Raw genomic sequence first — 72,089 nt, 5'->3', positions numbered from 1 at the left:
GCCCGCCAAAGTCTGCAACTGAGGGGGTCGGGCTAGCAGACAGAGAAGACTGCTCCAAGGGTGGTAGACTCAGGATGGCCTGCCTGGGGTGGGGAAGGGGAGGGAGGCTGAGGTCTAGGCATCTCAGACTCCACGGAAGCGGCTAGCAGGGGGCGGAGGAGGGGGAGTGGGGGCTGCCCGCGATTGAGGAACCATCGGTGCAGCTGACAGAGTGCAGGAGAACTGAGAGGGGCGGGGGAGGGGGGATGGGGCTGGAGCTGGGACTGGGGCTGAAGAGGAAGAGAAGGGGGCTGAAGAAGAAGAGGCGGGGGCTGATGCTGCGGGTCAGAAATAGAAGGCTGCGGCTGGGGTAAGGGCTGGGGCAGAGTGGAAGGGAGCTGGGGATCGAAAAAGAAGGGGACCTGAGGCTGCGGAGGGCAGGCTACAGACGAAGCAGAAGCTCTACCAGGACCCTGGGGCGGCTGTCTGTCAGGTCTCTGAGGCGCTGCTCCCGGTAGGGTAACCTCTGCCTCCTTGCCTTTGTCAGAAGTCTTCTTATTCTTTCCTCTTTTCCTTCTGACCTCGGTCCAGCCGCCAGCCACCTCTGAAACGGGCTCCGGCCGACTCTACTCTTCCTGACGTGGCTGCCCCGGGGGAGGGGGAGAGGGCTGAGAGGGGGGGGACGGGGGGGACCGGGAGGAGCTGGAAAAGCGTGGACAAGCAGCAGCCAGGTGCCCAAAGCCGTGACACCTCAGGCACTGGCCTGGCTGTCCTATAACTATCATGCTCTGAGTAATGCTGCCAGCATCTGTCACAATCTCAATCACTGCAGGGAGGGACGCAGGGTCAGCCACAGCCACACGGACTCTGGGGGCACCTGCCACAGTAACCGCATCGACGAAAGTGTCATGCATCACCCAACCAAAGTGGGAGCCCAGGTCCCTGACTATCGGTCGTAAGTCAGCAGCAAGGCCTGGAAACACTAGCGTCACTGGATGGCGAGGTATGCGGAAACGAGCATCAAAGTCCGCTGCGCTAAACCCTCGGTACCAAGGAACTATCATGATGATCTTGCCATCCATCGATGTGGGGGAACCAGCAATCAGGTTGCTCGCAGCTTTCGCTGTGGATAGTTTGAGCCAGAAGATGCCCCTTCCCATAACGGCCACCTCCTCAATGTGACTATCCTCTAGCATAAGCGTGGATTGCAGCCAATCCCTGATGGCTGGTCTGGAGGGGGAATGTCCAATGACTCTGCCATAGACTGAGGTGTGGGCAAAGTCATTGGCAACCTGTTGTACCCGGGAAGATTGTTGCTCTGTCAAGATTACGCGGTAGGCTTCTGGAGAGGGGGGGTCCGACTAGGCCTCCGGTTCCGGGCAGGGAGCCGCCATACCACCAAGACAAACTGCGAGAACTCCGATGAGGAAGAGGCTGCTACCGAAAAGGGGAGGGGATAGACGAGGGTGGAGCCTGGGTTTGGATGAGGAGTCGGCAAGCGAGGCGAGAGCGAGGGCGGGCGGGCGGGGGGCGGAGGCGGGGGCGGAGGGTCGAGGCGAGAGTGGGGGTGTGGCGGGGTGCAGGAAGGGGCGGCGACGAGGTTGGAAGGGTGAGGCGGGCATGGTGGGGTGGACGAGGTGAGGGCGGGGCGAGGCGGTTGAGGCGGGCGCGGTGAGGTGGCGAAGCGGGGCGGGAGAGCTGGGCGGTGAGGCGGGCGCAGTGAGGCGGCAAGGCGGGGCGGAGGGGCGGACGGGGTGAGGCGGGCGAGGTGGGCTAGGCAAGTGAGGCGAGGGCGGGTTAGGCAAGGGCGAGTGAGGCGGGGGGCAGCAAGGCGAAGGAGGGCGGGGCGAGGGCGGCTAGGCGAGGGCGGGCTAGGCGGCGAGGGTGGGCAAGGTGAGGGCGGGCTAGGCGGGTGAGGCGGTCGAGAGGAGGGCGAAGGCGAGGTGGGTGAAGCGCAAGGCGAGGCGAGGGGAGGGCGAAGGCGCAGCGAGGGGGGGTGGGGCGAGCTCGCGGGCGAGGCGGTCGAGGGGGGTAGGGAGGTAGGCTATGGCGAGGGAGGGAGGGAGTGCTCGCAGGAGCTGCAAACTACTTGCTTAATCGTCTTGCAACCAAACCAATTCAAGGTATGACACCTAATGAAGTAGTCACTGGATACAAGCCACGCATTAGGCATCTCCACATACTTGGTTGCATAGCATATGCCCACATACATGATGATCATCATAGAAAGTTGGATGTTAAGTCACGCAAATGCATTAGGGTTGGCTACAGTGAAGAGAGAAAAGCATACAAGCTTTAAGATCCCCATCAACTAAAAGGTCATAATCTCTAGAGATGTAATCTTTGATTAAGAATCAGAATGGAAAACATCAAATACACAGGAGACATACACACCGATAACTCAGTCACCTACAAAAAATGTTGATGAAGAAGAGCAAGAATTTCGAGAGACACCTTGAGAAGATCAGCAACTCAGCCGGTCTACCAGAGAAAGAAGACCACTGGCTGGATTGACATATGCTCAGAAAGGCAAAGCAATTCAGGTTTAAACTACCAATTATGCTCTTATGACTACCATAATGGCTACAGAAGAGCCAGTGTACTTCGAAGTCGTAGTTGACAAGCCAGAATGGCAAACTACTATGAATGAAGAAATGGAAGCTTTGTACAAAAACAATATGTGACCTTTCACTAGGAAAGAAGGCCATAGCAAACAAATGGGTTTATAAAGTGTAGTACAATTTAGATGGAAGCATTGAAAGATACAAAGCTAGACTAGTTGCAAAAGGATTTGCATAGCAATATGGTTAAGATTATGATGAGACTTATGCTCCAGTAGTAGCAAAGATGGACTCCATAAGATTTTTGGTATTAATAGCGACACACATGCAGCAACCAGCAGGATATGTTGAAAGAGCATCAAGTTTGCCATCTCAAGAAAAACCTCTATGGCTTAAAGCAAGCACCCAAAAGTTGGTATAGTAGAATCGACAAGTATTTTGCTAATCTGGGATACATGAAGTCCAATATAGATCATACTCTCTACTACAAAGTGCAAGGGGAAGATATCACTACTACATTTTTGTATGTAGATGACCTGATTGTGATAGGAAGCAATGATAGCTTCATCAACAAGTTGAAACAAGACTTATTTGTAGAGTTCGACATGAAAGATCTTAGACTTGTGCACTATTGTCTTGATATTGAGTTCTGGAGAGACTCAGACATCACCTTTATGAGTCAACTAAAATATGTTGATAGTCTCCTGAAGACATTTCATATGGCAGATTGCAAGAAAGCAACCGCTCCATGGAACAGAGTTTGAAACTTACAAAAGATCGAGACAAGCCTCCAATCAATGACAGATACTGGCAACAACTCATCGGATCTCTTTTATATCTTACTATCACATGGCCAGATATTTGTCATGCAGTAAGTTTACTTGCACAGTTTATGGCAAATCCAAAACAGTCTCACTAGAATGCAGCCAAAAAAGTGTCACTAGAATGCAGCCAAAAGAGTCTTGAGATACATCAGAGGTACAATACAATTTGGAATTGAATATAGAGGAAGTCATCCAAGGTTGCATGGATATTGTAACAGTAGTGACTATGCAGGAGATCATGAGACCATGAGATCCACACAAGGATATGCATTTTTCCTTGGTAAAGGTGCTATATCATGGTTGTCAAACAAGCAAGCAACTATTTCTTTGTCTTCAATTGAAGTAGAATATAGAGCATTCACAATAGGTGCATGTGAGGCTATATGGCTCAGAAGACTATTGTCAAAAATTTTGATGAGACAAAGCCAACAACAATATACTGTGATAATCAATTGGCTCAAGCATTGGCCAAGAATCTAGTATATCACTCCAGGACAAAGCACACTAATGTCAGAGAGCACTTCATCAAAGAAAGAGTGTTACTTGGCGATATCACACTGTAGCATTGTGATAACAAAAGAGAATGTTGCAGATATCTTTACCAAACCACTTGACAAAGAGCTTTTCGAGAAGCACCAACAAGCTCTCGGTTTGACACAAAGGAAGGAAATTCCCATTAAAGGGATGTGATGGAATGTAATTCTTAGTCCTTCTTCGATTCCCTAAAATCCTCATCTTGAGGGAAGGCCTACTTCATGATGTTGATCTTGAGGGAAGGTGTTGAGGAACCATCTCAACATCGTACATAGCACTAACACATAGAGTGCTATAAAGCAAAGGGTTAGAAACCCTAACCCTAAAGGGGTTTGTATATATTCATCATTTTCAACTAAATCTAGTGTACATTTCATCATTTGTGGTGTGCTCTCTAGATGTGCCCTCTCTCCTCATCTCCACTCTTCTCCTCTCCTCTCTCCATATTTGTTCAAGGTGTTTCCATAAAATATTTGTAATGGGACACTAGGGAGTGGAATGGATTAATGCAGGGCACCAAGAAAGAGCCTCCCCTTCTTAAGATAAACAATTAGTAATGCCAAGAGATTTCAGCTCAGCCTTGAAGGGTGGACGCCTGGAAGATTTTTTCAATTTCTACTGATCTTAAAAATCCTTTTGGAAGAGACTCTGGAAATCCCTTAGGAATAGAAAATCACTCTTTTCTTTTGGCTTTCTATTCATGGAGGGATTTCTGTGGAATAGTAATTCAAAGTTTGGGGTTGATTCCACATGTTCTTGTTGACTCTCTGCTATTGAGTGTATTTAGCATTGCCTATGGGATTGCAGACAGGCAAGGATCATTTGGAAGGGGATCTATAGACTACTAAGCAAATTTAAGCATTATCCCTTCTAGAATCCTGACATGTGGCTCAATAGCATGGATCTTTCTTTCCTGTGGCCTCAGGTGTTCTACAAGAGACATAACGCTTCTTGGGCTCTTTTGATTCGATGACATTTGGTTGCGTCATGTTCTCTAGATAACGTTTTTGGCTCTTAGTACCAATGTGGATACTTCAAGGGAGATTTTGGAAAGCATATCAGCATGACATATCTAGAGTTCCATATGTATTGAGGCCTTGGATGGTTCACAGGTTCACCCAACACATACATTGGCTAGTATCCGGAGGATGAACACAGTACACACTTTGGTAGCCATTTGGGGGACTATGCACGGTCTTCATGTGCAGCCTCTACCAAGAGGAATGTATTCTTGAGGGAGTAGAGTAGCTCAAAATTGTTCTCAAAAGCCCTCACAAGGTTGAGGTGGCACTATCAACCTCAAACTAGGGTAATTTCTCGCTCTTTTATAGGAGCTTGATCTAGAATTGGCTTTATTTTCTCATGCAAGGAGGTTCTTTCATACTTCCTAAAAGGAACACGACCAAAACACTAGCGACTCAACTCAAATATCAACTTTATGCATGTAACTCAAATGCAAAAGATGGTGGCTGAAAATATACACTTGCAAATCAATCATCAAACAGTTAGTACTTTTTTGTATTCTGAACATCTGTGCATCATGCAAGTATTTAAAAAACACACTACTGACGTAAAATACCCAAACGCTCTATTAAGGTAAAATACCCAAACACTAGAAAAAAATATCAAAGAAGGGTCTCTAAACAAACATTGAAAATATGCCAAAAACCTTTGAACAAATATATATAAAGTATGCCTGTGTCAAAAAATAAACATGTTATAAGAGTTGAAATTTTTTTAGAGTATGGATGAAAATAACGATGTTTTTATCAAGAATTATGGTTTAAAATCAGTTCTTAAGCATGAGGATTTACATGAACATTTTTACTCACTTTAAGGCCTTTACAAAATATTATACCCATCGAACACCTACACATATGGTAGACAACCCATTAATGCATATTTTTAAACACTTCCCATGATCCATGGTCAAAAACAAGGAAATGCATATGCCCAACCATGCAAATGATACCTTACCCACATCAAACTTTGCGAGCACATGAATCTTACTCACATTAAGTACTATGCAAAGTATCTGACCCATATCAAACTTTGTGAGCGGGAGGGGTCAAAATATATAGGCTCAAGTCATTTTTGGGGAGCAAAAAATTCCAAATTATTTCAATGAATATGTAAGTAAATATGAAACATTGATAAATAGATATAGATATAAATATACCTTTATATAATATACATATATAATGTCCAAGTGGTGACTTATTTTATGACTTTCAAAAAATCCTTTATTTTGCTTTCACCATTGCTTGGATCATAAAATTTTGAGCAAATATCCTCTTTACAGTTCCTGAGGATGACCTAGGAAAAATAAATAGTACCTTTTTAATAGACCCTCTAAGTGTATTTTGCCAGAGGAATATGGTTTGAAGAGCTTGTCCCGACCCTATTCCGCCGGCGAAATACCCTTGGAGAGCCTATGCAGAAGGGGTTATAACTTTTGCTCCTTAGCTCAGATTGAGGAGCTATAAAAAGGAAAAATGTTCAAATTTTCATGATCTATTTAATGGTAGGCTTGAAACTATACTTTTTATAGTTATAAAAGAGAAAAATTAAACATTTCAAGATGTATATGAGAGTTACAACTTCTCCCTAATTCATATTATGGTAGGAAGGAGTTCAATAGAGACCACATTTCCTTAAAAGTACTTAGGTTTAGAGAATTGGGAATATTTTTAAAATCCCTACCTTGCCTTGCCATATTTAATAATGCATTAGAGATTAATGTATGATTGATTATAATGGCTTCAAGTATGAGGTTTCCAATATCTTTTTCCTACTCATCCAAGGAATATGGTTTACATTATTACATGAGAGCTTCAAATATGGGATTGCTAAAGATTAGGGAAACTCTTTTAAATTGATTGAATTACCAAAATCCTCAAAAGAGAGTATGGTAGGGAGGTATTTATAGGAGTTTCTAAAGTGTTCACTATTTGTTCATATATAGATGATGTTCTGTAAAATGAGGGTTATAATGAAAAATAAGTAAGTATATGGTTCCATAAATGAGAAATTAAGAAAGAATTATATATTCCTTTGAGAAATATACAAGCATGGTTGGTGTCAAAAATTATCACTCGGACTTTTCTGCTCGTAGGTTTTTGCTCGGAAACTGTGCACATCCATGCTACAACAAGTGAAATGTGAGTATTGGTTGAGACTTTCGATTGATCCTAGCATCCCAATGCATCTGCCCATGAGTAAACTGTCAATATTTTATACTCTTCCTTAAATTTGGAAATATTTGAAATTCACGTACCTTTTGGATCTAATGTATATATTCAAGAATGTCACTAAAAGTCTATGTAGGCATGTTGAAAGTCCATGAAGACTTGAAGAAAAGGATGTTACCACAAGCACCATAGGTGCTTACCAAATCAAAGGAGAAATAAGTGAAAAGCATTATCACTGAGAAATAAGTAAAAACCCCAATATGGTATATGCATTCCTTGAAGGGTTCCTCTGTGTGTGTGTGTGTGTGTGTGTGTTACTTCAGAGTCTCAAGTCACATGAATTGGACAAGCTTTTGTAGGTTTTAATATTTTATTTATATTAGGCTCATAATTGTTGATATTGACTATAGAATTCATGTACAATATTATGTACTAAATGCTTGGCGCTACTATTTAAATCAACATGCCAAGAATGCCATCAATAAATTGAGTGCTTTTGTCAGGTATGATGTCAAAATTATGTGAGTATAATAATAATTGTAGAGGATGTCTCCACTTGCATCAAATAATATATTTTGTTTGAATGCAAGTGAATATCCTCAAAAGAAAAAGAAGAATATTCCATTGACTCGATGAGAATCCAAGCCATTGAAGCTATATGTTTAATTGAGAAGGCGTTCCCAATGAGTATTATGGATATCTGGTTGCATTTAATCGTGCCCCTAGCTGATAAAGTTGCTTATTAGGGATTGTACATAGTAGATGGATGTTTTTTTGGAAGATTCATGAGGGTATAAAAAGGGTATCTAAGGCAAATTTAGGCAAGACCAGAGGGCAACATGGCAGAAGGAGGATGGCTTGTGTAAGAACCAATGTTTAATGTCATGAGTTTTTAGTGCGATTGAATCCATCCATGCCTCAACTTTAGGAAGATAGAGATGATCAAGGGGAGAGGAATAGATTGCACAAGGGAAGGGGAAGGAAAGAAAGATAAAAGTGTCCTTAGAATTGGAAGTCAATACCTTTTATTTCTACAATTGTGGAGAAATGGATTGGAAGATATTAGGAAGCAAAATGACAATGAGAGGATGAGGGAAGGATGACAAGAGGGCTTTCAAGCAAAGCAACCAAGGATGGTGTCCAGAGTTATATACAGTGCCCACTAAATGCACTACCAAGTGATTGGAAGGATTTCTCATAAAGGCCAAGCAAAGTGAGGAAAGTAATAAATACAAGATGAGAATTTGCACGGGGTTGTGATGAAATCATCATACTACTTTTATGTGTATTTCTTTTGCATCTTTATTTTCTACATTACTTATAAGTATTCATTATTAATGAAATACTAATTTGTTTTTATCATTAGTATCATTCATTTACTTGTTAATCACTTCTGAGGAGAGAAGATTGATGTGAAGTGTAATACATTTGATTGTGAAGTCATGGCAAACTTTTCACAAGGCAACAAAGCTAGTGCTATACAAATCTCATTTCAAGTGAGATATATTATATTAGAATCTGACAAGACATTCTCCATGTGAATTTTGGGAATTCAAAGGTTTCAAGTCAAATGGTTCAAGGTCGAGTGTAGAGGGCTCATGCCACAAAGATTTTAAATGGTTCATTTGCCATTGAATACAAAATTTTGGGATGATCTTACAAACATATTGTTCTACTTATGCATTGCAAGCAAATAAGTACTTTCTATCATATGGATGCTTTGTTCCATATATGCATTGTGAACATTGAGCCATGAAATGATCATCGATTGTTCTCTTTAACTCTGAAGTTGTTTTTCAGCTCAATTGCATCAACAATAAGTGGTGCTTTGTGATGCAAGTTGCACCTCGATAATGCAATGTCCTTGAAGATGTGGAAGTGAAGTGCTTGATGCAAGAGGGGAAAATAGAGGACATGGAAGCTAGTACTTCTAACATGTCTCTTGCACATCATTAGAATTGATAAGATGCAAGCAACTTGGCTATGGATGATAGAGAATCATTTGGTGCTTCTTTGGAGTAAAGGATCCATCCAAACATTTCCAAATGGCCACAATGTATCTTCTAAAAATCAATTTCGGCCCCTATATTGACACTTTTATTGATATTTGGACTAAAGGATACATCCAAATATTTCCAAATGGCCACAAATGTATCTTCTAAAAATCTTTCGGCCCCCATATTGACACTTTTACATTGCCAACAAAGTCTTGCTCCAAAGTCTTGCTCCAACCTAGTTTTGACATTTATTTCATTGTTTATTTTGATGCTCGTTAATTCAAAAAATATTTTGATGTTTTGCATTTCTAAGTAACATGCATCGAAAATTAACGTGGAAATTGATGTTTTATAGAAGTGAGGAGAATAATTTAGAGGGACATGACTTAAGAAATTGCTATGGCACTCAAGCACATTCAAACCCTTTCACACTATGTAAGCTCAAAAGATATGAGAATTGGTATGCATTTGTGCATGCAATATTGCGATATGGGGCTAATGATGTGAAGAATAAGGTATGTTTAACTAATCAAACATTTTTGAAAGAGCATTTCTTGGTATAAGCTTGGGCCTCTTTGGACAAATGTCTCCTAAAATGTTGAGAGATGGGTCATCTACTCCTCGGCCTCATGGGCTACACCCTACCAAGGGAATGGAATGGATCATGATCATGCCCGTTCTTTTTGGCAATCTCTAACTTCATTGCTTTCGATCACAGTTTCTATTCCTATGAAGCCATCTTGCATGATGCCATTCGAGGCTCTTTCCATGTTTCGCCTTGGGATTTGAAGCCACGCACAACAATTCAGTAGAGAGTTGATGATAGCCCCATTGATGTTCCTACCACAAGTGCTTGAATCACTACGAATGTGGAGTCGCTCTCCAAGGCCAGACTATGGATCTCCCAACCTCGAGGGATGATAGCGACAATGACCTTCATGGAACTTTGAGAGGCTATATGCCATAGTGACCCAACAAAACAAGGGAATATACATTAATTGAAATGTATCTTGTCTTTTGTCATTTTGCCCTTACACTTCCATCTAAATCTAAGTACATATGAATTTCGCCTTCAATGCATGTGAATTTTCTTCTCAATATCAGGAATACAATGCACATTTTTTTATATAATGTACCCTTAGATATTAAAATTTGAAAAAACACAAGATCTATTATTGGCCTACCTGGAGGGAGAGGCTATAGTAATCGTTTTGCACTCTCAAAGATGATAAATTTCCTATCTGGGGCTGGTCGGGTGGCAGAATTTGATTGGTGGTGGATTTTCTTTGTTGACTCGTGCAAACGAGTGATTGGTTGTCCATCGCTGCTATTTTTGTCCTCTATGCTTGCTATTTTTATCCCCATTTTTCTCCCCCTTTCTCTTTCTCTCTCTTCTTCTTCTTCTTGCTTGCTATTTTTGTCCCCATTTTTTTCTCCCCCTTTCTCTCTCTCTCTCTCTCTCTCTTCTTCTTCTTCTTCTCTCTCTCAGCTTCCAGGGCAAGCCTCATGAATGATTTTGATCATTCACCTTGTTCTATAACTTGCAAATCCATGTGACGTAAAAATCTAGATTGCTAACGAAAAGTGATGCAAAATATCTATTTCTCTTAAGAATTCACGTGTTCTATTCAATGCCCTGATATGTCCCTCTTCTTAGGGCAAGTTCACACGAACAAGAAAAGCAAAGTTGATAACTGTGTTCAGTTCTCACAAAACTTGAGCATTGAATGTATTAGGCTCTGTCTGTGAGAGTTGGGGGTTTCTTATTGGCTTGACCATCCAAGTGTGGACCTTTTCCAAAGCATTGAAAGCAGTCCAACTCAACTCCAGCGCCACATTCCAATTTCCCATTGGCTGATGAGGCAATGACGCTCAAGTGCTTGAAATGGCACTTCCAAAAATTGAGGTGCCACTTTGGGAAAGTGTTGCATTTCTGAGCTATATGAGATATTTTTAAAAAAAAATAAACTCGCCATCCTGCTAGAGCTGGCAGCCCTACCGCTGGGCTGCCGCTGCAGAGAGATGTCTTTGATCAAAGCTACACAAAAATGCCACGAGACGACCAAATAACGATTACAAGTATTGACACGGACTGAACAGTGATAGAAACCGCAGCTTCATGGTGATATAGTTTTGAACTCTTCCTTGCTCCAAGCTGCGCAATAGTTTTAGGCCCGTCATATCGAACGGAGCTGCGGCCTTTGAAGGCTCACCAGTGACTAGACCAATAAGAAGAGAGGAACCCATTTCGAGTCTCTCTCTCTACGGCCTCCGGGGAACCCATTTCGAGAAGAAAGGATAGACAGCTGTGTCAGGCAATGGTAAAAAGAAACAGTGCGTTCGAAAATTACAGTCAGCGACGGGGAAACAGATTTCTCAGGAGTACGACTAGCCATACTTGAGGCTCCTCCCGAAAATGACCACCATGTGCACCTCTCCTCCAAAGGCCCAAGTTGAGGTGATGATAGCGTCCCGAGTTCTCTGACTCGGGCTTTTGGAATCCCCCACACATTGTAGGAAGTTCCCTAAAGGTATCTTGCTTTTGGAACAGGTGGTCCTCCGAGCCTGTGCGTAGTAGTTCCGGCATTTGGTCACTGGTGGTTTAGGCTTTAGGTAACTGGATGCCTTTCGATTATGCAACTGTTTATCGTGCGCTGTTGATGAAGATTTTAACCTCTCTCTTGGAGGCACCAACCTTCAAGGCTTAGCTTATGGCAGCTCGGGATGAGGCTCGTACTCTTAAAAGAAGAAATATGTTTGCCCACACAAAATACTAAACATTCACATTGTGATGAGGGACATGTGATGAAGATCATTTTCTTTGTATTTTTTCACTCACACAAACATCTTTCTTTCATCACAATTGCAATACCAAAGCATCTAGGTTTGCCAAGGTGGTGAAGCCAATATATGGCAAACTCCCCTCATACGATGAAGATCATGCTCCGAAACTATAGCTCATGATTGTTCGTTTGTATGTATATGTGTACTTGTATTTATTTCTAATCTATTTTTCTCTTTGCATATATTGAGGAAAATGTATCAAAGCGCGTATGCAACTTTAAAATATTCATTTTATCTGACCAAGGTGGGTCCCCCTAAACATGAAATTTAGAGGTTTATGAGGGTTACTCTAAGTGAGTTTTTCCAGTAAGCTTACCTAAAAAAACTTTCCCTACTTCTTCCAAAATTAAAAACCAATTAATGAATAAATTACAAATAGACTGTGGGGTTGCTTAATTCCAATCATTTCCATCCTTGCTTTTTGTAGGTTGGCCTCTTGTAAAGGAATTTCATGTCTATGATTTTCTAAATAGAGGGTCTCTGTGAATCATTCATTGGATCCACATACATGTGGAGTGAAGCATAATAATCATGAATGTCCTGTTTGTTCATCTCAAAAGGGAGTGAGGTACTCATTGAGCAAAAGATTTTCAATGTGTGAAGTAGTGATCTATATGATTGTTGTTTTCTTATAGTGACTAGGCTTTAGCTCATATGAATAAAATTTCAATTTAAAACTTGATAAGCTCTCCTCAAATAATCCTTTATTCCTTGCATAATAAGATATACATAAAATGTAGAAAGACAAAATATCTAGGAAGTTGAAGTGATCCCAACCATCAAGCTTTTGACGTTGGACCCTATTGTTGGCTCAAGACTTGTTTTTGCTACCACTTTTGCTAGCCCTTCTACATGTCGGACTACTTAGAAGGCCTAGTACTATAATATTTTTTTATTTCATCATATGAAAGGAATATAAGCATGCAAGGCTAAAGCAGGAGGGTGGAAGTGTCCTTATTACATGGCTTACATGTCCACACAAGGCACATCAATCACATAAATAAGTAGTTGTGACACGAGAACCCTTGTGAGAACAAATAATGGGCAACATAGACTAGGGTTATAAGCATGATTGGGATAGCCTTAAGACCGCATTAAACTTGGTTCCTAGTAAGGCTATTTAGATCTCCTTAAAATTGAAAACATTCTCCCATTCATTAAAACTTGCACCATATTATTCTTTGTTCCCTTGATCTCTCTATTGATCTCATAGTAAGTGTGAATGTGCAGTCTTAGCGATCTTGCCAATTATTTTGGTATACAATGCCAGAGAAGGCAAGCTGACCTCAATCCTCAACCAAATGTGAGCAAGATGTGCGATTGATTAGAATTGTAGGGCCCTATGTTTGACACATCTCCAATGGCCAATCACATAATCACAATAACCAAAATCTTCAAATCATGTTTGATTAAGATCATGCATACAGAACTCTAGCTTCTAGGAGATTAAAGCTATAACCAAAATAGTTGCATCCACATGGTAGAGTTAAAAAACTACTGCCAAACATTGGATAGAAGGGACATGCGAGTATAGCCCTTGCATAATAACTAACCAATCTTTGAAGAGGAAAAGCTAAAGAGTTAGGGCCAATTCCCAATGCCAAATAATTAGGAATGTTTAAGGACCTTAACATACATGCAAACTTGGGATTCAAGGGGGTCTCGGTATGTTAAATCTCTTAATGGCATGTTGAAGATGGGCATTTTGTGAAGGGAAACAAGTTGAAATAAGAGGGGAAAAAAGTTTAAACTTAATGGTAGACCATGGAAATGCTACTTTCCTTAGGATTTTTGTTGAGCATTTTTAAACATCAAGGCCAAAGTGAAAACTATATAACATGGGTATCCATGAGCTTGAAAAGAAGCTGCCATTTTGATTGTAAGCTCAAGGAAAGGGACATTATCGTGTAAAGATATACCGTTTCGTGAAGGAAAATATCTGAAATTTCATGAGAAGACCACTTTATGCATCATATAAACAAATGGAGTTTTTTTTAATTTTAAACATGTAGGATATATTACCAAAAAAGAGAGTAGTGGTTAGACCCACAAGGACCAAGCAAAAATTAGCCGATAAAATGGGCCACCGCCCTCGACTTGCACTACAAAGTTAGGATACCACTAAAGACACATTGACGGACAACAGACAATGGCTTACTACCAGTACCTTCTCTTCTAGGAGAGTCCCTAGATCAACCAGATTCCGTAACACACAAGACGACCGACGCCACATCAGAGCACTAATGAGAGTCCCGGAAACACACCCGATTTTGAGTTTCCCACACCGCTAGAAGGGTTGTTGCCCTAACAAAGGGCCAAGCCGCCAACAACGTTGAATGCATCGCAATGGCTTCACCCAAGAGGGCGAGCTTCCAATTTCGCAACAACCTGAAGCTACTCATGAATCCGGCGTTTTTTATAGCCTGCTCCACTTTTCTCCACACGGTTCTAGGTATCAAACAACTCCACATAAGGTGTCTGACGGTTTCCACATACAAACTGAAGAGGGGGAAAAGATATAAACAAATGGACTTGTGTTGTTGGGGTTAATGTAATGTCATAAGTAGTTATATTAAGTGGCTCTAATGGCTCCTTCGGATTCAAAAATCTGAAACTATCAAACGACACCATATTTTGGACCGGAATCAATGGGAAAATTTTTGTAATTTTCCAAAAAAAATTCCGGTAATGTCTCCTGGCAGCAAGAGATACTGAGGAAGAGGGCACCCAGCTTCACCGAAAGTACAGAGGAGCCGGCCATAAGCTAATTCTCCCGCCCCCATCTCCCTCGCTTTGACCGTCTCCCCCCTCAGCCCTCGCTCATCCTTCTCTCTTCCCTGCCTCTCTTCCCTGTGTTCCCAGCTCTATTTTGCCATCTCCCCCTCTCTTCTTCCTGCCTCTACATCTCCTCAACTTTCTTCCCTCTCTGTCACCACTCCACTTCTGTGCCCTCCCAAATCGCCTCTCAATCAGGCCGTTTGCACCCAGAGAGAGACGAGGGAGCAGACAATCGTTGGTAGGAGCAAGGAGAATGAGATGGAAAGGAGAGATTAAAATGGGAAGCAATGCTCATTCAGATAAATAGCAGAGATGGAGGCGGTTGAAGTTTCCATCAGAAGGAGGAAGCTTCGAGAAAGGAGTGCTTTAATTTGTGAGATAGGCTTATGTTAATTTTCCGCTGATGCGAATTTCTCAACATCGTGGTAACCTATTAAGTGTACTAACATAACATAATAGTTTCCATAGTCATAGGAGTTGGAATGAGAGAGAGAGAGAGAGAGAGACTTTGCCAGCTAGGATTGGTAACCATGGATGGACGTAACCAGGGTCCAGGTATGATTTCGTCCGTTTGAGTTCAGCTGAAGGTGGCGGATCATCACACTCTCTCAAGCGGCCCCTCATGTTTCCTGCCATCACTCTCCCTCCCTTCGCCTTTGCTCCTCCCCACCTCTGCAAATCCAAGTCTTCTATCATCCACAAAGTGCCTGGCAACAGCGCCCACATGCCCCCCACGCATGATTCCCATCTCCACATATGTTCTTTACGAACCTCTTCTGCAATATTTTTCTCTCCCAGGGAGGGAGCCGTCATGGGTCCCTGCCTGGCCCGGAGGCACGCACGCTGGAAGCAACAGACATGCCTTTTGCGTTTGGAAACGCTGCCTGGTCCGCCAGCTATAGTGGGAGTTTCCTGCGTGGGAAAGCCCTGACCTTAGCGTCCTCTGGATTGACTTTTCTCTACAGCTCATGTTGCACTGGGGATTTTTTGTAATTTGATAAGCGATGGCAGGGTATAAAACCTTGGATCATATCGACAGGATGTTTGTCCCTGCGTTGTGTGCGTATACAGGCAATATACTCCTGAGGTTACTCAGAAGATTGGGACATGTATCGACGCAGTGTACCTGTGGGTATCGTCAGTAACTGATTAGCAAGGTATTAGGCTACTTTGGCTGCCTTGAATTGCCCCAGGATATTGTGAACGGTTAAATTTTTTGTACACCTGATGGTATGAAGAGCTCGTATAATTTTGGAACGCTTCCAGCAATATTGCGTCAGGATGTTTGGTCATTTGTGATTTACAAGCCATTGTTAGCACTTGCCTTAAGCAGTGGTAGTGGAAAAGTTTTGAGTCTTCAATAATGTTTTCCCTTAAGGCTTATCTTTGGTTGGCTGCTTTTTGTGTTGCAATACCTGCCTTTGTTTTTATGGGCCCGACTTTTGGATGCAGCCTCCCTTTTTTTCCCTCGAGTGCCTTTGGAAAAAGGCATTGCTCCTGGCATCCCATGCCCCCTCGTTTGCGTGCTGTTACGTTCAAATGCCACTCCCCAAAATGTGTCCCTCTATGTTCTAGCAGTATCTACTTGCCTCGTCAGAAATCATTTCAAGCTCCTGACTAACCACACCTTTAGATGAGGTTTTCGACGGTGAACAGCAATACTCTAGTCATTTATGGATAGAGTTCAGGGCTGAACTTCAGCTTGCCTAAATAACTTCAAGGCAAAGTCTTCAGGTCTGGCCCCCTTAGACTGTTGTTTTGGATTGTACGACTCTCAAGGAGAGAGTAAGTATTTGTGTGTGAGTTGATACAACTACGTTTACTGGAGCACATATGAGGTGCAGGATCAAGAAACCAAGCCATTCATGTCACTCAATTATGGCTTCAGCACTAAGGCTCATCATTTAGACAATGATTTGCAATTGCCTCAGATAAGAGCCTGAGAGCTTTGTGGTGATGATGAGTTTTCCAAAAGAGCTCCATAATGGCAGACATGAAGGAGGAAATGTCCCGCTGTGTAAACATCATCAAAGGTAGATAAAATTGTATATATGCAACCAAGATGGATCGGACTATAAGCCATACATGCAGAGGCACGCGCAAGCGCGCACGTGCGCACACTTTTTTTGTGAAATTACACACACGCACACACACACACATTATGATAGTGGCTTCTAGTCCCATAGATCCTGTAGGGTCTCAAACGGATTTTTATAGGCCCACAAGGCCTCCCAAAGACGTTACATCTTTCTTTCTTTCTCCCTTTCTACACACCCACTCTATGCTTGACATGGTAGGAGATCCACTTGGTATAGTAGGGGTGATCTATGACATGTCTATATTCAGCAGATTTTGGTATCCCTAGTGCAGCCACATTCCATTAAGATGGATTTCACAAAGAGCAGTTTCTCTGTCTGCCTGAGGATGGGTTCATTCAGCCACCAGGATACCTATGGATCCATTTCTCATGCAGTAAGGATTGCCATGGGCCAGCTCTAGACATCGTCTCATAGATTCCATATCGATACAGGATGGGAGGTGGAGACAGAAGAGCACGTACTCATGAGATGTCCTTGCTACTATGACTGCGAGACACCATTGCCTCTTTGAGTAGAGGTTTCAGGATATTAGCTGAGTCATTGACCAACCAGACCAGTGGTGTACCATTCTTTTTGTATTAGAGGTCACATGATTTAGAGGCACAGACTCATGCGACCTGCACTTGATAAGGAGCATAGACAGCAGCAGACTACAAAATTTTTCTTCATAGGAGAGGAGCCTACACTCAGTGAGCTTGTGTTCTTGACCTTGAGGACAGATATAGGGCCAGCGAGTAGACACCCTATTTGAGGCACCTTCTTGGGACTTGTAGTGCTAGGCTGCTTCATGAGGCCTTCAAGGACTCTAGCTGGGACCCTAGCCAAGCCCACTCCCAGATCTGATCACTCCTCGAGGACTGTAGCTGGGACCCTAGCCAGGCCCACTCCCAGATCTGATCATTCCCTCAAGGACTCTAGCTGGGACCCTAGCCAGGCCCACTCCCAGATCTGATCACTCATTGCAAATTTTGGGCCGAGTCTAGCCGCCTCACAACAGACTGTCTCAAAGCACTCACAAGCGGGATTCACAACCACTTGATCGCAAGACGACAGATGCAGATGTTTCCAAGGCCTTGTCCATCTCTTTGACACACTCCATCTTTGAGATAGGCTTACAGCTTTGTTTCTCGTGTTTATTTTCTTTTGCTACAATGTAGAGGTGTGCTATACACCTAGTTCCCCCGTATGGGTGTATGAACCCAATGTATTTCAGCTTTTGGTCGCATAGGCCTTTTTGGTCTTCTATAGACATTAATAAATCTTTTTTTCTTTCTTTCTCTCTACATGTGATTTTTCTTCGGAAAAATTATCTATGTGAACCATTTCCTGAATAAATTGTAATCCTAGTTTTTTGTATTCTAAGCACTAACATCAGTTTGGTTGCTGCTGTTGGTTGTCTTTCATCATTGCAGATCTGGCAAGAGGTGGATGACAAATATGTGGCTTTTATTATTAGCTGCAGGTACGGGATACCTAACCAGATGTTGGCAGAAATCTCACAAGTCCAAATCTGACCCTAGTAGATGCAGACATACTCCGAAAATACGTTCATCACAAAGATCTCCACCTTGCACACCAAAGCGAGGCCGCTCAATTACATCAAAGGGACACAGTCGGCGTAGACGATCCAGCTCTGTAAAAGCAGTGGGCAGGAGGCTTGTTAATGACAGAAGAGGAGCGGAGTGTATGGATTCACATCCTTCTGATCCTGGCTATAATCAGGGGATGAAATTTACTGAGGATATTCTGCTTGATGAAGACTCATTCACCAGTTACCTCAGAGATTCTCCTGATGAGAACCACTTTTTATGCCAACGTAGAGGTGGCAAGTTAGAGTCTCCAAATTTAAGCAGATTCTCACCAGCAAATACAATGTCGGAGACCAATACTTCTGTGACTACCGAGTGCATGCAAGACTGGTGGAAAGAACTCTCTTTAGTTAATTTGAAATCCTCAGCACCTACTATCCCAACAGATTCAGGAGATATTATTGGAAGCATTATCCCTTCTTCGCCTGGTACTAAGTTATCTGTCAAGAAAGTAAATGGGGCATTACAGGGACAACCTGTAACTCTGACCAATCTACATGACATTTCTTTGGGAAAGATTCGTGAAAAGAAGGCTTCCTTTTTTGCTGGCCGACATTCCTATAAAAGACATCCTAGGGAAGGCAAAATTTTTTCGGAAGCCAATGGTTCCTCTACTTGTCCTGACCAGCACAAAGGAATGTCTCATCATCCCATCAACCAGGAATCTGTTGGGAGCATGTTGAAGAAAACAAAACATCAGTCAAAACAGATTTCTGTGTCAGATTTGGGAGAAGCTACCGACCATGTGACAGAAAATCTAATCCCATCCCAGGTAGTCACAGGATTTCTGAAGCATCAGTCAGATGCAGCATCCCCCCCAAAAAAATTTGAAGCCCAAGGTCATATGCAAAGAAAACCCCCGTTGCCTGATATTGATGATAAAGAGGATCTCAAATCTGTGCCTGCTAATTGTATGCCAGAAAAACAGAGCACTGTGGTTGACAGTGATGATAGTCTTCTCTGTAGTGGCAGGACGAAAGGTTTGATGGAATTCAGAATCTTAGAAAAGCTAAAGGATAGCCTATCTATACATTCAAATTCAAAAGATACTGTGAAATGCTTGAACAAACAAATAATTTCGCGGCAGGCATTTGACCACAGAAAAAGTAAGAGCAATAATTTTGCCGATGGTTCAGAGCATGGTAAAATTTTAAGCAGGTTGTTGAAAGGAGCCCATGCTTTCCATCAAATGGCTTCGTCTTTTTGTGGTCACCCGGATTATTCCCAAGCTTGTTCTCAAAAGGGGGCCTATAGTGACCTGCGGCAGGAGGGGCAGATGAATATAAAAGCTGATCCGCCACAACAAACCAAAGCAAGAAGAATATTTTTTCCAACACCCGTCAAGGAACTTTCACCAAAGAAGAACTCCTTGATATTTCCCTGTAAAAAAATTATTCCCAGTTCTCAGGTATTCCATTCATATCTCTTACAGGCTCTCCTTGATCCAGAGCGTCCCATTCGGCATGAATGCAACTGTATAGATGACTTCCACACTAGCAATATTTTGACTTTGAAAGAGAGAACAGATGTGAGAGAACCAATTATCACTATCGCAGATCATCTTGAAACAGACAGTGCATATGGTTATGAGCCACCCAAAAGCAAAGAGAATGATATTCCAAAATCTTGGAAAAGATATGAGAAAAAGAAAACAGAGTTACCCACTTTGATGCAAAATATGACACCGTCATGTGATCAACACATGGGAAGACAACGCACAAGCTCAAAAGGTAAAAGATCATATATCGCAGAATATATATATATATATATATATATATAGAGAGAGAGAGAGAGAGATAGAGAGAGAGAGAGAGAGAGAGAGAGAGAGAGAGAGAGAGCGCAGACACACACGCATAAGCATATGTACATAAATATAAATAAATAAATATATCTTGGGCTAGGAGTTTACCAAATGGAATAACCCCTAACATCACCTGCCATAGAAACATCTATTGGCAAAGAGGCAATTTACAGCTCGCAATCTTTTGCGCCACCACTTGGCACAATGATTCATAGATTAAATCTGATTCCCCGATCTGAAATCCAAGTTGGAGGCATCAAAACCCTATATAAACTATATTAGCCAATAGCAGAGGAAGTGTGCCTGAATCTTGACGATGCAGATCCCAATCCGTGAGACGATAAGAGAGGTCTAACTTTGTGTTTGATGCTTCACACACACACACACATGCACATATGTGTTTGTTGGAAGTTCTTGCCTATGCTGAAGCAGATACATATAAATATATATACACATATATATACATACATACCTATATGTGTGTGTGTGTGTGTGTGTGTGTGTGTGTGTGTGTTGAGTGAGAGAGAGAGAGAGGTCCTGCTGAGGTCGAGCTGCTCCAGCCTGCGCCGCCCGCTCCAACCTGCGCCGCCTGCCCCCCCTGTGCCGCCTTGCTCCAGCTCGCGCTGCCCTGCTCTTGCTTGTGCCGCCCTGCTTCCGTCTGCTTACCCTACGCAGCCTGCTCTCTCCTGTTGCCCCTCTTGCTGCTGTACACTCAGTCCTCCCCTGCCCCTCCCTTCCCTGTGAATCCTTCGCTGGTTTCTTCTTTTTCCTTCCTGTTTCTGAGCCTAACTACTCCTGTTTTATATCCCCTACCTTTCACTTTCTGGTCTCTTCTTCCTCCCTATGGCTTCAGATGCTACTATGTTAACTACCTATGTGCGCAAGGAGCGCACACAGGAGGTTAAAAGACGCTGTCCTGATATCACTTCAGACGCAAGTATGGATTCAGAGGCCCAATATGTCTTTGATACTCTCAAGGATGACTTCCTTCAATCTCGCCAGGATTGGAGCAAGCCTGTTCCCCAGGTTACTTATAAATTGCAGCTACCATCCTTGGTACAGCCACTTAAGAAGCTTGCCCACACTGCAGTCATTATCTTTTTTCCGGGAAAGATACCATCTGCCAATGACGTTGCGCAATGGATTCAATCCATCCTTGGAGGCTCTTTTGTGGAGGGAGTGTACTTTGCCTCTCGTGGGTTTTATGAAGTTCACCTCATTGATGCTTTGCAGAAACAGCGTGTGCTTGAATTTTCTCCTTTGTTTTATGGCCGGCAAATGGTGCATGCTATGCCATGGTCCCCTAACAAGGACTAACAAAGTCTCATTCGGCATCATTGTCCTGTTTGGGTGGAGGTGGTTAATTTCCCAGACTATATGCGAGAAGAACTGCCAGGATTGGCTGCTGCACTGGGCCAAGTTATCTGCCCTCCTCGCCCTGCTGGGAATCGTAATAGATTCTGTATACTCTGGGACACGGATACCCCTACTCTCCCCTCCATTGCAGTGGAGGTTGAAGGTTTGCCAATGGGGCAAAAGTACTTTGAATTGAAATGGGGAATTTTCGCTGGTGCTTGTTTTTCGTGCCATAAGTACGGGCATTTGGCCTCTGAATGCCCTACTGTCTTGCATCCTCCTCCAGCCACTGCCATACCTCCTCCAATGGTTCAGCCAGCTCGTAAGCAAGAGACTATTGGGTCTAAGAATTAGGATAAAAATGCCTCTAAAGCTGGAAAAGTGGCTTCACAAATCCCAGCCATAGTCAAAGCCAAGGACAAAGGTAAAGAGAAAGAGAAGGCTCCTGATATTGATGGCTTCTTACAGCCCAAGCGGGTTCTCAGGCAAAGACCCCTTCAATCTCGCCACTGGGATGCATCTACTCCTACTCCAGGCCAAGCTTCTACCTCAGCCACTCCCCCGCCCTTACTCAATTGGGTTGGAGTCCTCAAAAAACATATTCCTGTCTGTGAATCTGAGGAAGGGCTATCTTTTGACCCAGGGAAGGAAGGGCTGCAGCCCATGATGGCAGATGATTAGCACTCTTTGGTTGTACATTCTTGGCCCCTTCCTTTGTATATATCGTCATGCTTGATAAACTTCTCTGTGTTACTTTCAATGTACAGGGTCTCTGCAATCCCTCTAAGTGGAGGTTAGTGTGGAATTATGTTTTAACCAGGCAGCCAGACATTCTCTGTTTGCAAGAACATAACCAGCATTCTATGGCAGGCCAAGTTGGCCATTTTGGGGGTTATGATATTCACTATGCAGGTACTAAGCTTTTCTCGGGTCTATGCATATTGGTCAGACATGAGCTGCAGCCCCAGCTTGCCTTTAATGACTGTGATGGCAGATGGATGGTGATTCAATGTGATGTCAATGGTGATATTTGGGAATTTGCCTCGGTTTATGCTTCACAAACTTCTGCTTCCAGAGCCTCCATGTGGCATGCTATTGCTTCTTACCCATGGCGATCTTGTGCTCTTCTTGGTGGAGACTTTAATAACTCTCCCATGTCTTCTGACAATACTACTCAAAGATCTCATATGATCCCTTATGAAAAGCAATCATGGGAAGAGTTACTCACCACGACACATGCGCAAGATTTATGGACAGCCATGCACACTGGAATAGGGGGCTACACCTATCATCATAATGCCTTTACTAACTACTGGGCTCGCCTAGATAGATGGTATTTACTGCAGGCTCAGCAATATACAGATTTCTGCCTTCATATTGAGATTGATGACTCCCTTGGTCTCTCTGACCATGCTCCTTTATGGCTGCACATTCAGTTTGGTCAGCCCTGGGATGACATGCCCTTGCATTCCATTCGGATGAAACATATCAATAAAGGCTATTTGCAGCATGCACATTTTCAACAATTGATCTGACATGCCATAATTCCTCTTGCAGCACATGTCCATTATGACAGTAATTTTGCATGGCAACGCCTTGTGGACAGGCTTCAGCATGCCATACATGAATATGGGAGTCATTTTATGCTTGATTGGAGAGCTAAAGTTCAGCATGCTAAAGCAGTGGTTCAATCTTTGACTGTACTTTTTCAGATGCAGCCCCTTTCTTCCCAACAAATGGACACTCTCGCTCAGTCAAAAGCTCTTTTGCAAGCTAATGACCGACGTAAATTGGCCAAGTGGCAGGTTCGGGCAAGGATGACTCAATTTTTGGATAAAGGATGCTCTTCTAAATCCTTTTTTCAAGGGTTACATGCTTTCAGGAGAAAGACATCTTGCCTCAGAGTCCGCAAACGGGATGGTGAATGGACTCGGTCTTTCTCAGAGCTTCAACATGAATGCTTTTCTTAACTTTCAGAAGCTGTTTGCACCCCCTAATACTACTTCTTTGCAAGAATTACAAGCTCGGGAGACTTTTTTGCATCAAGTGCATCCCATTATCAACCCACAGGAAGCTCTCAAACTGGATATGCCTTTCACTGATAAGGAGCTTGATGATGCCTTGTCTCATCTTAGCCCTGGTAAGGCACCGGGGTATGATGGTCTCACAGTGGAGTTTTTCTTACACTTTTGGGAGGATCTTAAAGGTGTCATCCTACAAATGATTAATAACTCTTGGCACACAGGAGTACTCCCCTCCTCATGGAAGCATGGCATAGTTAAACTCATTCCCAAGAGGAAATTGTGTGAGCATCTTATGGATTGGAGGCCCATCACATTGATGCCCGTTGTTTACAAACTCTTTGCTAAAATGCTAGTGCACCGTCTTCATCAAGTGCTTTATGAGGGCTTGCATCCTTTGCAATATGGTTTCGTCCCTCGGAGGCAGATTCATGATAATATTGGCAATGCTCTCATGGCTATTGAATATGCAAAATATTCTGAACAGGATGTTTTTATTATGCAAGTGGACTTTGCCAAAGCTTTTGACACGGTCAATTGGGATTTTATCTCACAAACAATGGCTAAGATGGGCTTCGGGCCAAAAATGGCTAATGTCATCTACTGTTTATATGCTGGCTCTACAGCCCAATGCATCCTTGGAAATCATCTCTCGCAATCTTGGTCCTTGGGTCGTTCGGTTCGACAAGGATGTCCACTCAGTGCCCTGTTATATGCCATTGCCACTCACCCACTTCTCTCATATTTGGATCATCTTACCGCACAAGGTCTTCTCACTGATCTTCAGATTCCTGGAGCCCCTTCCTTTATTGCTCAGGCCTATGCAGATGATTCTTTTTTTATGCAACATAATTCTCCACAGTAGTTGAAGACTATTATGGACACTCTTTCTTCATATGGCTTGGCTGCTGGCATGAATGTTAATTTCGATAAATCTAGCCTCATACCTTTGCATTCATATGATTGGCATACTCTTCTATGGCCTGGGCACATTATGCAGCCCTGTGATGTGGTCCACCATCTTGGTCACCCTATTGGCTGGCACATCACTAGGAAACAACAGCTAAAGTGGATTTTTGATAAGCTTCATGCCAAACTCCATTATTGGAAGCTCTCCACTTGGCCACTCCATGTTAGGCTCCGGATTGTCCAGTCGATTATTATGGCTTATGTTCAGTATTATTTGCCTTTGATGCACTGGACTTCTCAAGACATTTCTGCCTTTATGTCTCACGCTATGGAATTGTTATGGAAAACAAAGTCTTCTGCTAAAGCTCTAAGACTTATGAGGATGACAAAAGTCTGTTCCCCAAGGATGCACGGTGGATTGAATGTGCTGAATATTGCGCACCATGTCTTGGCCAGGAAAATTCCTCTTCTACTCACCTTTTTTCGTCAGAAGCAGCCATGGACTCATATGCTTGCAACCATGTGCACGTCCTTACGTACTACTGCACATGGTGCATGGATCACTAATTTTTGGGAGGTCATTTTGGGCAGATTTGTAGGCTCTATCCCGGGTTGCCCTTTTGCTACTTCATTTATTAGCGATTGGCAACAGGTCCTTTCGCATGCTCATTGGGCCCCTTCCGTTTTATCTCATGCCAATTCCCTTTGGCAAGAAAGTATTTACTGGAGTGCTGTTTTTGATCCTCCATTGGCCCTCCAAGAGCCGATTCGGGCATATAATCTCAGCAAATTGGGGATCAGGTGTATAAATGACGTTGTTGATGCTACTGGTCACATGCTTTCCTTCCCTCAAGCCATGGCTTCTTATCCACTAGCCATGCATCACAGGTTTATTTGGGGAAAATTTGCTGAATTACTGCAGCCTTTTCTTCCCATCCCTCCTTTATCTAACAGGGACCGATTACATGATTGGCAGTTACACCCGGTGGGCTCAAATTCTCGTCCTGTTACTCTTCCTAACCTAACGGTTAGCACGACATACTCTTTCCTCCAGCCGTCACCATGGATTCACTTACATGCTAATTCTCTTTGGCATATGGCAAAATCACTTGCTTGGTGGCGAAAGAATCTCCGCAATTTATGGAGAAGCAAATTGCCTCTCAAGCAAAAGCTTTTCCTATGGCGTTGTCTTATAGGAACCTTATCCGTGGGGGTCACTCTGGCTCAACGAAGGATTGCATCTGCTTCTTGTCTTCGATGCATGGCCCCTTCTGAAACTGTGCCTCATTTGTTTTGGATGTGTTCCAGCACTAAGACCTTCATATGCAAAATTTCCATGTCGCTTCGCCTTCGTTTCCCTAACTCTCCTTTTGGGAAACATTTTTGGCTTTTTGGCAGACTTCCTACAACCCTGGTCCATTACTCTTTATTTTTGAACTGGGTCAGATATTGGGCTTTTTGGACCATATGGCAGGATCACAACATGAGATATTTTGGGAATCCGTTCTTGCAATCTTATGAATATTTCAGACTCTCCCTACGGCAATCTATCTATGATGCTTGCCATCTAGGAGATCTTCCTCAGTCATGCCTGGAAATAGTTTTTCTTTGCTTTTGATTTCCTGTTGAGGCTCTCTGCTTTTTTGAGATCCTCATGTAAATTTCGCTGATAATATAATCATGGATTTACCCCCAAAAAAAAAATGTGTGTGTGTGTGTGTGTGTGTGTGCATATATGTATATATGTATATATATAGGAGGCCTACGGATTCTAGAATAGCATCATAGAGCTTGGAAGATGGTCATACGGAGGTAGTGAACAGAAGGCAAGCAATGTGGGTGTATTGCAAGAAAGCATCCTAAGTATTGTAGACAGCTCCTGCTCCCCTTGGCTGCTCACGCTGCCCGCCTCCCTTCAGCCTCCTTCCGCCTCCCTTCAGCCTCCTTCCGCCTCCTCCTTCCCCCGCCTTCTCTTGCCTCCATCCCCGCTGCCTCCTCCTCCTTCCCCCGCCTCCACCCCTCCTCCTCAAGGACATACTCTACTGGAGAATGACTTACTCCTCCAGGGCATTGAACAAAGAGCATTCCGATCTGGTGATTTTGATAAAGTTTAGCAAGATCAATTCATCTTAAAGCCTACGTACATAATGAACAAATCATGGTAGTTACTGTCTAGAAACAAAATTTAGAGTGCTCTGAAAGCAGAAAGCAACCCACGAGACAGCATCTCCTATCATCTCCCACCTCCAGCCCCGCCTCCTCCTCCGCCTCTTCTTTGCTGCCCTCCTGCCTCCAGCCCTTTGCCTCCTCTGCCGTCCTTCCCGCCTCCCCCTCCACCTCCCTCCCCGCCTTCTTCTCCGCCTCCCCCTTTGCTTCCTTCCCCACCTCCCCCTGTCCCTTCTCTCTTCCCTTTTTCGCCTCCCTTCCTCCTTCCCTTTCACCTCCTTCTTGGAAAGGTCACCTCCCCATCTGTAAGCCCCCAAATGAGGAGAGCATGGGGGAGGGAGACCTAGGGCAAGGTATGCCCAGAGAGAGAGGGTGACAGATGGCACAACAAAGGCGCCTGCATGGTGGGCCAAGTGGCAAGGGTAGTGGGCAGGGTCATAGCCTGCAAACAGGCCGTGGACATGGCGGGTGACGTCAGCAAGGGTACAGCCACTGTATGGATCAGTACGGGCTGCTGCAGGGCAGCGTCGTACGGAAGGTGTGCAGGGTGCACCAAGGTCCGGACAAGGGCTGAGCAGAGGCGGATCAGTAGCAGCATGGAGTCACACTGTTGCAGCAGGTATTGGGCAGGTCTATGGCCTGCAAACAGGGCTGGCAGGTGGCAGGGTATGCAGTCCAAAGGGGCTGGGCCCTGCATGGAACAAAGGGGCAGCAAAGGGCCCTAAATAGGTCTGGATAGACAGCCAACCAGCCAACCATCTGGTCGGTTGGTTAGGGCTGCTATAGACCAGCCAGTCGGCCCAATTAGGGCTGGCTGGTCGTTGGTTCTGGAGGGCCTTGTGCCCTATATAAGGGGGGCCTTTGTGCCCTCATATCTTATTCTCTGGAGCAGCCTTCACACAAGCAGCAGGAGAAGTCTTCTACCCATCTTGGAGCCCATGATTTGGAGGACCAAGAGACCTAGAGAAGCTGCAGACGGAGCTTGAAGGGTTGCCCACCTAGGCTGATCTATAGGCAGCAAGGTGGAGAGGATCATTCTGGATAGAAAGTCTACAGCGGCTCGAGGTGGAGCACGCGAGCTCGAGTCTAGAGATAACTGGCAGATAGGAGAAGGATATTGTGGTAAGATCAGAGGACCACACCATTGGTGGGACTCTGGATCTATCTCTTTTGTATTGTGTCCATAGCTTTGGACGGAAATATATTATTTTGGTGGTTTTTCTATCTAGTTGGTTCATTGTCTATTGATGAGTCTGCACATCTATTCTATGCGCTTTAAGTTAAGAAGTTTGTGATTCCACACCCCCCACCACATTGTGTGAGCTCCTGGGCAATTCTATCAGTCTTCCGCTGTGCGTACCCTCTGTTGGTCGATTTCTAACACTTCTCCCCTCCTCCTTTCCCTTCTCCGCCCCCTTTCTTCGCCTCCCCCTATGCCTCCTTCCCCGTCTCCCCCCCACCTGCATCTTGACCCCACTTTGCCCTCCTTCTCTGCCCTCCTTCTCCGCCTCCTCCCCGCCCTCCTCTCTCTCGTTCTCTCCACTCTTGTTTCCTTTTCAAAGGACCCACTACAGCCCTTCAGCCCCTTCTCGTCCCACCCTCAGGCTTTGGGTGCGTTTGGGTTTACGGTAGCAGGGGCTTCTTCGAGGCACCTCTTCTTCAAGGGCTCTCCCTAGCCTTTCTTGGGGTGAGGCAGCTTTCTTGCCCACCGTCCAAGTGGCTTTATGTTTTTTTTCCCTTCCTCGCAGCGGGAGTTTTGTGCTGCTTATTCAGAGAAAGAAAATCTTGGTAGTGACCCTTTGTCTGGCTAGAGGGGCTCTATGGTAGCACCCTCGAATTCCACAACGATTAAGGTTATCCTTTCTCCAGTCGACAAGCAACAGGTGCAGCATGCAGTCCAATCACTTTAGGACAAGGCGGTTGTGGGCAGAATAGTGGGCCTCACTCCCACAAGGAGACAGGTCAGAGAGTGGATCCAGGCGAGCTTGACACTAGAAGGAGACCACATCCAGGAGGTCACCATCTACGGAAGAGGTGTCTTCCTCATCGAACTGAGCTCTCCTGCTACCGCCTTGACACTTGTGGATAGAGCCCCATCCTCCTTGGCTCGCATCTGGTGTACCTTTTCCCTTGGTACCGTGGCTTCACATTTTAGGACGTGGACATGACACACCATGTTTCCCGATTCCCGATGATGCTCTACTTCCCGGGGCTTCCAGAGGAATAGAGAGCCATCTTTCCCTCCATTGGTAGAGTGTTTGGCACGGTGCTGGAGTCCCCGCCAGATTTGGCAGCTTCAGTGGTAGCAGACGACGGAGTCCCTAGGATTAGATTGGTGGTTGAGAGCCCAGAGTCCCTCCCAGGGTTGATCCTCCCCTCGAGGGGGGTACACTTTGTCAGAGAGTGGAGATCTCCGGTTTACTAGGCCAGTGTCTTTGTTGCAGGCAGATGGACCATCTACCCCGAACTGCCCTCGTGGTCAGGGACGGACTCCTCTCCTCCCACCCTCGCAGGACAAGCAGAGTCAGCAGGCTAGAGTCCAGCACCCCTTCAGATAGGAGCAGTAGGAGTCTCAGATCCCCTGGGTGACATCTTCAGAGTAAGAGTGGACCCAGGTGGAAAAAAAGAAAAAGAAACGAAGTAAATTGGCTTGAGAGCGCCGTAGGCAACGGGCTAGATGCAGGGAGAGAGAGAGAGCAGGTCGAGAGGCACCCATGGAGGAGAAACCACAAGAGCCCTTGGTTGGAGACCCCTCCCTCCTAGCAGAAGGGGCCACGGTTCAGCCAGGTGATCCTCCATTAGTGGAGGTACAACGACCACAGTCACCTTTGCGTCAACAGCATGCCTCAGGAGCTTCTGAGGTTGCGATGGTAGAAGCTGCGGAGAATAGCCCAGCAGCAGTTGAGGAGAAGGGGATCCAAAGCCCAGGTGTGCTTGATCAGCAGGGCGGGCCTGTGACTACCCCTATTCCCTCTGGCCCCCCTCTCCCTTCGAACCGCTCTCCCTCTCCTCGCCCTTCCCTCCCGATCTCCTTCTCCCTCTCCTCCCCCCCTCACCACTTCAGCTATGGTCATCCTCACCACCCGCCCCCCTCTGCCCGCCTCCCTATCTCTCCCCCCTCCCTCTGCCCGGTCCTCCCCCTCCATAGCAGCTTCTTCAGCCTCCCCTCCCTCCCACCCCCTATCAGAACTGCCTCGGCTCCCCTGCCAGTAGGCAAGGGCACGATCGCATCCCCCTCCGCTTTCTTGTCTCAACGGCCTGTCCCCCTCCCTTCTCAGCCCTCCCATTCCAGGGGGAATTCAGAGGGAAGGGGCTCGTCCTCCCGATCAACAGCTCCCAAACTTCAACCTTAGCACCCTCTCACGAGAGACTTTTGGAGATTGGGGCCTTGGAATTTCTTGGTAATTCCGGACTCTTACTGTCTACCACTGGAGGTGACACTCATGATCTTGCAGCCCTAGAAAGGGGGTTCGATTAGCGTAGTGGGATCCCAGATACATCCAGTTTGGTGATTCCAGTTCGCCTCCACAAGGTTGGAGAAGTGGACCCCAGGGGTATTTGCTGCTATGATGGGGGATCAGATCTCATGCATGATGGATGATTGGATGGGTCCACTGGGACTAGATCTTTGACACGCCCATGGTACTGAAGTGAACTTCTAGTTGAGCTTCACGCGGGAGAAGCCGAGATAATGATACTCAAAGAAAGACATAATGAAATGGAAATGAAATGACTAGGCAATGAACAAATGAAAGTACTCACATGTAGACCAAAGAGCTTGTAGCTTGATACTTTTTTTATTTAACACTAGACAAGTACATCTCTTATATAGAGCACACATATGAACACCAATGCATATGGGATAATTCCCAATGTGACGCGTGGGACATACTAGACTAGAACTCACTAGAACACACCAAACTGACTCATCTTGACTCCATTTCCTAACACCCCCCCATGGAGCAAAGGTGAGTGACTACTGGAATGGAACCAAGAAAAGAACATGACAATGACGGTCATCGAACTGTGCAATGACGGTCTAGAACTAGACATGGATCCCATGCTAACTCAGAGGCAAGTGAGCATGGTATAGACTCAGAGGCTCAACTAACATGGCTGAGAGGCTCATCATGTATGGATGCATGGCCAACTCAGAGGTCTAGGAGACTAATGCACCAACATCCTAGAACTCACATGCCGGGCCTAATAAATAGACCTATCAAAGCCAATATATGACTCCCACAGTACATTCCCCTCCTAGCTCCAAGGACTAATGAGGGACATGGAGCCACACAAGAAAATATACAAATGAATACATCATTTTAGGAGGACTATCCAAGGCAGAGGACCTTTATTGACTCAACACACATAATTTATTTCATTCATTTTTGGAAAACAACCCAAGGCAGAGTACCCAAATAGAACATGCGTAGAAAATATATGGATCATCATCTCCATTGTCCTCTAGAGGGAGAGAGAGATGTCGGATTTCAGCAGTAAGAGCATGAACTTGTGTCAGAGGGTCGTCATCTTCATCTTCATCGTCACTAGTGGCGGTTGCAACCCAATTGGCATGGTCCTTAGTTTGCTGTTTGGCAAGCTTCTGGTAGCATCTGTCCTCCGTATGACCAAGCTTGTTACAAAAGGTACACTTGAAAGGCTTGAATGGCTTTGTCTTTCCATGTGCTGGTCTAGGCTTGGGTTTCCATCTACTAGTGGAGGCAAGAGCCTTTGTAGTATCTAAAGAAGAGATCGGAGATTCTTTGTTCCGGCGATCTTTTTCGAGAAGAAGAGTCACCATATCATCAAAGGTAGTTGTGGCAAGCCTAAGTATTTCAAGTGTGTGCTCAAAACGAGTGACTCCTTCCATATTCGACAGCGATTTTGTCCTCGTCGTCCAAGGAACACTTCAGGCTGGAAAATTGTTGAACAAGAGATTGCATTTTTGTTAAATGTGCACTCAAGGTATCACTATCCTCCATTTTCAATTTATAAAATTGCAACTTCAAGAAAACCTTGGAGTCTGTGATTTTGTTACCAAAAAGATTCTCAGGACGCGTCCGTATTGCTTTGGTCGTTGATCTGAAGTCGATGTGATGAATCAAAGTATCATTCAAGCAAAGTACAATGATAGCAATAGCTTTTGAGTTGCGTTGCTTCTATGTCTTGAGTTGTTGAGGATCCGTTCTGGGAGTGTCACCTCAACAGCTTCCCATACTTTTTCTTTCATGAGGAGCGGCTGCACCTTAGTTTGCCAAGTAGGGAATCCTTCCCCCTTAAACTTCTCCACGAGCAATGAGGTTGAAGAAAGAGAACTCATTGTGTACCTCGGGAAATGGCAACTTCAGTCTTCAGCACTCTAGGAGCAGAAAAAGAGATGAAATTGAGGGTTGGAACTGAAGGCAGAAGATGCGGAGGATAGAGATGTCATCATAAGGGAGATGGAGCAGCAATTCGTGGGCAAAATGAGGATAGCTCAGCTCACTAGCTCATGTGGAGGAGAAGAGGCAATGAGCAGCAATGGCATGCATCCCGAGGGCTATGAGCAGCAATGGCAGATCGGTACGGGCAGGCTGGAATTGTCCGTACTGTACAGAACAATCCGTACAGCGTGTATGGACTGTACAGCAGTCTGGTATTGGTGAGGCATTTCGGGCTGAAGGAGTAGTTGATGGTGAGGTAGATCAGCTCCGAAGGCTGAGGGAAGATGGGAAGAAAGGAGTGGAAGGGAGCTCTATCTTGGAGGAGAGGGGAGCCTCCATTTGCAGGATTCTCTCATCCTCTAGGTAGAGCAAGGAGAAGGGAAAAATAGGAAGGGAGGCTCTGATACCACATGAAGGCACATGGTGGAGAGGGAGAATGGAAATGAAATGACTATGCAATGAACAAATGAAAGTACTCACATGTAGACCAAAGAGCTTATAGCTTGATACTTTTTTGATTTGACACTAGACAAGTACAACTCTTATATAGAGCACACACACACATATGAACACCAATGCATATGGGATGACTCCCAATGTGACACGTGGCATCCATAGGACACACTAGACTAGAACTAAACAATAGAACACACCAAATTGACTCATCTTGACTCCATTTCCTAACAGTAATAAAACAAAGGGTGGAGCCACTGAAGCGGGCATCCACACTCGACTGATATCTGAAACCCGGAAAAGAATAGGTAGAGAGATACACTGCAATGTTTGTGTAGGAGGGTATACATATCATATCATAGCAGCCCGTAAGAGAGTCATGGAAGATCTCTACCAAGGAACCAAGTGATCATCTATCCACGTAGGTGTTGGAGTCTATATGTTGTCTATTGGACCAAGGCCACTGGCTGACAGAGGCTGGATGAAATAATCTTGGCAAACAATGGAGTTGGCGAAGGTTTGCATCACCGAAGAATGAAGTCATGTGACAGGACACTGCTGGTGATTAGCCTGAGGAGCCCACACGTGCCCTCTTTCCTCCTCTATGGTCTTCAAGATATAGCTTGCTGCTTGGCAAGAGCCACCTTCACTCCCGTCGCATATCTTCTCAAGTTAGAGAGTGAGGGGAAATATGCAATCCGCATGTGTAAGTCAACCAGCTGACGGGTCTGTCGTGTTGTGAGGGAGAAAAGTAGATATTTCTTGCAAGGGGAAGGAGATACTAACTGATATCCGCTTGGCATACGAGAGGAAATTCTCGGCCATATATTGTGATTTTCTAAGCCAACATGCGTATAAAGCTTGACTTTGTTACAAAAAGAAATCGTGACATGAATACAAATCTGCTATATTTCTCCATAGAAAAAATGCCAACATCAACCTTGCCTCCCATATGGGTGAGGATGCAGGGGTCTTCGTGGGCAGCCTCTACCAGGAGGGCGGTATTTCTCAGGTAATGGAGTGGCTTCCATTTTTTCTTGGAGTTACCTACAAGGTTAAGATGGCATTTTCAGCCTCAACCTTGGTTATTTGAGTGCTCCATTTAGGAGTTTATTTTTTGTTAATATAGGGTGTATTTCATGTACTGCATGATGATGTTTTTGTTGGTAAACTGAAAGGAAAGGAAAGAGTGGACACAAACTCAGAATACTTGCATTATGGAATGAAGAAGAGTGAGGTCCTTAAGTAGGCACCTCATACATGCTCACTGACATCACTGATGACTTCAGAGCTCCACAATCATCTCCTCAATCTGCTCCTAGATTCTCTCAATCATCCTATGTGGCTCTCCACCACCCAACTGTGCTTGTGGGCACCTAACTGTGCCTCTAGCACTCACACATAGAAACCAAGGTGTGCCTGAGGCATACACCTTGAGATATCCCAACAAACCCCCCCTCAAGGGAATGCCTCAGGCTATGTCAAGGATACATCTAGTCTCATAGTTTCTCATGCCATCTCATGGTGGTCAAGGATAAATCTATGGCTAGGTTCTCATGCTAGCAAGGGTTCCCATGGGTGTAAGGTAAACAAAAGGGATACAAAAAGACCTTCCAATGGTTATCTCCCCTGCATGTACATGCACACAATGTCTGCAGGAGGTACCATGGAGCAAAACATACACATGGCCTACATCATAAGGTGACCAGAGGTGTTTACAAAACACACAAAACACAATAGTTTATTTCATTCATTTTGGAGGACTATCCAGGCTGAGTACCTTGACATAAAAAGAGAGATCTGGAGCATACATAGAGATGTTTTAAAATGCATAATCTTCAAAGGATGCCTCATCTTGTGGAGGCTCATCAACTGAAAGTAGATTTGCATTTTCTGTCTTTGCTTTGGCTCTGCAAAACTTCTCATTATGGTTGTTCTTGCCACAGTGCTTGCATGGATTAATTTTGAAGCAGTCCTTTGAAAGGTGATTTGTCTTTCCATAGTGATTGCAAGGGGTATACTTGCCCTTTTGGACTTTTACAGCATAAACAGTGTCATTGCCTTTCCTGAGCTCCATATGCCTTTCTTCTTCTTGGAGAGCAGAGATAATACCTTCAAGATTAGGATTAGGAAGATTTTTCAAAGTGGTAACTATGTGATCATATTCTTCAAGCATACTCTGCCATAGCATCATCTGGAGTAATAGGAGAGTTGATAGAAGCTAATTGAGTCATAAGACTCCGCATATAGTTGACATGAGCTGCTAAAGTAGTACCACTAGTCATCTTCAATTCAAAGAAAGAGATTTTAAGTGATAGTTTAGAGATGTGAGAGCTAGCACCAAAAATCATGTCAAGCTTCTGCCAAGCTTCTGAAGGAGACTCCAAGTCAGAGATATGGTGAATATAATCATCTCCTAAAGCAAGAGCAATGATACCATATGCTTTTTCTTCTCTAGCTGGATCCCTTGCCGGTCGTGTCGGAGTTGAGGATTCTCCAGCATTGGAGGCCGTAGAAGAAGCGGTAGGAGTAGGTTTGACAAGTCCCCATAGGTTCTCCCTCATCAATGCAAATTTCACCTTCATCTGCCATGTGTGGAAGCCCTTTCCATTGAACTTCTCTAGATTCAATAGGGTAGCCATGAGAGGGTCTAACCCAGATATTGGGCAGTGTCTATCTCTCTTACAAGGCAAAAAATAACTGAAAGACTTCCAAAATATGAGCACTTGTTGTAGCAAAGACTAGTGACCAATATTCAATCAATGATGCTTCTGCTTACATGCTTCATAGAAGTGGCTAAAATGAATACTTTCCAATCAAAACCAGGTCTAGCAATTCAAAACAAAACTGAAGCCACACTTGTACTCAAGTTATTGAAAGTTTCAAAAAACCAGAAATGCTAGAGTAGCATTTTATGTAGCATCATCTTCAAAAACTTGTCCAAAACTGTCAAAACCAAAAGGCTGAACTTGGAGGGCTTGTAGCTCACTCTTCAAAGCAAGGAAAAGAGGGCTTTCTGAAGCAAAAGAAAGCTCATATACCAGAGAGGGTCCAGCACAGAGGTTGGACGAAATGGTGCGCGCTTTTGCCCGGGGGAGTTGCTACAGGCTGAACCTGAGTTTTGACGATTTCTCCTTCGTTACTGAACCAAATGAGCTGAAAAATGGCTCAAAATCTTCGTCTTGAGGTCGCCCATCCACTCCTAAGAGGGCTCAAGCAATGGCGGAGCAGGCAGGGAGTATTGAGCAATAGAAGAAATGGCAAAAAATGCGCTGTTTGGGGAATGGCAGCCAACAGAGACGTTTTTTCTTCAATTGCTTGCAGGTGGAAGTTCGCCAATACTAGAGGAGTTTCCAGCTGAGAGGGTTTGGGCAATGGTCGTTTGTAGGTGGAGAACCAAGCTCTCAAAGATTTTGGGAAGGAGGAGGAAAATGGAGAAGAAGAAGATGAAGAAGAAGATGATGATGTGGCAGAAATGGGCTCAAGGGGGATCAAAGGGCTCTAATACCATGTTGGTAAACTGAAAGGAAAGGAAAGAGTGGACACAAACTCAGAATACTTGCATTATGGAATGAAGAAGAGTGAGGTCCTTAAGTAGGCACCTCATACATGCTCACTGACATCACTGATGACTTCAGAGCTCCACAATCATCTCCTCAATCTGCTCCTAGATTCTCTCAATCATCCTATGTGGCTCTCCACCACCTAACTGTGCTTGTGGGCACCTAACTGTGCCTCTAGCACTCACACATAGAAACCAAGGTGTGCCTGAGGCATACACCTTGAGATATCCCAACAGTTTTTTCTCTTAAGTTTTTTCAGGGAGGGTCTTTCATTTTCTTGAAAGACCCTCCCTTTAGTTCTCTTGACCTACTTAACCTATCGGTGTTCCTTGATCCTAGGCTACTAGCCCGACTGTAAGTCCTTTGTTTTTTTTTTTAGTGTATGAAGTTATTCTAACGTTGCATAATCTCTGCATCAGAGCCAAATTAATGTAAGTAAGAACCATGGTTGCACAACACTTGACCCTTAGGTCAAAGCAACCTATGAGCAAACAATGCATGCTTGAGAGAGGTTAACAACCCGAGTGGTGAATTATGCCACTGGATACCACATATGCTGGTGGAAAGAGGATTCCAGGTTTGCAGGGCACTACTTTTATCCTGGGCTTCCATAGAGTCTGGTAGTCAAGCCAGTCCCCTCTAGAAGACAGTCAATGAAGGAATAGAAAAGCAGCATAGGAGGCTCGAAATTCCAAGCCATACCGAGTGAATTAGCTAACAGTCCATAAGCAATGGCATAGGCTCTTATCCTAGTGCGAAGGCCAGGAAGGCCCGTCGTCTGAATTCTGTTCTCAACTGAGACATACCCTAGAATTCTCAAAGCTTAGCCGTGGAGATGACAGAAGATTCCCAAAGACAGTTGGAGGCTGATATGTGGAGGAATATTATTGTACAGTTCATACCCCCATTTAATTGGATCAAAAGGGTATATGAATGAAGGGGGCAAGGATTAAAAGAATTCTTACAATTGGGGGGCTTCTACAATTGTTTACGATCCAACAGCTCTAGTAGGAGGGCCCATTATAAGGGAATATACAGGTTAAAAGGGCACATAGGAAGTAAGTTACCAACATCAGAGGCTAGTATATTTGTCCTAGAGCCAATTGATCCCAGTACACCTAATCAAAAAAAGCAGAGCCCACATCCAGCCTGGGAATGAAAACAGAACCTACATTCAAAATAGTGCCCTGTTGGTCCCAGTATACCTAATCAGACAAAATAGAGCCTACATCAAATCTTAGAACTAATCTGACCCTACTTCATTGATACCAATATAAAAAAGTACCTCAGCATTAAATATTGTCTAGCTATATTGGTTAGGAGTGTGCATTTGTGAAGAACACAGCAGAAGCTATGAAGACCATCATCAAGATTATGTGTCCTTACCCATATCTCAGCTGGGAGTCGAGACAGCATGGATCATGTTATGATCTATTCTCATTGTATCAGTTGCTTTTCACAAAAGAACGGAGCTCTAAATAGTTGCATTGAATGCTCTCGTTCTTGCAAGGGTGCTTGTTCTTGCAGGAGTTCTAGTGCCCATTATTTCCATGTCATCAAATACTCGGGCTCTCAGCTGTTGTATTCAATGGTCTTGTTGTTGCAGAAGATTCAGTGTTTGGTTTTGGGATGGGAATTGGTATCATGCTCATGATTGCTAGCAGCAGGAATGAATTTGAACATTTGGGCAAGCTACTGAAGGAAACAGAGGCATTGGTTCATGATTTGAAAAACCTACTTCACTCAGGCATTGCACGGGCGATGCCAAGGTCATCAAACGTAGGGTTTCACGATGAAGAGCATGATGAAGAGACACTTTCAGATTCCAGCCTGGACGTTGAAATTCACCCACTGGAGACACATCCAATTGCAGCTGTCTCATGTACAAGTGACATTGAAAAAAGCCCTCTTGAACTATTCAGGACTGCAAACCAGAATTTGCAAGGTATTCTTACAGAGGAGCATATGCATGGGGAAGGTCACCTGGCTGATCTGGAAGCTGAGCTTGAAGCAGAATTGCAACGCCTGGAACTCGATGTGTGTAGTACAGAAACCATACACCAAAGTAAACAGGTGGAATTTGAAGAGGTAATCCTTCAAAGTGTCATCATTTGCATGAATCATTCCCTTGGTTTTATTGTTCTTGTTTTCACACCTTTTCTCAAAAGCTTTGTTTGAAGATAAAGGCAAAAATCAAAGAAGCCCCTTCAAACTGCCATGGAAATTTGATGATGTGACAATGATTGACAAGGACCTTTTCTTCTTTTTCTTTCACGAAAAGATGCAACATTGTCATAAAGGAGTCCCTCTATTCACAGTTTTGTACAGTATTACTGCAATGCATTTTATTATTATCTCGTATCCCCTTTACTGTAGAACAAGATGGAGGCTTCAACTGCTTTTCCCATTATATCTCACACTTTCGAGTTTCATTTGAAGCCACACAGTATATCCACTTTTAAAATAATTCTTTGTTAGTTCCAATCTTCCCATGGTAAACGATGGAAATCCAGCCACGAAGAATAACTTAAGGCATCGAAAATGTTATTTTGTGCAAGCTTCAATTGTAATGTCAGAAGTCAAAATATAATCCATTGGCGTCACTAGAAAGCCAATGTCATCAAATCCTCAAAGATCTATCTAACCATTCCTGTAGTCTAGTGAGAAATTCCCAAGGCCATTATTCCAACGGAAATGGCTCATGGGCTGACCTCCAAATGCCTAAAGTCTCCAACCACAAAGTGAATTGAAACAGCTGATTTCAGACGGTTCATAGCTTGCCTACAGAAAAAATGCCTGCGATTTCGACCATTCCTGCAAGCTAGAAGATATGTAATGCCTGTCTTAATCACAAGTGGCCCAAATTGTGTGCCCCTCAACACTAGTGTAGTAGAGTCAATGTTACGCTGCTTCTACATATCGTCGCTGCTCATGCGATAACTCTAATGTTACGCTACTTCTACTGCTCTCCCTTCGTTAGTATTTGTCACGGGCGATGGCTTTCTTTTATTCCTCCCAGCCAACTCTCAGGGACCTGATGCGTAATATATATCTATCGTTGTTTTTCTTCATCCTTATCCCTGAGACCCACAATTCCCTAGATAGTTCCTGGCCACATGTCTTCATTTTAGGCCCCCTTCTTAGATGCATCCTTTTTCACCCCTCTCTTGGAGTTCCTTTAAAAACAATTGCCCCTTGGCAATTTGCACATTTAGATGCACCTAGGCCCTAGCCCTATTAGAACTACCTAGTCAATGCCATTACGCCCTCACCTAGGACCTTGGCAGTTACTTCTCTTGACCATTTAATTACGCACATTAACGATTACAAAAGTTGGTCATCTAAGAGAAAATGCCCACCGATCTATCCGAGGTCATGCTATCTCGGCTAGAGCATAACATTCCTTCCCTCTTCAAGCATCAGCGTCCTCGATGATGAAATCTGGGAACGCTCTCCGCAACTGGTATACGGATTCCCAGGTAGCTTCCGATAGAGGCTGACCATGCCATGCAACCAACACCGTGGGTATCTTCCGATTTCGTATCTGCATTGTTCCTCGGTCCAGGATTCTTGTTGGTTTGCGCCTTGCAATATCCTCTACCTCCTGAAACAAAACCACACCTTCGATTAGTGAGTCACCTGTATGCAAAAATTTCTTTAAGCCTGTATGCAAAAATTTCTTTAAGCGCGAAACATGAAAAACCGGGTGCACCTTACACCCCTGTGGCAATTCTAATTTATAGGCTACACTGCCTATTCTCTTTAGAATTAACCACGGCCCACAGTATCGAGGTGATAACTTAGCACACTCTCCTGAAGTCAACGACTTCGAGTGCGAAGGAATTCTGAGAAAAACTTTTTCTCCTTCTTCAAATACTCTTATAGACCGATTTTCATCCACATACACCTTGGCTCTATCCATAGCCTGGCGGATATTAGCTCTCGCAAGTGCTAGCATCTCCCGCATCTGAACTATAAAGTTCGCGGCACTAGGCACTTTCTGAGGTACTCCAACTATAGTCGGATTGGCTGGTCTATAACCATAGTTCAGTTCAAACGGACTGAACCCGGTAGATGAATGCTTCCTATCATTGTAGGCAAACTCCAACAATGGCAACCACTTGTCCCATGTATGTTGCCTCAATGACACATATGCCCTCAGCATATCCTCTAAAGTTTGGTTGACTCTCTCCGTCTGACCATCCGTCTCAGGATGATCCCCACTACTCATTCCCAACTCAATCCTTAGTGTCTCAAATACCGCTGTCCAAAAATGACCGGTAAATCTAACATCTCTGTCTGACACTATGGATCTAGGCAATCCATGCAGACGAAATATATGTCTAATAAACAAATCCGCCACTTGCGGGGCACTAACGGACTCTCTAGTTGGAATGAAGTGAGCCATCTTGGTTAGACGATCAACCACCACAAGGATAGAATTATACCCTCCTTGTGTTACAGGTAGCCCTATAATAAAATCCATGGAAATGCTCTCCCACTTACTTAGTGGTATTTCCAAGGGCTGTAAAAGTCCGGGTGGCTTCACCCGCTCGGCCTTACTTACTTGACACGAGAAACACCGTGTCACATATTCATGAATATGTTTTTTCATCTTTGGCCAAAAGAAATCTCGCCTCACGAGATCATAGGTCTTCTCGACACCTGGATGTCCCGCACACGGGCTGTCATGGCACTGTCGAATGACTCTCTGCCTGAGATCATTCTGACCAGGTACTACAACCTTGCCATTTCTAACTAGCATACCATCCCTTATGGTATATCTTGCATAAGTTTGGCCTTTTCTGGATGCCAGGTCATCCTTTTCACTTTCCCCGGGTTTTAACACATGAGCCTTAGGCCATAAGCTCTGGACAAACTCGTCCACTTTTTGAGTTTCTCTTATCTCGGTCATTAGAGCACTCTCTAATACCGTGAAACTCAGGTTGTGCATAATGCGAGACAACGCATCAGCTACCTTATTGTCTTTTCCTCTTCGGTACCGAATCGTTAAATTAAACTCCTGCATGAGCTCTGCCCACCTAGCTTGGCGGCCCCTCAAGTCAGGTTGTTTACAAAAATGTTTCAGAGTATCATGATCTACATCCACATAAAACTCTGAACCATACAGATAATGCCTCCATGTTTTCAAAGCATGGATAACAGCATACAACTCCAATTCATGAGTTGGCCAATTCCTTTGAGAGGGAGAAAGCTTCTTGCTTTCAAAGGCTACTGGCCTTCCCTCTTGAAGGAGGACTGCTCCTACCGCAATGCCACTTGCATCGGTTTCTAGGAACAACGGTTTCTGGGGATCAACTATTTTTAACACCGGTCCTGAGACCACAGCTTGTTTTATGGTGTTAAAACTTTCCTGTTGATTCTGTCCCCAAACAAAAGGTACTTTATCTGAGGTCAGATCAGTCAATGGCGATACTATTCCGGAATATCCTTTGATATGCCTTCTATAAAACTGGACAAATCCCAAGAATGATCGCAACAACGCGGTCAGACTCTGAGGGATTGGCCAAGTTAGTATCGCAGCCACTTTCTTCGGATCCATTTCTACCCCCTGTGGAGTAATTATGAACCCTAAATACTCAAGCCTAACCATACACAGTATAGTTTTCTTTTTATTCACATAAAGACTGGCTTTCCTCAAAGTACTGAACACTATCCTTAAGTGTTCACGGTTCAGTAATACTTTTACTGAATATCAAGATGTCGTCAATAAAATGTACTACGAACTTTCCGATATACGGACGTAGTAAATCGTTCATAAGCATGACGAAGGTCGCTGGAGCATTGGTAAGTCCGAAGGGCATTACCAAAAACTCATAATGACCAAACCTGCTTCTAAAAGCGGTTTTATGCACATCCTCGGCTCTAATCCAGATCTGATGATAGCCGCACTTAAGATCTATCTTGCTGAAAATCACGGCTCCATGTAATGCATCTAGCAAATCATCAATCCAAGCCATCGGATACCTGTGCTTAACAGTGATATTATTCAATGCTCTGTAATCTATACAGAGGCGAAACGTATCATCCTTTTTCCTCTTTAATATCACTGGCGAAGCAAAAGGTGAGAAACTTGGTTGAATCTGCCCCAACTTGAGGTATTCTTCCAGTTGCCTACGCACCTCCGCTTCTTCAGCAAAACTCATCCTATAGGGAGGTCTATTTACAGGTTCTGCCCCCGGGATGAGTTCAATCTTATGCTGAACTTTCCGCTCTGGAGGTAACCCATAAGGTAGTTCATCCCTAAAACATTCAGAGAACTCCTCTGTTATAAGATTAGCCAGCTTGGCCATCTCACCACTTTGCATAACATCAGTGCTAGTCGAAGAATCATTCACCGACTCTACCGATGCTGTGCAAAGGTACAAAAACTCTACTTGAGCCTTTCTGATTTCCATCACGGAAACCAACGGTCCCTGAGGTATATCACTTTCACCTCGCAAGACATAAAGCACATCATTCATCTTGAATTGATATACGTGCTTTTTCCAATCAATGGCTGGATTCTTCCTAGAATGCCACGCCATTCCCAGGGCTATATCCGCATGAGCAAGCTTGGTTATTTCAAAATCAAGCTTCTCAGCATAGTCCTGAATCCGAAGCTCCAACTGGGTAACCCTTTGGTCCCATACTTCAGTTGAACTTCCATCGACCATCCTGACTGTATACGCATAGTCAGATGGACTTGTCTTTAATTTCAGCCTCTTCACGAGCTTGGAGTTAATCACATTGTGAGTTGACGCTGAGTCAAACAACACAATGACATCATGACTGGCCACTTGCCCTTTCATTTTGATTAACTCCGTATCATTGAAGGCTGTATACCCCGTTGCTGCGGGCTTAGATAGGATGTTATCAGGTGCACTCGTCACTAACTTAGCAATAGATACACATAACAAACAAGGTACTTTACTCTGAGAAGGTCCCGCCAGTTGCATCTGCATATGTTCCGCACTGGGACTCTCCTGCATTTCTACGTCGCATTCAGATATTATCATATTAGCCGTGCGACGGTCTTTATTCAGTGGACAATCCTTCCACTGATGTCGCTGAAGGCAGCCGAAGCACAATCCTTCTTTTCTAGCTTTCTCTTTTTGTTCAGGGGTCAACAAGGACTTTGACCAAGCCCGGGCTGCCATTGGAGTTATTTTCCTTTTCACCCCAACGGTGGTACTTGTTTTTACTGGTCCCTCAACCGGCTTCACCTGCTTGGTTTGGCCACTTGGCTGTGAGACACTCGTCTTTGAAATCCATTTCCTCTGAAATCCCCCTTTTCTCGGGTGCTCATACTGAGTCCCTGCCTGCACAAATCCACCAGATCTGCCTCTGGCATCCTCATAGTTCAGGGCTACTGCTATAGATTCATCTAGTGTAGTCACATATTTAGCCCGAACTTCCATTTTGATCTTGTCGTTCAGTCCATAGATATAGTCCTTTAACTGAACCGACATAGGGAGAGGGTCTGTTATCTTCATGACACATTCCCTGAATTTGTCAGTGTACTCTGCCACTGACAAGCTCCTCTGACGAAGATTTCTATAAGCATCCCAAGCTCGGGATTCTTCATCAGGTGGGAGAAAGTGTTTCTTGAACTCAGCTTTGAACCCTTCCCAGGTGGTTGGAGCAACTTGATCCTTCTGTTGCTTTATCCACCATCTATCCGCTGCCTCAATAAACAGGTGTGTGGCCTCGCGGATTTTCTTTAGATCGGATTTAATCTCACAAATGGCGAAGGCTTCTTCCCACTTGTGCAACCAAACCTCGATCACATCAGAGCTGCGCTCGGTCATCCGACCAGCGTACTTCTCCGGTCTATAATTAGCGATATTAGGCACTTTGACCCTTGCGCGCTCTAAGGAATGTACACTGGGTTCTGGCTTAGCTAGAGCTTTGCCCTTATCAATCCTAGACGGTCTAGCCGACAAGGCTTGCACCATCTCCCTAATCTCATTTTGACCAGCATTCACTTGAAGTTGCTGGTTCATAATCTGCTGTAAAGCATCCTCTAATATTGAAATCCTACCAATCAATGTAGGTGCTGCCTGATGTGACATCTGTTGGGTAGACTGTACTCTAGACTCACTAGGATTCACTCTTGAATTCTGTCCTTCTGCTTCCATAGATTCACAGTGGAAGATGGAGGGGGGTTTGGTTTTTTTTTTTTTTTTTCTCTCTCTCTTCCTTTGTGGGGTTTTTTTTTTTTTTAATAAATAAAAATAAACAGAAAAGATAAACGACAATCCCTGTTGTATAAAACGAATTAACTGTAACTCAGAATTTTTTTTTCAAAAGAAATGCTTCCTGGATTCTCCACACGATCCTAATTCGTGCGCTTTTGACTTTCGCGATTATGATCTCTCTGTGCAAATTTTTGACGCCTGCGGGTATCCTTCTACAAGCTGCAATTCCTCCTTAAGCATACGGATTTCCTGCTGGAGACGCAGTAGCTCGGCACACTTGCGGTGCCTGTCGTACACATCTGGGTTTATGCGGGGTCTAGGATTGGGAACAACTGACGAAGAAGCCGTAATCTAGTGGCGAAAAATCTGCCATCACGTGTGCGCTGATCGACAAAGCCAAGGAATGTTGGGGAAGAAATTTCGGGTTTTATTCCATCGTCGCCTCCTGTTCCGCTATCCCACTCTCTTTTAGAAGTCTTACGATGAGCAAATTGTCGCAACCTCAGACCGTCAGCAGGACGTGGTTGTCTTCTCGTCACGACAGCCAACAATCCTAATTTGTCGTAGATCGTGCACGTCGCTCATCCCGTATCCCCTGATCCCTCACCTGCTGTCCGTCACAAAACGACGGATTCTACCTTACCTTCGCTCTGATACCAAATGTTACGCTGCTTCTACATATCGTCGCTGCTCATGCGATAACTCTAATGTTACGCTACTTCTACTGCTCTCCCTTCGTTAGTATTTGTCACGGGCGATGGCTTTCTTTTATTCCTCCCAGCCAACTCTCAGGGACCTGATGCGTAATATATATCTATCGTTGTTTTTCTTCATCCTTATCCCTGAGACCCACAATTCCCTAGATAGTTCCTGGCCACATGTCTTCATTTTAGGCCCCCTTCTTAGATGCATCCTTTTTCACCCCTCTCTTGGAGTTCCTTTAAAAACAATTGCCCCTTGGCAATTTGCACATTTAGATGCACCTAGGCCCTAGCCCTATTAGAACTACCTAGTCAATGCCATTACGCCCTCACCTAGGACCTTGGCAGTTACTTCTCTTGACCATTTAATTACGCACATTAACGATTACAAAAGTTGGTCATCTAAGAGAAAATGCCCACCGATCTATCCGAGGTCATGCTATCTCGGCTAGAGCATAACAGTCAAATGAAGAATGTCATCGTGTACTAGGGTAGCATGAATCTATGAGTCACAAAGAGAGTTGGAACCATGTGAGTTCAGGGATACATGTCAAATTTTTGTGATCAAGGAATCAACTCCAAAATAAAATCTACTCCCAACAAGGTCATATGCGTGGATACCATGGAGCAAACTAGATCTTGCCTCACTCCAATCGGATGACCTGTATCGCAGCAAATCCTTTTTGAAATTTTACTAATGTCAAGTCGTACATGAATCAAGCATCTCCTCTTACAGTGGATTCAATGCATTTAAAATGAGAAAAATATCATTTCCCACCAGGAAAGAACCAAAGACGGCTGCTGCTATATCCCACGCCACAGGAATGAGACCCTTAGATAGTCTCCCTACATGAGGGCACATGACCCTATGTTATATTCCCTGCTGCCTTTCATTTAACTCCCCTCAATTTGCATTTAGCGTGGCACTTTTGATTTTGTCCCTTGCAAACCCCTCTTTCCTAGCCAATGTGACGTGGCATAGTCAGCCCTGTTGTTTACCTACAGAAGGCGAACGTCTCATGTGACTCTAGTTCCAGCATACCTAACAATATGAAAGGAGTTTTCAATGCTATCAAGATCCAAGGTCTTGGAACATGCGGCATAGTCACACGGAAAAAGGAAGGGAAGATGGCATGCCGCAAGGCCAAATTCAAGCATGCTAGCTCGGGCGAGGTAGGAACAAAGTTTTCGTCCTATTGGCGTGCAACCTGATGCGACCCCCATGGACATAACTCCTCCCAAGCACCCTCTCTCAGCCCCTCCCTGAACCCCTATAGCTCGACCCCACCTAGTGCACAAAATTGTCCCCTCTTCCTTTTTCTTCTCAACTCTGTGAGTCCTTGCATGGCCTTGTCTTGCTTTCCTCGCCCTCATCGTTTCAGCCACCTCCCTCAAACCCCTCTCCCTTTGCTCCCAAGATCTCCATTCATCTTCTTCCCTCTTGTTAGTTTACTCTTGCCTCCTCCGTCCCAACTCCCCTCCTCTTTTCCCTTTTTCCTTGTTATAGAGCTTCCCTCTTCTCCCTCTCCAGCCCTACAACATCACCACCTTCGGGTGGGGGACCAGGTGGGGGACCATCTCCCTTCCTTAGTAGTTCTAGTGTCTTGGCCCAAGGAATTATTTGACGGCAACCTATTTGCCTTGTTCCTTTAGAGGGAATAATTTTACCCATGTAAAGGAGCTATTGGCAATCTAAAGTAACCTCTCCTTGGTTTCCGGTCGTTTGCCTCCAAAGATAAAACATGACTCCTAGCCTCTTTGACATTTAAAGAATGAGTTAGGTTATAAACCGTGTTAGTGGTTAGTGTTAGAAATGAAATCCCTATAGAGGGTATTCTGCAGTGGAAGACTGATAGAGTGTCTCACGAATTACATGCGGAAGTGTTTCAATACAAAATCAAAATGATTGGATGGAGTGCTAGATGGATTTTTACTTCAGCCCACCCTAAGTTTCCTTCATTTTCTCTTATGGCTGCTATCCTAAAGGTTTGGGTCAGCTTCAGAAGTACTCTTGAGAGAGTTCTCCCTTTCTCTCGTGAAGAGATTGACATGAAACTTTTCATGTGGAATGATAGCATACTTCATGAGTATGGCAGACCACTTGGTACATCTCACTATATGCAGTGGTCTAGGCGGGAGAGGGCCTTGCCTCTACTATGGGACCTTGGAAAGCTTTGAAAAAGCTTCCAGAGGACCGTAAAGCTGAGTTAGTAAGCAATCTCAGAGGAAGCGCAGGTAGAATTCAGCAAATAGATGCAGCCATTCCAGTACATTGGATGGACACAGATGAGATGCCTATTTCATGTTTCCACTTGGATGGGAGCGTTCACGAGAGCGGGCATTCCTTTACAGGTTATTGATTTTCTTGGTGCACATGAGCATGACTTGGTTTTGGAGGTTCTTGCGGGAGGTAGACTATCCAGATCCACACAGGATGTCTTATTAGGGGTTGCTTTCCAGCCTTGATGCATGGAGATTATGGCTTTATGAAGGTGTTCCCATAAAGTTCTTATAGTGGGATCTTGGTGATTGGGAGTGGATCTATGAAGGGCGCCGAGAGAGGAGCCTCCCCTTCTTTTGTTACACTGTTCGTAATGCCATGAGATTTCAGCTGCATTGTAGAGGTTGGAGGCCATCCAAAGCTCCCCACTGAGAGGGGCTTGAGATTTCTGTTGACATACAGAAGAACTTGTGGAAGAGACTCTAGAAATCCCTTAGGAATAGAAAATTTACTTTTTTCTTTTGGCTTTCGATTCATTGTGGGATCGCAATGAACCTGTGGAGATCCAGGTTCGGGGCTGACCATACTTATCCTCGTTCTTCTTTTGCTGCGGAGTCAGTTCAACATTGTTTATGGGATTGCAGACAAGCAAGGATTATTTGGAGGGGGATAGCTAGTATCCTCAATATTTTTGTCCATTCCCCCTTCTTCATGACATGGGCTCTGTTGCGTGGCTCTCTTTTAGTGCCTCAGGTCTTTTATGAGAGACATGAATCCTCATGGGCTTCATCTGTTCGTCGCCACTTAGTGGACTTATGCTCTCTGGGTGATGTTCCTGTTTCACCATTCAAAGCAGTGCATGCCTCGGTGGACAGTTCTTGGGAGATACTGGTGAGTAATGCAGCATTGCCTTCCTTAGAGAATGTAGGGGTTTACTCTTCTTCTCCGAGTCTTTCACAGGGTTGAGATGGCGTTTCCAACCTCAACTTTGGTTGTTTTCCACCTTTTTATGAGAGTTCTTCTCATGACTTGCATGATCTATTTTTGCTTTGAGCTTGCTCTCACGGGTTTTATTTATACTTAATGGAAGTCTCTTTTTTGCCCCCCCCCCAAAAAAAGGAATCAAAACTTCATTAACTATGTGTAGTTCACAACCATGAGTGTGTGTGCAAGCCAGTAAATAGATGGTGCTCCAAGAAAGATATAGAATCCACAATAGTGTATTTCTGCCCAAAGGCAGACACAATACAAAAGAGATGCGGAGTCCCACCAAACCGTGGTCCTCCAATCTTACCAAAAGTTCTCCTACTACCTGCTTGGCACCTCTAGATCTCTGAGCCTGCATGCTCCTTTGAGCTTATGTAGACTCTCTGTGATCCCTCCACCTTACTACCCAGGTAGTCAGCCTAGGTGGGCAGCTTCTCCAAGCTTAGTCTCCAGCCCTCCAGCCCTCCAACCCTCTTCCCTCCTCTTAGATGTAGGCCCAGAAAATGCTGGTCTTCTGCTCCTTGCTACTTGTTTTCTGCTGCTCCAGGATGCCCAAATGGGGACCCAAAGGCCCTCTTATAAAGGGCAAAGTCCTCCTTGAAATAGCCGACCAAGTAGGCCGACTTTCTAGTCTGTTTGGGCCGACCCTGGTCTGTTGAAATACTAGCTGCTGGCAGCCCTTTTTAGGGCCCTTGTAGACCCCTGCATGGCCACGTGGCATCTAGCTGCTGGCCCAGGCCATGGAACTTTGATTCCTCTGACTCCGAACAAGCACCCTTCTTCTTCTGCTCAGCCTTCTTCTTTTTACAGTCCTTCACAAAATGCCCTGGCTCATCACAAAAGAAGAATCTCTTCTCTTTCTTCTTCTTCTTCTTTGTCCTCTTCATCTGGAGAGTCCCCTCCGTCGCTAGATTTGTCCTTCTTGGGCTTGCCTTCTCCTGGCCCTTGCCCTTCCCTTTGCTCATGCTTAGGTACTAGGGCTTTATCATATGTTCCATCATACTTCTTTTCTCGAGGTTCTTGTTGCAGCAACAATGAACCAGCTCCTCGAATGTCACTGGTGCCGCCCTATGCCCTACAATTATTGTAGTAACAAAGATACTATAGCTTCGGGGGAGCAGTCCTAGCAATAGCCTTGCCATCCTGGTCAAGCTCGTCCTTTGACCAACTATAGCTAGCTGATCCCACACCACCTTTATCTTGGTGATGTGATCCTGAACTGACTCCCCTTCATCCATGGTCTTGCCATACAGCTCCGTCTCGAGGTCCAAGATCCTTGCCTCGTTGTTGAACTCGTACATAATGGTCCATGCCTCGAAGGAAGTATTTGCCATCTATACATGAGGAAGCACAACATCCACCGTAATACCCACAATGATAGCCAAGGCCTTCACATCACGGATCTGCCATGCTCTCACTAAACAGGGTCCGTTGTAGCCCAGCCTGGCCAAGTGGCGGGCTCCCACTGGCCCATCTAGGCTCAAAACTGTCGTATTTCATGGCGCCATCCTCCTGCTACAAATCCGCATACTTTCGCCTCCTTCATGGCCTCTAGATTCCACACCATGTGTACCTTTCACCAACACAGAGTTCAGGACTGCACTTTTAGCCCTTCACAAGGGCAAGTGTCCTGGTTCGGATGGCCTCACCCCTTATTTCTTCATTGCATTTTTGGATATGATTGGAGGCTACATTACATCGGCCCTGCAGGGCATTTGGGACTCGGGTGAAATGCCCGGGTCGCTTACAGAGAGTCTCATACACCTTATCCCGAAAGGAGGTTGCAGAAATTTAGTGTCGCAGTGGAGGCCTATCACACTTTTGGGGCTTGTTATAAGATTCTGGCCAAAGCAATCAGCCTCCGATTGCAGCCCCTTCTCCCAGATCTTATTCATGACACTTAGATGGGATTTGTGCATGGCAGAAGCATTTTTTATAACATTTTCTCCTTTTGGGAAGCTTCAGAGTGGGCCATGCAGAGCGGCCAGAATCTAGCCATTCTACTATTGGATTTTGAGAAAGCTTATGACAGAGTAGATTGGGGTTTCTTGGAGGGCACCCTTCTACGTTTTGGCTTTACAGATGCTTGGATCAAAGGTGTTTCCTCTTTGTACAAATCAGCCCACAGCCAGGTACTTATTGGTGGGGTAAGCGGTGAGAGATTTCAGATTTCCAGATCAGTCCGTCAGGGATGCCCCCTCGCTCCTTTTCTTTTTTTGTTCGTGGCTGAAGCTATGAGTATCTATATTAGATCTCAAGCTGACATCATTGGGCTGAGACTTCCCATCAGAAGGGAAGAGGAGCTACTTGACAGTGAATTGGCAGATGATAGTTTACTTGGATGCCACACCTCAGACGCTCACTTCTTTCAGGACATCATCGGATTTATTTTGCTTGGCGGCGGGGGCGCAAATAAATTGGCATAAACCCAATGGCTTTTGGATAAGTGATGAGGACACTCCAACTTGGGGGCTTGACATAGGATTCACTTGGGTTCAGACGGGTGTGCCAGTCGGTATTTGGGCTGCCAGGTCGGCTTGGATATTTCTTCCACGCAGCAGTTTGCTCCCGTGTTGGAGAGCATCAGGAGGAACCTTCCTTTTTTGGGCTGCCAGGTCGGCTTGGATATTTCTTCCACGCAGTAGTTTGCTCCCGTGTTGGAGAGCATCAGGAGGAAGCTCCTTTTTTGGAGCTCAGCCAAGCTGGATCTTGCCTCTAGAGTTGTGGTGGTCAACCAGGTCCTCTTGGCCACGGCTTGGTTGGTTTGTTCATGCTGGTGCCGTTCTAGGGATTGCATCGTTCAGCTCAGGAGACCGATCATAAATTTTCTTTAGAGTGGGCTTGATGGTACAGCAGATGTGTTAGCCAGGGTGGCTTGGGAGACCCTTATCCTTCCTACACAGGAAGGGGGTATCAATATTATTGAACCAGATTTACAGTGCAGAGCTTTACTCTGCAAGATGGTGGTGCGGGGACTTATGCCAGGGCAGGAGCCGTGGAAGGCATTTTTTATTAGCAGCATATAGACGTGCACACCTTCTTCAGGTGGAGACTGGATGGGTAGTGTTAGGTGGATTTTCACCGCAGCACACCTGAGGTCTCCTTCGTCCCCTCTCATGGTTGCCATTCTGAAAGCATCGGCGAGTTTCAAGAGCACTCTTCGGAGGATTCCCCCTTTCTCTCGTAAAGAGATTGATAGGCAACCGATCATGTGGAATGACAGTATATTGGATGATCTTGGCAGACCACTTGGTGCTTCACTCTACATGCAGTGGTCAAGGTGGGAGAGGGGCCCCGCCTCATCATTGGGGTCATGGAAAGCTTTCCGTAGGCTTCCAGAGGAGACCAAATCTCAGTTGACAAGACATCTCAGAGGGAGTGCAGGGAGGATCTTGCAGATTGAGGCAGCCCTTCCAGCGGATTGGGTAGACACAGATGATATGCCACTCACTTGCTCCACTTGGGCAGGTGCTTTTACGAGAGGGGGTGTTTCTCTTCAGATTTTGGCCTTTCGGGATGCATATGAGGATGCCTTGGTTTTTGGTATTCATGATGGTGGCAGATTGTTCAGGTCCATAGAGGACATCTTGCTTGAGTCTGCTTTTCAGCCTATCAGGGTGTAGGTCTTCTGGTGCAGGGATCAGATTCGGAGTGGTTCCTCGACCCAGACCCCCGGCTTCTTTCAACTGGATGTTGGAGACTTTGGCTTTACGGGAGAGTTCCCATTAGGTATTTGCAGTGGGACCCTGGAGAGTGGGAGTGGATTGACGCAGGGCATCGAGAGAAGAGCATCCTCTTCTTTCGTTACACAGTCAGTAATGCCATGAGATTCCAGCTCAGTAGTAGAAGTTGGATACCTTCCAAAGTTCCTCATTGGGAGGCATTTGATATCACAGCGGATTTGTAGAGGTGCTTCTGGAAGAGGCTCTGGAAATCCCACAGGAATAGAAAGATTACTCTTTTCTTTTGGCTTTCTATCCATGGTGGGATTGCAGTGAACCTTTGGAGATCTAGGTTCGGAGCCGACCCTACTTGCCCTCGTTGCCTTTCTGCTATGGAGACGATTCAGCATTGCTTATGGGATTGTAGACAGGTGAGGATGATTTGGATGGGGGTAGCCAGGATTTTCAGTCACTTTGCTCACTCCCCAATCGTTATGACATGGGACTCAGTGGCTTGGCTTTCTCTTACGGGGCCTCCGGTATTCTATGAGAGACTTGACTCTTCTCGGGCCATTTCGATTTGTCATCATCAGGTTGAGTCCCGTTCTTTAGATGTGGTACCACACCTTCCTTTTGCAGCTGTACATGCCTCTGTGGATACCTCTTGGGAGATTCTAGCGAGCATAGCAGCCTGGCATATCTGGAGAGCCAGAGGCATAGAGGCATTGGAGGGAACTCAGGTTCATCCCTCATACACATCGGCTAGTATCTGGACAGACACCATGCATACCTTGATGGCCATATGGACGAGTATGCAGGGAGACTCCCGTGCAGCCTCAGCTAGGAGGGCTTCTTTCTTCAGGGAATGGAAGGACTCTCCTTTCTTCTTTGAGACTCTTACAGGGTTGAGGTGGTACTTTCAGCCTCAGCCTTGGTTGTTTTCCACCTCATTTTGAGGGGGTTTATTTATCCTCATGGTTTCATGATGTATTTAGCTTGATCTCATGGGTTTTTTCTCTTACTTAATAGAAGTCTCTTTCTTGGAAAAAAAAAAAAAAGATCTGGAATGCTTTGTTTGCGGCTTCACTCCACGCCCTCGAACTTTTTTATGAAGCATCTGTAGAAGCTAAGGAAACCCATGAAAGAGTGTGCTTGCTTGACATAGTTCAGATCCTTTATATTTTAAATGGCATCAATTTTGGATTTTTCGGTCATGATGCCTTTGTCAGAAATTGTGTCCTAGCAACACCCTTGGGTACACTCAAAGCACACACTTACATGGATTGAGGGAGATTCGTGTCTCCCGGCATTTTTGGAGCACCTTTTTGCAGACATTCCAAGTGTATTTAGTACATGCTGTAGATTGAGAAATCATCCAAGAAAGTCACAAGGAGAAAGGTTCACACCATGAAGCGTTGAAACATGTCCGTAGATTCTTCAAGCAGCATGGCATCACTTTACTAGAATATGCCCCCAATTCAGTGATGAATTTTGTCTTTTCTTGATCTTCCTTGGCCAACATTGTTTGATTGTACCCATTGTATCCATCCATGAACGAATACATCTCGTGCCCCTCTTGAACGGGGACAGAATGGGTCTTTGATTGTCTGTTTGTTGAGCTTTTGGTAGTCACAACACAAACTCACACCTTGCCATTCTTCTTCGGCATGATAATGATTGGAAAAAACCAATCACTTCGGTTGACCTAATAGGTGAATCTTGCCTTGAGGACTCAGTCGATCTCGGCCTCCTTCACTAACTTGGCATAGTTGAGGTTCATTCGGTATCTCTGTTGCCAAATGGGTTTTGCATCTGGAATGAGACCACTTGGGGCATGGGATTTTCTGTCCCGGATCAGCTGGCTATGGAAAGAGGTAGTCATCTCCAAGGTCTCCCGAGGATCCAAGTGCATCTAACTTTTCTTGTCCCTTAGGCACTGAAGCCCTTGTCCATCTAGACTTCTACTAAGCAAAGTGTATTGGCATTGGTGATGGCTGGTGTATAGGATGCCATGGGTCCAAGGAGGATGTGGCCCACATACTCATCTCAGGCCCGTCTTTAGCTGCAGCTTGGTCCAGTCAATGTAACTTGGAAACATATTCTGTTGGCAATCCTTGCATGCACCCTTCTTGGCATTCCATTCATTGTTAAGAAGATTGCCTCCACCTGCATTTGATAATTATGAAATGATATGCTTTATGGAGTGGACCATGTGACCATACATTGATGGCTTGGGGGGGTTCTCTCCCCGCCCTCTTTGGATATTACAAAATGAAGTGCTTAACGGAGGTGAGACTGCGCATTTGACACATGGGTCCTTTTGTGGGTCTCTAGTCCAATCATTCTGCCACTACTTTGTCACATGTTTGGTTGCTGTCCAAACTTATGATTTTTTGAAAAAAGTATGCGACCTATGAGACTGATTGCTGACTCTCTTTTGTTCTAGTTAGGGGTTCAACCGAGGCAGGTGTGTGGTGTGGACATGTCAATTGCAGAAATCTGGAAGAAGAGGCTAAAGGAGATCAACATGGCAATCTTGCAACAATATGCCACTTTAAAGGAGGTCCTTGGTGAATGGGCAGAGGTTCAGGCTCAGGTTTTTAGGTGCCAGGCCATCATTTGATAAGATTTCTGAACACAAATGGCATAGACACAGAGTCCATTTATTTTACTGACAGCCATATGAGCGGCTAGTTTCTTTTGGCATAGATTTTATGCTGTTGTACACAGTAATGAATGCAAGTCCCTCCCTCCCCCTTCCAAAAAAAAAGGAAAGAAGGCCCCGGGGGGGGGGGGGGAGTAGGAAAAGAAGAAAGAAAACCTTCTCACATTTTAATATTGTAGATGGATCCCTTTTATTGTGGTCCTCTGACTATACACTGTACTATCCTAAATTCACCCATAGTGCTTTTTAGATAAATAAATTGGGGGACAAATCTGATCAATGTAAGGCAATGTATGCCGGATAACTTACAATGTTGAATTATGCTTATGGGAACATTTTTTACAGAGTCAAAGCAAAGTGCAGGTCATACTTTCAATCTTTATCTAATAGAATTCAGTTCCTTTTTTTTGCCTTTTTTATGCTTCATATCTTCAAACATCAGAGAATATTATTTCGTTTATAATTCATTTGCAGTGTTCTCATGCATTTATCTCGGATGGCAGCTGGATTTGAACATAACTAAAGAATTGGAGCATGGCCAGACAAATTTTGACTTTCCTGTGGAATCCAACTTAGAGGATCACAACCTGTATGAGGGCAACGACGATATCTACATTGATCTTTATGAGACAGTACCTGGTCAGGTTCATGATGATCTTTATGAAAGTGCTTATGCTGTTTCCCCTAGAGAGTTAGAAAGGAAGTTATGGGAAGTCCTGGAGCAAAGGCAAGAAGAGGAGATATCAGAACTTGAAAATACTATTCACGTGACATACAACAAACTTTCTGCAAAGGAAAAAGAGCTTCAGTGGTGGAAAGATCGTGTGTGGTGGCTAATGGAGCTCTCTTTTGAAAACAAGACAGGCGTTGACGAACCTGTGATATTATTGGAGACACAGGAAGGCTCTGGTTTAATGAAATCTCAGGAATAATGGATTAGCAAGTTAATTTTTGGTCAAAAGTAAGAAGCCTCCTAATGCATAACGTGTAAATTGATTCAGACACACAACAAAGTTTGCAAATCAAATCCAGGAAGGATTTAATTGGCCAAGACATTGCATTTTAGGTATTAAATGTTTAAAATAAAGATAACAGATGCACAACGAAGTTTGCAAATCAAATCCAGGGAAGGATTTTCTGCTTCTTTATTTTAATTGCTGTACAATGAAAAGTTGTCAAGACAGGTACTTTCTGGTTGTCTTTATTATGCCAAACATTTTGCGCATTCGTTCTGCATAAAAACATAGCGTATATTATAGGCCAGAAACCATGGAATGGACATCAGGTGGGGTGCCAAAATACCTATTCTATCTATGCCATGGCTCTTCCCATATGGAGGACCTACACCTGGGCATCTAAGGATTGGCATACCCAAGCATGGGAAACGACAGGGCTCCTTGATGATATTAGTTTGATAGCTAACTTTCTCTGATATCCCTGCCTCATGCTGTTTGATATCAGACTCCACTTCCAATAAAAGAAGTACATCTTGGCAACTGCCATGGTTTAGGTGACAAGAGGTGCGGCAACCTCCTTATCTGTCTAACTTCTCAAAGACAGCAACCTGTCCTATCCAAGGGAATTTTGGAAGGACCTCCACTCGAAAAGGCCCCCCTACTGAAATGGTAATACCTTGGGAAAATCTGGTAAATCACATCAGGGATATATATGAGGTCAAAGAACATAGCAAGGCTCACAAATGGAGGACTTCAATCAGACCTTATTAGAAATCTTCACAAACAAGGAAGTCTCAGAGGCCATACAAAGCCTCATGAATGGGAAAGAAAGAGACTCTCAAGGCCTCATTGCTGAAATGATCAAATGGAGTGGAGGTCTACACCAGAAATTCAGGATAATCTAAATAAAGCCATAGTGGAGGGATTCCCCCAAAGTGGCAGAACAATACATTGGTCCCAATCTTAAAGGGAGGGAAATAGGAAGAAGCAAGGAACACATTGGTCCCAATCTTCAAGAGAGCAAATAAGGAAGAAGCAAAGAACTACAGAACCATTATGGTTAGCAGCCTCATGGAAAAATCATTTAGAAAGATTAGATAAGCACATGGGCCGGATCCTCCAATGTTAGAGCTCCTTCTTAGGCTGGGTTCAGACCAAAGCACTCCACAGTGGAACATTGGATCATACTCAGAGCCATCACAGAAGGAGCTAAGGGTAAAGATAAAGCAGTGTACTGTTTCTTTGTTGATTTCAAGAAGGCCTTAGACATGGTGCCTAGACATAAGCTATGGGAAAGAATGGATAGACTCAAGGTACCTATAGTCTGAATTTGTACGATTGGATATATTCTAGTCTTACAAAGGTATATGAGAGCTATCGGTATATATATATACCGATAGAATTAAGAGCTGCACAACAGCCAGGTTATATGAGTACTAGTGGAGCTTATGCATCCCATCGAAGCTCTTAAAGTATTCATTTCCAGTGATATAGGAGTGAAGCAAAGCTGCCCATCTTCACCAACACTCTTTGATCTCTTCATAATGAATTGAAAGAGTGGATAGGCAAAAAGGAGGAGGAAGGATCCAGATTGCAGGGTATTTAATATTAGTGTTGGTCTACGCAGATGATGTGCACTTTACTAAGAATGCAGATCAACTTGAAAAGCTCCTTAATGCTCTCTCAGATTTCTGCAGGAACACAGGAGTGAGTGTGAACATTGACAAAACCAAGGTAATGATAATTGGGAAAAAGGATTGATCAGAAAATTGTTTGATGGAAATAAGCTAGATCAGCTACAACTATTTTGGGCTAGACTTTGTAGGTAATCATGAATGGATAATTGTGTGGCAAAAGGAATGCTTGGGAGGCCTAAAAGAGGAAATCAAAATTTTGGAACTGGAAGATGAGGAAATTTTAGTCCAGCCAGTGATCTTATATGGTTGTCAAGTATGGGGCACTTGTCTTGCAAAATAGATGTCGAAGAAAATAGAGAGTTCAGAAAAGGTTTCTCATAGAAGAAATAGGGGAAATAGTTTAAACCCCATACCCCATGATTCTAGCAGAGGCAAGGATGGTGCCCCTTGAAGGTGAAGCAATATGTCTACTGATTTCCTATAGTCAAACTGAAAAAAATGGACAATAAGAGAATTCCTTGCAGGGTCATGGAAAAAACAAAAGAGAAAGGGTGGTTTAAAGAAGCACACAATTAGCTAGAAAGATAGGCAAGGAGAAAGGGAAGGGGGAAGAGAACATGGCATTCACAAAAAGGGATGAAAAGGAAACAAGAGCAAACTTCAAGAGAAGAGAGCTTGTATTCCAATGTGAGCATACAACAAGTGAAGACCAAAGTTAACTACTTGGCCTTTTATGCATGCCACCTATTGAAGGGAGGGCCAACTCTATTGTCTCTCTACATCTCTCTTGCCATCTGGCTCCAAGGCACAATCCTAGCTCTACCATCCATCAAATGACGTTGCCAACTAATGTGGTTAACATGCCCCCTTTCTGTTGTGTCAAAGCGGTCCCATGGATCATGCTTCATAGGTCTTTAGTGGATCTTTGATTGTGACATTGTTGCTAGTAGGATTGATATTTCATTTGATGATGTGTTTCTTTCAGCACCAAATTTTACTGTAGCTAGCACTGAATACCATGAGCAATTGCAATGGCTAGATGTTGGGTAGATGGATCAGAGTCTAGTACTTGTGACCTTTCAAAGAAAGAAGAAGAAAAAGAAAAATATAAGGTGTAAGTTATTAGGAAGAAGGTGTTAGTAGGGTTTATGTAAGATCCTAGTGATCTCTCATATTTGATGTAAGATCCTAGTGGTGTTCTTAAGTCTCATATTTGATTTGAGTGGGAGTTATATTGGATCCTCATCAGACTATGTTTTGGACATGCCATGCTTGTAAGTACGGAGTTCTGCATGACATTTTGTCTTCATTTTCTGCATAGGGTATCTTTATAAACCTATTTTATGGATTACACTTCATTGAGGCTTTTGCCTTGAAGTTAATTTGAGCCTAATAAGGTTGTGGTGCGATCTAGAGCTCTATTTGTCTATGTCATCGAATCTAGAGGGGTCGAATAATACACCATATAACTCTAAAAATGAGGACTATGGTTGAAGAGGTTTATAGCATGTAAACCTCTAATAATACACCATATAACTCTTAAAATGAGGACTCTAGTTGAAGAGGTTTATAGCATCTTGAATTCTAGGAAAGTCTAAGATCAAAGTGAGCTATTGTAGAAGGGGCAGGAAACTGGTCATCATTAAAGTCAGAGTTTGGAGCCACTCAAGCTCTAACATTGGAGGGTTCTCCCATGTCTCCATCCAGGTTCACAGACTCTTCTAAGCTGGATGATAGGTCATCTTGTGGTGGTCCGTGCAAGGCGTAAGAGCTGCCTGTTGAGCTTGCTACCCTTAAGGATGCAAAAGCTAGATGTGTAGGTTGACAAGAGTGTATTACATCGGTTGGGCACCTGCACCAACTATGAAGATTTAGGATTATGGGGGCAAGAGGAGGTGTTGGATGTCCTGGTCCTCTGTAAATTTTAGGTCGCTGCTGCTGCTAAAAAAAGCAATGGCTAAAATTGGATGGGCATGGACTAAACATCGGTGCATAACATCAAAGATGTATGTGGGGGGAATTGGGTTACTAAGGTTGATATGGTATTGGATAGAAGCTACCCTAAAAATGTTGAAGTGAAAGTGGAAGGTGTCTTCCAATGTGCAAGGTTCAAGGTTGTGAGTGTTGAGGGTAGCGGATGCATCGAGGATATGTTCATAGTCTACCTCCTTTTGATTGTCTAGTTTGACATCTTCAGTGGCGGGCTATGTACGAGTCAATTCCAATTGATGGTACAACTAGTTACTCTTTTCGACTTCTCCTGGTGAGACTTGTGTAAAGCCTCAATCTGCTAGTGCATGGCCACCTGGGTCCTTTTTGCTTCAGTGCCAACCCTGGCCATTTTTGCCGCCAATAGTTCCTTTTTTAGCACCTCATTTCTTTCTTGTAGCAAGCAATCAGCTCTCGTGCCTTCCTGGTTGTTTGCTCTAGGGCTTCCCCAATAGCTTGTAGACTTACGATGCGGCCCTGTGCCTACTCCCCACCTTTAGTTGCACCCTCTATACCCGCCCCCCCTCTCCCTCTCTCCCCCTCTATTAGAGCTTCTCTCTCCCTCCAAGCTGCACTTTCAGGTCCACTCTTGCTGTTGTGACCTCTCTACAAGCATGGTGAGGAGACCATACACGTCCTCTGTGTCCCAGCAAAAATGCATTGGGTGAATGGGTGCCTTGCACCTATAGCTTGAATGATTAGATAGTCATGAAAGGATCTGCCAAGGATCCACATAAGCTTCCCAAGAGCAAGAGAGGTGATCTTTTGCATGAATGGAAGGGCCGCATCATGAAGTTAAAGCTTGGGAAGAAAGGATGGCTTGCAAAGGTGCAACACATCTACATGGGAAAGGACATGCACCTTGCTCCATCAAGCAATCAATCGGCAATACCATCACATTATAAGTTTTCATTTTGTGTAAGATTTCTAAGTGTAATGAGTTAGTTTAAAATTGTATTTTGAAATAGCACTTGTGCATAGCAGATGTATGTTCTTCAGACTTTGAGGAGTGGGAACCAATTGAGTGCTTCTTCGGTAAGTTTACTGCCATTCATGAGGATTTCGAAAGGCAAATGCATGGCGGAGAGAAGTCCGCTACTTTGAAACAAAGAAAGTTCTATTGGTATAATGCCAAGTGCATTAGTCCAAGGATGGCATCAGGCTATGGCCATCTTCAATGCATTGCACCACCACAACTTGAAGACATGGATTGCAATATGGTGGACACAAGAATAGTGCAATCATACAAGGAAAAGATTGCAAGGATTTGGGCATGGCCATGAAGTTTACATTTGGCTCTAAATGGGTAAGGTTGTCTTGGTTTATGCCTCTTCACATTTTTGCTTCTTGTTTTCAGAAAATCTAGATGCACAAAACAAAAACCACGTGGTCATGCAAGTGCCTACATGAGAATGCCCTTCAGGGATTGCTTGGGGTGAATTGGGGAAGCAGGTTAGGTGAACAAAAGGGTGATTTGTTTCAATGCCATGTGTGGTTGTCAAGTACCACATCTCCCACCAAATGATGAGTCTACAAAAAGATGGGTCCCAATTTATTATTTGAGGTACTTGTTCAATCAAGAACCCAGGTTCGTGAAGAATTTAGATCACTTTTGCCAGCTCACACCCCAAGGGTTTAGGGAGGTGCATACCGATGACCTCCTAGCATGTGGAGTCATCAAAAACACAGGAAATAGGTCCCTATCCTAGGAAATGACCTTTATTTTCCTTCTCCAAGAGGGACAAATGGAAGACGAGGCCTCGACCTCAAGCCTTTTGACCCTGCCCCTACCCTTGCCGAACCTCTTGTTTCTATAGATGATCCCAACATCTACAATGAAGAGCCCCTTAATAAAGAAGCTGAGGAGGGAAGCTGTGTTGGCCCTGGAAGTGCTCCAAAGGCCTTCTGAACGCCCTTCTACTTCTGAAATTCCATCTACCTTGGGCACCATCTCTGTTGACCCCGCAACAAAGATATAATTTCTTGCTCCCCTTCTTGTCCATGTTTGGTCTCCAGGAGGACAAAGCTCTTGGTGTCTTGTGTGGATACAAGGCAGACACCACTATGCAAGAACCTGTGAGGAGGAGAGTGGGTAGCATCTAAACGGCATCCAGTGGGTCTAGCAGTTTTTTAACTCATGCCTCTTGTCTTTGAATATTGATGGGATGCCGGTTCTCTCCAAAACTCGCTTCAATGACTCATGGCACTCCTTTGGGGTCTCAAATGTTGCAAGCCACCATATGTCCTTATCAAATTGGACAAAAAAACCCTGCTCAGCTTCCTCATCCCATTGAACAAAATGCAAGGCGTCGTTCATAATACAAATGGTCACCCTCTCTAGCTTGTGCTCTTTTACCAACTGAGCTTCATCCAATTTTATTACAAATACTAGCTTGCCATATGTACAACGAAAGAGAAATACAATAAGGATATAGAAATGAGAAGAAGTAAAGTTGAATGCTAAGAGGGAATTTATCTTACCTTTTTCTCTCATCCCTAGAATTTGACCATGGCTCTCTACAAATTCTCTACATCCACATAAACATTTATTGAAAGCATTCATCTCAAACGTTTGGATGCCAGATTTCTTTATACTCTTCCAAGTCATCATGCCACTTACACAATGGTATCCTTCAAGCGTTTCTCTAGCACATTGGTTTGTTTTTTGACGTGCAAGCCTTACAGACCAGGGAGTTTGCAATGGCATTGTAGATTTATTAGACTTTTCCTCCATAGCAGACTTGAAAATTTTAAAAATAGATTTGTAAGCTTCACGACTTACACTAGCAGCATCACAAGCTCAAGCACCTCCTTTTCTTGCATGAGGCCCTTGAAGTCCTAGCCCTTTTTGTCTAGGGTCCTTCAACACTTCAATGACATCACTTGCCTTTATTAAACTTCTTAGAACATATGAAGGGTCACTACCATCCATTTCCATTGTTCCCATCACATCCTCCATGAAATTCCTAAAGTAGAGTACAAATAAGTCTTAGCTTGAAGGAGGCTTGAAGTAGCCTCTTGGGAATCGACCTGGGGTGGCTTCTTTACTTTTGACCTTTTGACTTGTGTCTCCTTGTCTGATATTTCTTGGTTTAGCAGTTTGTACTTGAATTGCGTAGGAAGTGGAGGTAGAATCAAACTTGGGCAATGAATTTGGCTTTCTGATAATCAAAGAGTCTTGGCCAAGAGTATATTCTTGGAAACCCAACAATACACTTTCTCTTGTGAGGATGAGGTAGAGGTTGGGTCTATCAATAAGGTGGATAGAGCTATTGATGTTCCACTTCCCTTTCCTCTTGGTGTCGCGATGGTATCATGGTTGAAATATATGAGAACCACCTTGGTGTGGACAGGAGCAGATGAGGAAGTTGTGATGATGCTTAGTGCACCTTCAACATTCTTGTTGACAAGAGAGGATGCATTGTTGGACTTACAGTCACGAGAATTTCTAGGCTTGAGGCTCCTGAGAGCCGCCAGAGATTACCAAGGTGCATCCATCATTGGTCAATGTTGTTGTGCATTCATGCCAATTGATTTGGCAGTCGACTGCCTAACACCAAGTTTTTATGAGGATTACCTGCTAGTCCATGGCACTTACAGGCACTACGTAACATCGACTTGCCACATTATGGTTATTTACTGATATGGGTAATTCTACACAACCTATGGCAAGAGAGATTTGACCATGTAGTACTATGACAAGAGAAGGTCCAAGTGTTACCTCAGATGTCAAGAGTTGGGTGCACATCTTATAGGATATTATGTTGTGACTCACCCTAGGGTCCACAAAGGCTTTTGCGGAGCAAATACTCGACCTGTACATTGAAAGTCCACCCCCACCCTAGTCAGTGCAATGGTTAGATCATCCATGGTGTTTAACCTTTTCACGGATGCCTCACAAATTGTTACAACCCCTAGGTGTTTTGCCTTGGCTTGCCGGGCTCTAGCTTCCTCTATGGTCTGTTGTTTCATGGAAGTGACTTCCTCTTTTAGCTCTTTTTCCCAATGGATGGCTTATAGTGATTGAAGCATTAGAGGACCATAATAGCATTTGAGCCTACTATCATTAATATAGCCATCCATCTCCACTCCGTCAAGGGTTGCAACATGACATGACCCTTGTGGTGTGATTTCCACCACATGATAAGGACCCATACCGTGGTATTTTAGCTTTCGCTTCATGATACTTATGCTATATAGAAGCATAAGGTCACCTTCTTTGAGGTCCTTATTTTAGAGATTGTGGTCAAACCACTTCTTAAGGTGGAGTTTCTCAACCTTGATGCCATATGCCCCTCAATCTCATCTCAGCAAGTTTTTGAAGCTCTACCAGCCTTTCCAAAATTGCCTTAATTGTTGGTATATCTTTGACTGCAACTCTAAGGCTAGGAATGATGAATTCCATTGGCATAATTGCTTCGACCCCATGAGGCTAAAGGGTGTGCAGTTAGTAGTAACCTTGTACACCATTTGATATGCCCAAAGTGCTATGGTGAGATTGTGTTCACGGTCATTACAACTGACCTCCACCATGCATGTCATTGTGTGGCACAAGGTCATATTTGAGATTGTGGCTTAACCGTTCACTCTAGGGAAGTAGGGTGTAGATTTCCTGTGGATGATGAGGAACTCGCTCATCACACTACAAATGGTATCATTGATGAAATGTGTTCCTCAATCACTCACAATTTCAAGTGGAAGGCAAAAGCATAATATGGCATTCTCATGCAGGAACTTAGCTCTGGTTCTCACATCTGCCTTCCTGGTGGCCTTGGCCTCTACCCACTTTGTAAAACAATATGTGGGTATCAAACCTGCGTCTGTTTAGCTATTGGACTAATTGGTCCTACAAAATTGATATCCCATTTTTCAAATTGTTGATCTATAAGGACTCCTAAAAGGCATATAATCTTGGCTGTGGAGTATGGAGGCTCATTGTCAGGTGTCCACATTTAACAAATTCAGTGGCATCTGTGAAAAGAGTGGGCCACCATTGTAGTACCTTGTGGGCCATAAGCTCTCCTGTGAAATGCCCCCTTGCGATGCTCAAATGGGCTTCATCCAAAACCTCTACAAACTCATTTTTGCGGATGCAGTGATGCATTCTACCCTTACCCATGCGATAGAGTTGGATAGCCTGGAGCAGCTAGGTCAGCAATGGAGAGCAGGAATCTCCAAAGACGTGCCGAGCAACCCCCACTTGTTTCCACAAAGAGACAATGTTTGGTGTGGGGTATGCAATGGCAACCACCCCTCCAATGAGTGCCTGTGCCTAAGGGCAAGACCGGCACTCTACTGTGTGCCACTTGAGGTCATACAACATTATAACCTTATGAAGGATGATATTAGACCAGTGAGGTAGGGACCCTACTAGATGAATCCAAAATATGCAATGATTGTAAGGGAACAGATACAAAAGCTAATCAATGCAAGATTCATCTATAGATAAGTCTTGTTTTAGTTTTCTGATGAAGCTATCCTTGCTTCCTATCACAATCAGATCATCTACGTACAAAAGTGCAATAGTAATGTCTTCCCCTTGAACTTTGTAGTAGAGAGTATGATCTGCATGGGATTTCATGTATCCCAAATTAGCAAAATACTTATCAATTCTGTTGTACCAACTTCTGGGCGCTTGCTTTAATCCATAGAGGCTTTTCTTGAGATGACAAACCTTATTCTCCTTTCCTAGTTCAACATAACCTGCTGGTTGTCTAGATAACCATTGAGAAATGCATTCTTGACATCGAGCTGGTACACATTCCATCTGCTGAGTGTCCCACCAATGAGCACCCTCACCTTCTGGTGAGACCAACACTCTATTGTGCCCATTGTACAAGATGTGGGAATGTACCCAATAAACGTACAGCTAGAAGACATGGATGCAGCTTGGAACCTATTCAACTCTACCCCACAACCACCATAGCCATCACAGCCTAACACAGCACTGGGCCTTGAACCCAACACCAATATCATAAGCACGGGCCCCACTACACAACCCTCCAGTTCACAGCATGGCATGGATATGCAGCAGTAGGCTCCTCTCAAGCAAGAAGGAACCAAAGATAGGGGTACCACTCATTGGTGCAAAATCTTGAAGCCCATGCTCTTCTGTGATGTCGAGGGCTCCTATCAAGCAAGAGGTCAAGAGGAGGTTGATGAAAACCCCCCCAAAGAAGAAGACCAGCACCAGCCACAAGATGTCACTCTTGACCATGATATGTGGTATGATGACATACCTTCATTTTGCATGGTCGAGGATGTTGCCAATGTGAATAGATGGAAAGGCAAGCTGCAAAGCTTCCACCTCACACAAAAGGATATCATGGAGGTACAAGCTCTCACAAAACTAATCCAACATAACTTCTAAAAGTGGTGGCAAGAAAATCAACGGCACACAAGGGGAGCATATAGTAGGTGGGATTGCAACCAGGTCCCCTGCACAGACACCAATGTAGGCCTCCAACCACAATGAAGGATCTCTTTTCTGAAGCATGCAACTTTTTGGTGGACATACTACTACACAAGCTTGGAGCAGCAAATTGACCCCACCTATATGTTGCTACGCCGCAGATGGAGTTGGCCAAATTTTTTGTCGAATGTGGGTAGTAGATCCAAACATAGCCTACAACTTCCCAAGGTTTTATTTTCCAAAATTTGGCTCATCCTTGTTCTTGTCAGCTCAAATGGAGGAGTTCAACAAAACCTTTGCCTCCATCCCATCTCCTATAGTCACCCACCACTATGCATTTTTTTTTACTGCTAATCATCTTTCTCCGTGATCTGCCTAAACTCGACCTACTGGCAGAAGAATAGCTACAAATGGAGATAGTCTTCAACTTTGAATGAGGGACTCTTATTCCCTCAAGTAATGCGCTACGTACATGTCTGAAATCTTCATGGTTCGACATTTAGACCTTCAAAGATATGTTTGAGACACAATTTTGAAAGCTGCTCCACCCCTTTTGATGCCTCTCCCACCAAACATTCGATCTATACCGCATTATGAACAATGCCCTCAAGTCCGACATCATGCACCACACACAATCTAGGGATGTAGGAAGGGGGGTATGTTAACTGCTGCAATGGTTAATAGTTCATGTACTATAATAAAAAGCGGAGATGTAGGAGAGAGAGTGAGGATTAGCACATAATATTTGCCTTTGAGTTGTATGGGCCCAAGTGGTTATAACTTGAGAATGAGAGAGGTACATGAGAGTACAAGGGTTAGCCCTCCCTTCAAAAGGTGGAATGTATATAAGGCCAAAATTTTGACTTTGGTCTTCATTGTGTACTTGCACGATTTGGTAATAAAAGCTCTCTCTTTCTCCACATTCTCTTGCATTGAGTGTTTTTAACTTTGGTCTTCATTGTGTACTTGCAAGATTTGGAAATAGAAGCTCTCTCTTTCTCCACATTCTATTGCATTGGGAATAAAAGCTCTCTCTTTCTCCACACTCTCTTGCATTGAGTCTTTTTTACTTTGATCTTCATTGTGTACTCGCAAGATTTGGAAATAGAACTTCTCTCTTTTTGCACATTCTCCTGCATGAGTCTTCTTGTTTTCTCTTGCTAAGTTTTCTTGTGATAGCCACGCTCTCCCACCCCCATTCTCTCCCTTCTCTCATTCTCAACCCCTTTCTCCCTCTCCCTCCCTCTCTTGGGCCTTCCCTCTTCTTCTTCTTGTGGAATTATTGCACACAATCCAGTACATGCTTGGGTGACAAAAGCAAGAGGCTTGCACATACGAAGCTCCCATGAGGAGTTTCTTGGGAGCAGAGGCCTCAGGCTATGATGGCATTATTTCAAGATCCCCATGACATGTGAGTCACTGTCAGAGACTACACAAATCTCTTGAATTATAATAGTAGAGATTACAATTATTATTTGATAATCATGAAGAGTACATCATGCTTGAAACTCCTTGTATTCCAACCAAAAGCTATTGCACATGATGTAGAGAAAAATGCTACTATTGTAGTAGCCCATTGTTTAGGTAAAACTATAGATGATGCTTTAATTTATGTTAAAAGTCCTATCATAGAAGATTCCCCAAATTTCGAGTCAAAATTTGTAAATAGATAAGGAATTTTTTTTTCTTGATTATATGATTTATTTGAATAACAAAGTTTATGTGCTCTAGCGACATTTGATTGGCCTTTAGGCTCAATGTATCCAACATTTCTTATTGTACAATTCTTATCTCTCAAGTATTTTTGAAACAAAAGTAGGAATGCTACATGAATGTCATTTATGGAGTGACTGGTGTGATTAGATTTGCTTGGATTCTGTAATGCACTTAGTAAAGGATGAAATTTTATGTTTCAATGTTTTTATGTCCTCATTTGCTCATGATCATACAATCTTAAAGAAATGTGGAACATCTATCGTGTACTCATTCATATTCCTTTCCAAGTCCATTTAATGCAATTTGTACTATCTTTTATGCTTGACTTCTTAACGAATATATGCAATGTGATTTGCATTATCCTTTGATCTAACATGATAGTGGCATTATCTTCACATTGTATTTATTTCTAAGTATTGGCCTTAGACTTCTTCTAATAAAAAGAATCAACACATCTTTCATAATGAAGTAGATTATATGTGTGCAAGTCTAGCTCTTTCATCCCATTCACTTTGTTTTTGCAAAAAATTTTGCATTAAAAAGCAGTTCAATATAATTTTGTGAGCTAAGAAGCATTGAACAGAGCCATAATATTTATTATGGGTTCCTCTCCTTAACCCAAAAAAGTAACCGAGGGATTCTAGGCTATGTTAGTAAAGGATATCCAAGAGGGTAGTGTTCTTTGGTTCATGTGTTACTAGCATATTTTCAAAGGATATCTAAGAGTAGGTTATCTAGTAAGCACATCAATCAAAGCATGCTACCCTTGCAACATCCATCCTTTGACCTATCCAAGATACTCACCATCTGAGAGAAAAATGGTTAACATGATTATATGTGTTATCTCCTAGTTGTCTCAGTCTTGTGGTCATCTTCCAAATTCCACCCCTCATTGAATTCTCCTACACCCTTACCTCAAGTGTCTAACCTATATTTAGTGATTAAATGATAGAAGTTATAGTGGTTTGACTGAATACCCACTTTAAGGAATTGTTTTGAGGTTCATCTGGAACCCGCAAAAGTGCTCCATCCTAAACTTCTACCACTCACCTCACTCATAAAACAAAGAAACTTCCAATAGATCTTGCAACACTGCACCAGATTTTGAATGCTATGATAACACTACGGATTGCATAAAACATCACAGTTGAAACATAATCCAGATGCTTACAACATTATTGAACTGCACAGAACAGATCAATGAACACGGAAGCAAGATGTAATATTCATAATCTAGAAATGTATTTGCTTACGGCCATAACCAAAATCTACTACTACTGCAACAACATCCACACACATCTTCATCCCAATTGTGATACTTATCCATGTGTGAATGTAAAGGGATACACCTAATAGATGGTGACCCTTCATATCTATAAGCAATAACTATAAGGAAATAATACTAAAATCCTTATCCGGATATTGTCCGCCTATTATGGGCACACCTGATGGATATAGGAATTTGGAACAAATTCCTAGACCTTAACCCATAACATTTTTTAATTTAGAAAATCCTAATGGTCTCTAGGTAAGCTCTCTTCATAAGGTAACATCTCCTCAATCCAAGACTATGCTAGAAAATAGAGTGAAGAACTTGGTGTAATACCAATGTTCAAACCACTTTCAGACATAGCTACCTACCTAAGTTATACACACAAAAAATTTGATCCCAGTGTTATTCTACAACATGGAAAAAATTGAAACTATATACAAAACTGAATCATGACTTTGTGCTTTGTTTTTGTGTTGAAAAAACATAGTTGATTTGTTGGTGATGAAGATTGTTTGTGTTGGAAAGCATAGTTTGATGATGTAAATTGGGAAGAAAATTTTACTAATGTAAAAGATCAGGTTGTTTGGTAATTAAGTTCTCAACAAAGGTATGATGTGTAACTACAACATCAGCTATAGGAATACTTGGATTAGTCTAAAAGGAAAACTAAGTAACATATGTATGTACTTCATGTTCAAATAAATCAGTAACTTTGTCCTACATTCCCGGTACTTCCACCTTACTTGCATGTTCCTTTGTCTCTAAGATATCACGTATCCTATCAACTATATCTGCTATGGTCTTCTCTACAAATTTTTGAAGATCCAATTCCTCATTCACCTCATCTTTGATCAAAATAGCTTGTGCAACCAACATTAAAGCACATGCAGCTACATTGCTCTACTCTTCCACCTGCTCAAAATCGGGTTCTGCTGTGTAACCAAGTCTGTCTGTTCATGTATTTCATCTCTCTGTTTAGGCATTTCCTTTGCTTCCTTTTCAATTAGGTCCTCTGTCTCTATATAGTACTTGACTTCAGGGACACTAATGGCCTCATGCTCCCTGGATGTCCTAGGTTCATCCTTTCCACGAACATAGATTCTTCCAATTCTAAGGCTAAAGCTATTAAAGTTACTTGCTTTGTCCTTTTTTCTTCATATAGTTCTTTTTGTAGAGCTTCCAGTTGCTCCTGTAATATTGTCAGCCTTATGGATTCCTCAGTTCTCATGTGGTTTGCAAATGGGTATTCTATTGTCATCATTAACTTTTCTTTTACTTTTGTAATCACTCCACACTTTTTCCACTCATAAAAACCCCCTCAATTCCTAATGTATCATCATCAGACATTAATTTCATTTGATTTTCCACTTCAACCAATGCACTAAGGCTTGCCTATAGCAATGTGTTCTCTGTTGACAATTGTGCATTCCCCTCCATTAATTGGTCTAATTGCTCTAACAGAGTATTTGGACTTTTCAAAGCCACTTCTGCACATTTTGGACTATATCAATTTTTGCAACCAGTAATTGTTGCAATTTCTATGTCTTCTCAACAATAAGTGCATGTTGTTTTTGCAATTCTCCCAAAGCCAAAACATTTGTTGCTTCCCTTTCCTGTACCTTCTGCTTTTGCAATAATTGTTCTTTTTCTTCTATTGAGACTACTTTCTCCTCTATCATTTGTCTGATCTCTATCAGTATTGAGACTACTTTCTCCTCTATCATTTGTCTGATCTCTATCAGAAGTTTGATGATATTATTATGTACATGCTTCTTAGTTTCTCATGGCCTTCTCTGAAAGACTGTCTCTAATTCTTCTAACAAGATTTGGGAATTCTATGTTCTGGCCTTTTGATGTTGATTGTATGGAGAAAGAATGTTGAAGGAAAAATTAATTAGCTAGCAGCCAAATCATCTTGTTCCACAGATGTCATAGTGTTCTCTCCTAATGCCGAAGGCACACTTGGATTATTTAATATTGGCATCTAGCTCTGTTGCTCATCTAGCCTATTTGGTGATGGAATGATGATCAGTTCTTGAGGTCTATCTTCCTATTTCTCCTTAATTGGTATGTCAATCATTACTTCTCTTGGCTTAGCATTCTCCTTTTCAGTTCTTCTTGTTTCTCTTCTATATGCCTCTGGTCTGCAACATGTGTATCCTCTTCTTTAACAAGTGACTCTTGATTTCCATGTCCTTTTTCCATGTTGCTTCCTTCTTTGCTTCTTCTTGCTTGAATCTTAACTTCATAATTTTTCTAGATAAACTGGCAAGATGGGGTGCGGATGGGAGGATGTCTTCAACCACTTTGACCCTTTTGCATGATTGCTCAATATCCTAGTCTATGTAACCAATTTTCTTCATTTCTTGCCTTTCTTCTTCTGTCAGTGGTTATTTCTCTAGGCTTTTTGAACCCCCCTCTACTCTGATGGGCCTTCGTGGTTGTGTCACTATATTGGCATATTCAAATAGCCCTACAAGCATCTATCCCTCATCTATCTTAATTTTTATTGTGCTACACTCCTCTATTTTTCCTTTCCAAGAACATACCCCATAATTCTTGAATGAACTATTCTAGCCCAATTATATTTGCATTTATTTTAAGCCGATAGAATAAGAGAGTAGTTAGCTTCTAACATGTAGTCATATTTGGTAAGGAACAAAAATCTCTCCAAAAACCATTTTAAAAAAAATTGCCTCATTGAACTCCTTCAATTCTTGATGATATAATATAAATGGGTCATTTAAGGCATTTCAAACTCTAGCATTTGACCTCTACCTTAGTGGGTGTGTCAGGGCGCAATGGCAACTAAAAGACTTTTGAAACCACTTCCTCTCTCATAACTAAAAGACTTTTGAAACCACTTCCTCTCTCAACTGGATACTAAGAACCCACCAGATTTTTGAAACCACTTCCTCTGGTGGGTGCTAAGAACCCACCAGATTCATGTAGTGTAGCAAATTGTTCATCTACTTGCATGTTAATTTGCCACGTCCACTAATGACAATAATGGTACCCCTCCAGCTCAATTCTTTGAAGAGAAACTAGATTTTTTGACACATCATCATCTAATAAAATTTAAAATCAACAAATGGTAAGGATTATGCTATAGCATATTGACTCATTCTCTTTACCTATTTCAAATCGGACTCCACCACTTGATCTTCCAGCTCCTCTAGCTTTTGTGCTTTGGAGCGCAATGTCCTAGACAATTCAAATGCCACCTTTTGCTTTCCCATGCTATCTGACTGTGTTTGCAAATTTGAATCAACTTGAGAATCTGAATCAGCTTGATCCTGCGAGGTAGTGCTTGCAGTGTTTGTTGTTATTATTAGCTATCAACAAGTTTGTAAGAGGAATCCCATACTAGGATTTGAATTGATAGACTCGACTTTGCACACTCTCTAACTGATATCAAGGACTGAGATCATGCTGAAATGGAATACAGGAATCAAATGTATAAAGTTTAAACCATCTCTTTGATATGACCCACACATGCAAACTATCAGTCCACTAAATATGGGTTGTTGCCACCCCCATATTATCTTCAGATACTACCTCGACCAATACTTCTAACTCTT

The 72,089-nt window shown here is 43.6% G+C and overlaps 1 protein-coding gene across 2 annotated transcripts; it reads left to right on the top strand.

Annotated features, from left to right (window-relative positions):
- Positions 1–15,317: 15,317 nt before the first annotated feature.
- Positions 15,318–55,526, top strand: LOC147890787 (uncharacterized). Of its 2 annotated transcripts, none has more exons than XM_087389077.1 (4): positions 15,318–15,865; positions 18,220–20,126; positions 37,695–38,176; positions 55,029–55,526. In XM_087389077.1, exons 2-4 carry the CDS (start codon positions 18,236–18,238, stop codon positions 55,455–55,457), a joined length of 2,802 nt encoding a protein of 933 aa, XP_087245203.1. In that variant the 5' UTR covers positions 15,318–15,865; positions 18,220–18,235; the 3' UTR covers positions 55,458–55,526. The 2 variants fall into 2 exon arrangements, with proteins under 2 accessions (XP_087245203.1, XP_087245204.1); XM_087389078.1 differs by lacking the exon at positions 55,029–55,526 and adding an exon at positions 54,356–54,753.
- The last annotated feature ends 16,563 nt before the right edge of the window (positions 55,527–72,089 follow it).

The sequence above is a fragment of the Dipteris shenzhenensis genome, chromosome 18 (assembly GCF_047967505.1).
Source record: "Dipteris shenzhenensis isolate YYH24624 ecotype China chromosome 18, Dip_SZ_1.0, whole genome shotgun sequence".
NCBI classification, from domain to species: domain Eukaryota; kingdom Viridiplantae; phylum Streptophyta; class Polypodiopsida; order Gleicheniales; family Dipteridaceae; genus Dipteris; species Dipteris shenzhenensis.
The sequence above is the reverse complement of the archived record's forward strand: the minus strand, read 5'-3'. Positions and strand labels throughout refer to the sequence as shown.

Coding starts and splice junctions, on each gene's coding strand:
- LOC147890787 (XM_087389077.1), top strand. CDS start 18,236: ATGACAAATATGTGGCTTTTATTATTAGCTGCAGGTACGGGATACCTA. Junction 20,127..37,694: donor ACAACGCACAAGCTCAAAAG/GTAAAAGATCAT, acceptor TTGTTGTTGCAG/AAGATTCAGTGTTTGGTTTT. Junction 38,177..55,028: donor AACAGGTGGAATTTGAAGAG/GTAATCCTTCAA, acceptor CTCGGATGGCAG/CTGGATTTGAACATAACTAA.